General features: G+C 41.3%; 3 protein-coding genes across 3 annotated transcripts; all 3 read right to left on the reverse strand.

Annotated features, from left to right (window-relative positions):
* Window positions 1-22353: 22353 nt before the first annotated feature.
* LOC146893209 (C-C motif chemokine 8-like) lies at window positions 22354-24120 on the reverse strand. The gene is made up of 3 exons (XM_085695527.2): window positions 23834-24120; window positions 23027-23141; window positions 22354-22666 (listed from the first exon to the last, which is right to left on the reverse strand). Exons 1-3 carry the CDS (start codon window positions 23907-23909, stop codon window positions 22561-22563), a joined length of 297 nt encoding a protein of 98 aa, XP_085551653.2. The 5' UTR covers window positions 23910-24120; the 3' UTR covers window positions 22354-22560.
* A 10419-nt stretch (window positions 24121-34539) lies between these two features.
* On the reverse strand, window positions 34540-36222 carry LOC146893208 (C-C motif chemokine 12-like). The gene is made up of 3 exons (XM_085695525.2): window positions 36054-36222; window positions 35230-35344; window positions 34540-34843 (listed from the first exon to the last, which is right to left on the reverse strand). The coding sequence occupies exons 1-3, from the start codon at window positions 36127-36129 to the stop codon at window positions 34738-34740; spliced, it is 297 nt and encodes a 98-aa protein (XP_085551651.2). The 5' UTR covers window positions 36130-36222; the 3' UTR covers window positions 34540-34737.
* A 12867-nt stretch (window positions 36223-49089) lies between these two features.
* LOC146893207 (C-C motif chemokine 12-like) lies at window positions 49090-50705 on the reverse strand. The gene is made up of 3 exons (XM_085695526.2): window positions 50550-50705; window positions 49781-49895; window positions 49090-49394 (listed from the first exon to the last, which is right to left on the reverse strand). Exons 1-3 carry the CDS (start codon window positions 50623-50625, stop codon window positions 49289-49291), a joined length of 297 nt encoding a protein of 98 aa, XP_085551652.1. The 5' UTR covers window positions 50626-50705; the 3' UTR covers window positions 49090-49288.
* Window positions 50706-71652: the final 20947 nt, after the last annotated feature.

Below are 71652 nucleotides of genomic sequence, written 5' to 3' on the forward strand. Positions count from 1 at the left end.
ATTGCCATTGAGTTTCTATGTGTTGGTTGTGTGCTGCTGGCCATGCGGTTTGCTCTTAAGGGTGGTTTGTATACCCAGTGAGGCTCTGTTGGCGAAAACAAATTTTTCTTTGCAAATGCTTATCAATTAGAGGTAGCTTCTGGTTTTGGGATAGGGCCTTGTGTTCCCTGCCCCCAGCATAGGGACCCCAGCTGACTTAGACCTATGCAGGTCTTGTGTGTACTGCCAAAGTCTCTGTGAGTTTGCATATGCATCACTTCTGCTGTGTCTATAAGACCTGCTTTATTGGTGTCCTCCATCCCCATGGGCTCTCACAGTCTTTCTGCCTTCTCTTTTGATGTTTCCTGAGCCCCGTGAAGGATTTGACGGAGACATTCAGTGTTTAGGATTCAGTGTTCCAAAGTCCCCCACTCTCTGCCCACTGTCCAGTTGATGCTCTCTGTGTTTGTTCCCATCTGCTGCGGGAGGAAGCCTCTCTGATAATGGCTGAGCAAGGCAGGGATCTACGAGAATGATTTATGAGCAGAATGTCTAAGAACTCTTATTTTTTAACAGCTGGATTATAGGAAATCAAAACACAAGCCCTGAACAAAGTCGTCCAGGCGTAAACAGCTGGCCGATTGCGTCCTAGGCATTTCCTGGTCCTGTCTGTACACGCAGTGATGAGGAGCGCGTGATACGTGTCATGCTTTCCCACGCATTGTGAATATTTACCAAATAGCCCCAGGCCACACAAGTACTTTGAAAATAAGAATATACTATGGTATCTACTTGTTAGAAAAATCTGTAATCATGCCTTTCCTTGGTGACAAAAAAAAACTCACAGATAAGAAAAATGGCAGCAGGTCCCTAGATCAAAATCTTGACAGAGTCGCAATTAGGATTATATCCTCCCCAATTTAACAGGAGACATGAGACAGCAGGCTGCGCTAGACAATGTTCCTAGGAGTCAGGATCGGATCCAATCTGCTAAGACATCAGCAGGAAAGCATGTTCTCCTTGCAATAAATTGCCGTGTTGCAGCTAGAAGATGCGCATGTGTCCGTGGTGCTCATAGACCTGTCAACCTGAGCACACCCTAGCAGCTGTCACGGCGAGCTCCCTTGGCCCCTCCGCTGCCAGCTTAATGAACACATTCTGACACTCCCTGCCTAGAAATGCAGTAATCACTGGGTGCTCCGTAGGCATCTACAAGTTGGCTGATTCACTGGCTGAACATTTTATCATATGTTGTCACCTTTGAGACACATAAAACTCAGCAGTTATGAAAGAATGAGCTTTTGGACAATAAACACAAATTCCTTAGCAAAAATTCCCCTAGGTTATTTATGGTTATAATTAAAACTGTCTTCTAGACGTGGAGATGCCAGCCAAGAAACATTCCTTCACTCTTCTGACCACAGCAGTGATTTCAGCCTAATCAGGACTACACCAGTTCTGTGACGTGGATGAACAAAAGTCACCACCACTGATGGCAGTTTTCCCTGAAGACCATCAGGACATTCGTAGAACAATCATCCTGTAGCTTCCAACACGTGTGAGGATTAGGGATTATCCTTTAATACCGAGCAAAACTAACTGAGTCACAAATATAGAGCAATGGCCAGACAACACGAACAAACCTACCCGCACAGGACCTCGTCACACAATCTCCCCCTTGATGTCCAGCATCGACAGCTCAGAATGCCCAGCATTGCTTCTAAGATGTCCATTTTCTCATTCCTCAGAGGCAGTCATTCTTTTTAAATGATGAAGAAGAGAAGAAATTCTTAAAGGGTGTTATGCTAGCTCTGGATTTTTTTATTTTTACCACTTATGTAATTTTATTTGTTTTTATGTTTTTAAAACATTTTATTTTTAATTATGTGTCTATGTGTGTATGTGAATGTGAGTATATGCATCTATGTGTGTATGTGAATGTGAGCTTATGCATCTATGTGTGTATGTGAATGTGGGCTTATGTGTCTATGTGTGTATGTGAATGTGGGCTTATGTGTCTATATGTGTATCTGAATGTAGTTTATGTAGGTGAGCACAGTGACTGTGAAAGAGGGTGTTTGATTCCCTGAAGTGGGAGTTATAGGCAACTGCCAGTCACTGGATGAGGATGCTGAGAGCTAAACTCGGATTCCCTGCAAGAATAGCAAGCACGCTGGATGGTGGTGGCGCATGCCTTTAATCACAGCACTTAGGAGGCAGAGGCAGGCGGATCTCTGTGAGTTTAAGGCCAGCCTGGTCTACAAGAGCTAGTTCCAGGACAGGCTTCAAAGCCACAGAGAAACCCTGTCTCGACCCCCCCCCCCAAAAAAAAAGAATAGCAAGCACTCTGAACCTCTGAACATCTCTCCAGACTGGATTTACGGAAGTTTTAAATATCTAGAAAGACGATGAGATGTGCGTAGCCCATGGACCATGTGTAATCAATGATAGTTGTGAATGCAACCCACAAAACATTAGCTGACTTAATTAAACCTTTATTGCTTTTGCTTTTCTAAAACTTGGTTATACTGTTCTCAAGTGTGAACTTCATAAATGAAAGCATCATGTTACACCATTGAAAGTTCTGTTGCCCCAGTAGGCGCTCCTGCCAGGACTTAGTGTCCTGGTGGCAAACAGTACCACTGGAAAAACCACACAGGTCAAGTCGAACAAAGACTAGAGTCGGCAGTGTCCTCTAAATAGTCGCATTTTGCCTAGAGTCCTTCCTATTTCTGTGAACACTGGGGTCAGGTTTATGGAATCGTAAGGTTGTGAGGGCCTTTGAACCATTTCACTTCCTAAATGGTTTAAGAACAGCTTTTCCTGTGAACATTGCACATAGGATACCCAGTGTCCTAATTACTAGTTTACTTTGCCATGAGCCAATATCTCTTTTAGCACCTAGAAAGACTCAAAGCTGTGTATCTGGGCTGGCCCACATCCTATGGTATACATACATTAATAAAATACTTACAAAATGCAGATGTGAAGGACAATGGTCAGTATTGCTTTACTGCAACATTCTGGTCTAAATTCCTTTGCACTTTCCTCTGTTCTCTCTGAGGACCCTCGCAAATACAGTGTGCGCCATTCAGAGAGGCAGTTTCACCACGGTTTCTGACAGACAGTGTGGTATCTACAAAATGTGCTATTTTTACGCCCACTTTTAATGTACATTGTGACCCTCTAAACATCTATAAGATGAGATATTTCAGATTAGTTAGGACCCAAGTTTAGCTCCTGAATACACAAGACCATTGGATTTAGTACACACATAGCAATGTGCATATCAGCAAGTGTCTTTCGGCGAAAGTGCTCTGGTCTAGAACTCCGCATTTCTCTGTTTCGTCATCATCTCTACCTTACGTATTATGTGCACATGTGTCCTTAGCATACAAAGTTGCAGTTTCTTTTCCAAAAAAATCCTTTTTAAGGGCTGGAGATTTGGTTCAATGGTTAATAGTACTGGTAGTTCTTCCAGAGGCCCCAGGTTCAATTCCCAGCACCCACAAGACAAGTCACAGTATGTAACTCCAGTCCTGGAGGATCTGGCTCTCTCACATACATACAGGCAAAACAATGCACATAAACTAAAATAAATCTTTAAAAAAAACCCTTTTAATCAGAGGAATTTTCTATGAATTTTAATACAAAGTATCCAAAAGGTGTTACCTTACCAACTACTTTTGACATGTATCAGCTATTTCTTTCATATCTAGCTTCTACATATCATAAAACAAGGGCTCATTTGTCTGATATGTGTACAATATATCCAATACAGCAAAACTAAATGAAGTGTACACAAGGCAATGATTATACCTTCCTTACACATGACAGCAAAAATACTCATGGCTTCTTTGTTTCCACCTCCCTCAGCCCCACCAACAGGTACAGAGCGTGTTGTTCTCAGAGGGATTTATTGAATCCATTTCCACACACTGGACCCCCCAAGTTTAAGAATCCATTTACACAAAGCATTACTCTTCAACTCCTACTGTCAGACACACAAAGCATGTTTAAATGTCTAGAAAGACTAGCCATTTTACAGAAGAACATCTCTGCTATGCACACAGTGGTGGTGAATTAAACCACACGCATAGCAATGGTTACAGTATCAGTTGTCTGCCAAATGTGGCCATTCCCTCCCTACTTCCTGCTTACACTATCTTCAGATCAGTTGACAAGCACAGGCCTATGCAATGCTCAGAAATAATTCAACAACTTTGCATCCAACCCTCATTTATGGGAAGCAAAAATTCCCATGAATTTCCACATGAAGTATATACAAAGTGTTAGCTTTACTAACTATTCTGTGATCTACTGGTAGCCTCTTTAATGAGATGATGAACATGTTGGACATATTTGTCCATTATATTCACTTCCACAGCCAAAAAAAATGCACAAAACATCCAGGAAGCCAGTATCTGAGAGGGTCACAGGATAAATGCATTAGCACATTGCCTTTTGCCACAATGTCCTTCCACTTCCTTCCAACCACTGAGCAAGAAAGAGAGGACCACTCTGCTCCTGGAAGTGGTTTCACAACTCCATTCCCCAAAGACAATATTTCATACGGATTTAACAAAAATGTGTCTACACAGTGAAATTTTACTGCCGCCAGGACTGGACGTGAGCAGCAAGTGCATGGCCGTTTGCGGTAAACCGCACATGTGTAACAATGGCAACAAATCAAAACGTCACAAAATACGCACATCCTGGGCTGGAATCCTTCTGCTCCCTACCACCACAGTGCACTAAAATGCTCAAAACTTTGGAAATTAGTCTTTCCTGGAAATATTATTGCCACATATAAAAATGTATTGATTTACGGTTTTCCTGGTGTGCTGGTGACCTCTAAGGGCCTGGCAAAGGCTCCAAAGGGCATTCTTGTTACCACTGCCACCTCAAACACCATCCTGTCTGCTGGATCAGAGGGTCCGAGTGGTAGAGCAGTTGTGCAGCAGCCTGGACCTGCTGAAGAGCCTTCTCTTGTTCAGGGCCTAATGCAAAGTGAGCAGCTTTCCAAGTCGCTTGGTGGATGGGCCGGAGGAGCAGAGCCGAGTGGAGAATGTGCTGTCTATAGAACCCAAGCAGACTCGCTGAGTGTTGTGCTTCTTTCTTGGTGGTGGAAGGGGCCAGGTGCGATAACTTATCCTTCATCTTAGAAAGAACATTGTTGCATGCCCCACAACACTGAATGTGTAAGAATTTCACTGAGGTAGAAGACCCTCGAAGTTTGGTTAGGCTTATTTCCCATCCTCTGATACACATACGTGTCACCAACGAGTTCAAAGTGGTTGCTACATCCTCCTCATTTGGTCCAGTTGGCATAATGTCATCAATATAGTGCGTCAGTGTGATATTTTGGGGAAGAGATAGATGGCCAAGATCCCTTCTAATTAAGTTATGTCGTAGGGCAGGAGAGATAATATACCCTTGGGGTATACGGTTGGCTTTGCCAACTGAAAGTAAATTGCTTATGGTGGTCCTTATGGACAGATACTGAGAAAAAGGCATTTGCTAGATTAATAGCTGCATATCATGTACAGGAGATGCTAATTTGCTCAGGTAAGGACGCTACACCTGCTACAGTGGCTGCAACTGGAACTACTGCTTGATTAAGTTTTCAAGAGGGAGATGTGGTGGGAACCACCACCCCTGCATCTTTCAAGTCCTTAGTGGTGGCATTAATTTCTGCAGTTCCTTCAGGGTTGTGATAGTGTTTTTGATTCACTATTTTCTTTGACAAAGGCAACTCTAAAGGCCTCCATTTAGCTTTTCTAGCCATAATAGTATTGCTACTTGAAGCGGGGGTAGCCTCCAGCAGCACAGGGCTCAAAGGTAATCCATGGAGTCTGCACGTACTATAATTTTTTTTTCCGAGGGGATAAAGGAAAAGACACCCACACACCCTCTTGATGGTTTTCTTCTTTTATCTTTCTTCTGTATTCTTTTTTTTCTTATCTGTATCCAGAAATGTCCCTTCTGTCTCTCTTGATGTTTTCCTTTCCCTCTCTTGTTTTCCTCCCAACCCCTTCTAACTCTCTCTGTATTCTTTCCCTTAAGCTTCTACACACCAGCAAAAGCTTTCAGGCAATATGAAAATCGCAATGTGGTTACATTCTATCTTTCAATAAATGATTGCAATGAATACAAGGAAAGAATGGCATGCTTTCCACATCCCTCCATGATTAAACAGTCTATGTATTACAGGTAGAAAACCAATTATCCCCAAGAACCCACGTACATTCACACCCAAGCAACTTGTTAGAGATTAGCAACAGATTAGCAGAGTGTAAGCAAGCAGGATATTCTTTTACAGGCAGGCTGTGTTTTGTAGTCACAATGAAGGGATCAATCATTTCATTTCTTATCTTGAAAAGTATTCTTATAAGGAATCTTAAAGGAATCACAAACCTAAACTCTTGGTGTGGAAGTTCGTTCTGTCTATATGTTGCTTTTATTGGTTAATGAATAAAGAAATTGCAGGGCAGAATTTAGCTGGAGGGGGAATAAACTGAATGCTGGGAGAAAGAAGGCAGAGTCACTGAGAAGCCATGTAGCCCCTCTGGAGACAGAGGATGGAACTTTACCTGGTAAGCCACAGCCTCGTGGTGATACACAGATTAATAGAGATGGGTTAATTTAAGATGTGAGTTAACTAGAAATACACTTAAGCTATTGGCCAAACAGTATTGCAAATAATATGGTTTCTGTGTGATTATTTCAGGGCTGAGCAGTCAGAAACTAGCAGTCTCCTACTACAAACTCTTACACATGAAGAACAATCAGTCAGCTCTACTTTAAATCATCAGGGTGTATACCCACTCATAAATAGTTTTTTTATATCAGGAGACTGAGGGCAGAAATGGGTATAAGGAATTAATCATCACCTTTGATCATCAATCAATCTTAGTAAGAAAGGAACATCAGCCGATGATAATTGGACTACTTTGTTCTTATTCCCTCACCTTAAAGAGTTCCTCACTCAACCATGTGCCTTTCTAAAACTTTAGATTGTCTTCTTGTGTTTTTCACCTCAAAGCTATTTAACAAAAACATCTAGTTTAACCTTAAGTTATTTTCAAAGCTTTGTTTCAGCTATGATGTACTCTAAAACCTGTGAATGCATCTCCCAACAAAAAGGCTAAAAGAACTTGAGCTAACTAGGCTACTGGAACTCAGTTTTTTTCCTTAATCATTAACCTAAGCCACAGTAGAAACTCACGTGTTCTAGTTGTGTGACACTTCCTAGTTTTATTTTTATCATCAAAGCTCTATTTAAACTAACATTATTATTATCAATTTAATAGACAGTAGAGCTTAGGAAGAAATCATGTTCATAATAATCCACAGGTAAAAATATTCAGTAGGACGGGATGTTTCTGTGAGATAAACTCACTGCATCCCAGGCAGTGGAGTCTCCCTGCATCCATTCACACCATCCTGTATACCAGAGAGAGATGGCAGTGGCAAACAGTAGAAGCAAAAGACATTCTGGAGTCTGTGGCGTTGCCTATCCAAGACTGACCCATCAGAAATTCACCTTCTGGTGGGCTGACATGTTGAACTTCCATTGTCACCTGCTGCTCTCTAACATGGGCATGGGCATAATAACCCTCACTCCACAGGTCAGGGAACCAATATGAGAATTCTGTCAGCTTCTAAGTCTATCTAACGCAGTTATACATTCTGGAATTGGGGAAATAACCATAGGATGAGTTCAGGGACCTACTGGGTCCACTGTGATTTGAATATCAGTCAAAATTCCATTAATCACGTGGCTTCCATAAGTTTCTACTTGAACTGGAGGGCCACAGAGTTTCTTGGGGTCTCCAAGAATCAGTGTCAATTCAGAACTGGTATCCAACAATACCTGGAAAGTTTGACTGTTTCCTTCCCCTCAGCACACAGAAAAACTAACAGTAAAATTTTGGGGGTCTTTTCAAAGTTCCTTCTCAGGGGGAACCTGCCCACCCCTCCATTCAAGTGGTTCTGGGTCTTAAAACTGGCTCAAGTCTGGAAACTGATTCACTGGCCTAGATTGCATTTATCATGATCCAATGTAGCTTTCCCCCATTTGTTTGAGATTTTTGTGCTTATACAGGTCAAACAAAAATACAGAACTGTAGTCTGACGCTGTTTGTTGGTTCCCGCCTGCCTAGCTAGCTTACCTGAAATAATCACACAGAAACTGTATTATTTAAATTACTTCTTGGCCCAATAGCTAGCTTTAGCTTCTTATTGGTTAACACTAACACATTAATTTAATCCATTTGTATTAATCTGTGTATTGCCGTGAGGTAGTGGCTTTCAGGGAAAAGTTCTGGTGTCTATCTTCTGTGGGACTACATGGCATCTCTCTGACTCTGCTTTCTTCCTCCCAGCATTCCATTTAGTTTCCCCTGCCTACCTAAGTTCTTCCCTTTCAGGCCAAGGCAGTTTTTTATTCATTAACCAATAAAAGCAACACATAGACAAAAGGACTTCCCACATTACAATAGGCATCCTATCTATTTCATGACTGAAAAAAAACTTTGATTGATAAGCCGGTACCAAAGGTCTATATGAGTCATGCCACCATAAAATTTATCTTGTCTGTTCTGACCATTATATGTTAGGCCTATAACCTGCAAGGAAATAGAAACAGTCATCAAATGTCTTCCAACCAAAAACAGCTCAGGGCTAATGGATCAAGTACATTATTAAACCAGAACTTCAAAGAAGAGCTAATATTATACTCCTCAAAGTGTTCCACATAATAGAAACAGAAGAAACATTGCCAAACTCTTTTTATGAAGTTACCCTGAGACCAAAACCACACAAAGACTCAACCAAGAAAGAGAATTACAGACCAATCTCACTCATGAACATAGATGCAAAAATACTCAATAAAATACTGGCAAAACAAATCCAAGAACACATCAGAAAATCATCCACCATGATTAAGTTAGCTTCATCCCAGAGGTGCAGCTATGGTTCAACATACAAAAATCTGTCAATGTAATTCATCATTTAAACAAACTGAAAGGAAAAAAAAAACATGATCATCTCATTAGATGCTGAAAAAGCATTCAGCAAAATGCAATACCCCTTCATGATAAAGGTCTTGAAGAGATCAGGAATACAATAAATATATCTAAGCATAATAAAAGCAATATACAGTAAGCTGACATCCAAAATCAAATTAAATGGGGAGAAACTCAAAGCAATTCCTCTAAATTAGGAACAAGACAAGGCTGTCCACTCTCTCCATATCTATTCAACAGAGTTCTTGAAATTCTGGCTATAGCAATAATACAACAAAAGGAGATCAAGGGGATTCAAATTGGAAAGGAAGAAGTCAAACTTTCATTATTTGCAGATGATATGATAATACAATATATAAGTGACCCCAAAAATTCTGCCACAGAATTCCTACAGCTGATAAATACATTCAGTAACGTGGCAGGATACAAGATCAATTAAAAAAATCATTGGCTATCCTATATACAAATTACAAGCTGAGAAAGAGATAAGAGAAACATCACCCTTCACAATAGTCACAAAAACCTTAAAATATCTAGGGGTAACATTAACCAAAGAAGTGAAAGACTGCTTGACAAGAACTTTAAGTCTTTGAAGAAAGAAATTGAAGATGATACCAGAAAATGGAAAGATTTCCCATGCTCTTGGGTAGGTAGGATCAACATAAGAAAGATGGCAACCCTACCAAAAGTAGTCTACAGATTCAATGCCATCCCCATCAAAAAACCCAACACAATTCTTCATAGAACTTAAAAGAACAATACTCAACTTCATATGGAAAAGCAAAAAACCCAGGATAATGAAAACAATCCTCAAAATGTTTTCTAGCTCCATTCATTTGCCTACAAATTTCAAGATGTCATTATTTTTTTCTGCTGTGTAGAACTCCATTGTGTAAATGTACCACATTTTTTTATCTATTCTTCAATCGAAGGGCATTTAGATTGATTCCAGGTTCTGATTATGACAAACAATGATGCTATGGATGCTATGAACAGAGTTGAGCACATGTCCTTGTGGCACGATTGAGTATCATTTGGATATATACCCAAAACTGTTATTATTGGGTCTTGAAGAAGGTTGTTTCCTAATTTTCTGAGAAATACTGATATCTAAAAGAGCTGTACCAGCTTGCATTCACACAAGCAATTCAGGAGTGTTCCCTTTATCCCACAACTTCTCCAGCATAAGTTTTCATCCGTAATATGGAATCTCAGAGTTGTTTTGATTTGCAATTCTCTGATGACTAAGGATGTTGAACATTTCCTTAAGTGTCTTTCAGCCATTTTAGATTCCTCTGTTGAGAGTTTTCTGTTTAGGTCTATACTCCATTTTTTTTATTGGATTATTTGTTCCTTTGATGACCAATTTCTTGAGTTCTTTGTATATTTTGGAGATCAGATCTCTGCCTGCTGTGGCATCGGTGAAGATCTTTTCCCATTCTGTAGACTTCTGTTTTGTCTTGTTGACCATGTCCTTTGCTTTAACAGAAGTTTCTCAGTTTTAGGAGGTTCCATTTATTAATTGTTTCTCTCAGTATCTGTGCTACTGGGGTCATATTCAGGAAGTGGTCTCCTGTGCCAATGCATTCAAGTGTACTTCCCACTTTCTCTTCTATAAGGTTCAGTGTGGTTGGCTTTATGTTGAGGTCTTTGATCCATTTGGACTTTAGTTTTGTGCATGGTGATAGATATGGATCTATTTTCATTCTTCCACATGTTGATATCCAGTTATGCCAGCACCATTTGTTGAATATACTTTCTTTTTTTTCCATTTTATATTTTTTGCTTCTTTGTCAAAAATCAGATGTTTGAAGGTGTGTGGATTGATATTGGGGTCTTCTATTCAGTTCCATTGGTTCTCCTGTCCGTTTTTATGCCAATACCAGGCTGTTTTCAGTACTGTAGCTCTGTAGTAGAGTTTGAAGTCAGGGATTGTGATGCCTCCAGAAGTTCTTATATCGTACAGGATTGTTTTGGCTATCCTGGGTTTTTTACTTTTCCATATGAAGTTGAGTACCATTCTTTTGAGGTCTTTGCAGAATTTTGCTGGGATTTTGATGAGCATTGCATTGAATAAGTAGATTGCTTTTGGCAAGATTGCCATTTTTATTATGTTAATTCTACTTACCCATATCATGGGAGATCTTTGCACTTTTTGATGTCTTCTTCAATTTCTTTCTTCAAAGATTTAAAGTTCTTATCATACAAGTCTTCCACTTGTTTGGTTATAGTTTCTTCAATATATTTTATGCTATTTGTGGCTATTGTGAAGGTTGATGTTTCTCTGATTTCGTTCTCAGCTGATTTATCATCTGTGTACAGGAGGGCTACTGATTTTTTTTGAGTTAATCTTGTATCCTGCTACATTACTGAACATGTTTATGAGTTGTAGAAGTTTCTTGGTAGAATTTTTGGGATCACTTATGTAAACTGTCATGTCATCAACAAATAGTGTGTGTTTGACTTCTTCTTTTCCAGTTTGTATCTCCTTGATCTCCTTTTGTTGTCTTAATGCTCTAGCTAGGACCTCAAGAACTTTATTGAATAGATACATAGAGAGTGGACAAGTGAACCTTGTCTTGTTCCTGATTTTAGTGGAATCCCTGGAAGTTTCTCTCCATTTAATTTGATGTTGGTTGTTGGCTTGCTGTATATTGCCTTTATTATGTTTAGGTATTTTCCTTGTATCCCTGCTCTCTCCATGACCTTTATCATGAATGGATGTTATATTTTGTTGAAAGCTTTTTTGGCATCTAATGAGATGATCATGTGGTTTTTATTTTTCTATGGTGGATTATGTCAACAGAGTTTCTGTTCTTGGATCAATTTGCCAGTATTTTAGCATCAATGTTCATGAGTGAGATTGGTCTGTAATTCATTTTCTTAGGAATGTCTTTCTGTGATTTGAGTATCAGGGTAATTGTAGCCTCATAAAAAGTGTTTGGCAATGTTCCTTCTGTTTCTATTGTTTGGAATAATTCAAGGAGTATTGGTATTAGTTCTTCTTTGAAATTCTTGTGGAATTCTGAGCTGAAACCATCTAGTAAGGACAATACTTTTTACACCCACGTATATTAGTTTCATAATTAAGTGTGCATTCCAGAATAGTTAGAAAAAATTGCCTTATTAATGGCTAGTACTAGATCATGGGATATTTTATTAAAAAATAAAACTATGATTCTTACTTTCCACTATTTCTAAAAATCAATTACATGTAGATTGTAGCCTGAACAGAACAATAGAAGTTGCTATAAGAATATGTGAAAATATGCCAGACGGTGGTGGCACACACCTTTAATCCCAGCACTCAGGCATCAGAGGCAAGCAGATCTCTGTGAGTTTGAGGCCAGCCTGGTCTACAAGAGTTAGTTTCAGGACAGACACCAAAATTACAGAGAAACCTTGCGTCAAACGCCCACCTCCAAAAAAAGAATTTGTGAAGATATATCATATCCTTGCATAAGAAAATATTCTCTTAAACAGAAGACAAAGTTACTGTTAATAACAGAAAATAGTTTTAAAAAACTAAGCTATGTTGAAATTCTGAAACTCTTTCAGTAATTCTTAAGGAAGTGAAAAGGTGAACCTCAGACTGTGAAAACGTCCTACTCTCTTGTCTGAGAAAGGAGCCTTAGTTGGAATGTAGAAAATACTTCTTATTCAAAACATCCAGAAAATCTAATAAGAGGGAGTAAAAGATGTAGGTTTTAATTTTACAACATCAAATACTGAACATTCAGATTAACATTTGAGCAGATGTTCAACTTCATTAATCATGAGCATAACACTGATTAAAACCAAAGTGAGATGATTGTCACACAAAAACAGTGACTCAGCAAGCAAATTGAAGAGTGTGTGTTGCAATATCAGACACCCAACCCCTCAACCTCCATCTCTGTGTCCTTTCTTTCTTTCTTTCTTTCTTTCTTTCTTTCTTTCTTTCTTTCTTTCTTTCTTTCTTTCTTTCTTTCCTTTCACCATTTGAGGTTAGCTTATTTCTGGATACCTTTTTAATTAAACCTTTATATCGAAGTGAATATTTTCTGGAAACAAATACATATCTATGCAGAACAATTGTACAAAGGCAATAATCAGGACAAGATTGTGGATCCAGCATCATGAGCTGATCAAAACAGTCCATTCAAAATTTAATTACTGTCCCAGTAACATCTTTTATGGACCCAGGAGCCAACCCATGGTCTTGTGTTTCAATTAGCTGCCATGTCTCTTTAGTCTCCTTGACACTCCAGCTACTCAGTAGGATCTTCCTTGGTTTAAGTTGCCTGATGTCTTTCACGGGGAGATCTGGTTCATGGGCCTGACTGGAGTGATGCTATGCTTCTGGTGGACTCTATCAGGAGGTATGTAGGCTCACAGTCCCATTACTGGCTGTGCCAATTTCTGCTATTGGTTAAATTTTGTGTAGCTCACTTCTCTTCTTAGCAGTGCACATTAATTAGAGCTTTTATTTCTTTCGTTAGTATTAGTCATATCGTGGAGAGATACTTTTCTATGCCAATACTCCTAATCAACTCTTCATCCACTGGTTTGAGCGCTCGTTGATGATTGTTGGCTAAGTTAATTTTTACTTTCACAGACTACAAAGGGTAATTTTCACAACTCTGTCATTCCTTATCTCTCTGTGTCAGCTAGCGTTATCTAAGTTTAGGTCTCCCCTTCTCTGATTTTACTAAAGGGATTACAATGACTTATTTTGTACTTTCAAACCTATTGTATTTATTTTGGTGAACGTATTGTCCAGGTTTGGCTAGTGCGAGCCTCTTCTCTTTGGCTCTTCCTTGTTCTCACAGACCTCCTGCAGTTTTAAGGACTTTGCTTCCTTTCTTTGTAACATGACAAGATGTTGCGACTCTGGAGCGAGGCATTTATCCCCAGGAACTTCTTGCTTCTTTAATAGAGAGTAGTGTTTATATATTGGCTCTTGGTGTGCACATTGTCACACATGTTTCATTGTTTCTACATGTTTTCAGTGGACGTAACCAGTATATTCTCATGTACGCATGTATATTTATACATCTCTCTAGTTCTATTTCTGTCTGTCTTTCTCTTATCTATCTAACCATGAGTTAACCATCTTTCAAACCATGAGTTCATACCCAAATTTCCAGTACTGGACCAATGTCATGAGATTTTTTTTTAAACCTTCCAATTTCTTATACATGTCTATGTTCATTTCTAACTACAAGTGGCTTATTTACCACTGTCTTTGATAAACTTGCTTATTTATTTTTTTAATTCATTTTCCTGGTACCCCTTTCACTAGTCAAGTGGTTAATGTAGTTTCATGCTGGTTAGCCCTGATATGTGAGCTGCTCAGACTGTGAAGAGCCTTTTGTTAAGTCCCTGATCTTGGTCCCAGCTCTATCTCTGGAAAACACACCCAACAGGTGCCCAAATGAGTCTGTGGCCCTGGCCCCAGTTAATTTGCTGTCTTAGATTTAGACACTGACCAAGGGGAAAGTGAAATATTGACTGTGTTAAAAAAAATGAATCAAGAAAACAAAATGTAGTTGGGGCCTTGTGTGCAAACAGTTCACTTGGCAAGGTACCTTTGTGATCAGACTGAGGAGGTGACAAAGTGAGATGGGGACACGGAAGGTACTTGGTGACTTGCCTTCTGAACAATGGTTTTGAATCATATAAGCTTATAGAATGAATCCCAGAACCAACCACTGAAAAGAGGAGATCAGAGGCATTTAAATGTCTACCACAATGGCATCCTTTGGAAGGATGCTACCCAGAAAGAAACCCTTATGGCCACTCTTCTGAGCGCCAGGCAAGTGTATAGCCCAGGCTGCTCATGACCCAGCAAGTCACCCAGGATGGGCTGGTGGGAAAAACTACGAGAAGTGAGAAGCACTAAGAACAGATGTTGAAATAGTAGCGTGAGTCATAGCTTACACCATACGGCAGGCCCAAATCCAGGGTGAAATCAAAACATACGCAAGAGAATGCATTTCAACTTAGTGACCTCCATGGTCCTGTGTCTTCTATGCCCAGTTTGCATGGGAGTGCATTGGAACACACAGATACGAATCAGCTCATATAAAGGTGTAGAGTGAAAAACTCTTATATTCAAGCCCAGGCACACGAAATACTAGTCACCTAAATAAGACTATGAACCACATCCTATTATATTCCTTTATTAGGGCACAGGTCAGTCTTATCTGACGTAAACAACAAATCTCAGAATGCAGCTGTTGAAAATTTGAGTTGTGTCCTTTGCTGCAGCCTGGTGTCAGTTTGGGGTGAGTCTTCATACCTTGGACATTTTGGACTTGTGACCCCAATAGTTCATGAATCCTGAACTCTCATCCCTGTGTTCAGTTTGACCTCAAGACTGTGGAAGGGAGGCTAAACTCGGCTGAAGCCCCTTGGAGCACCCTTCCTTTGGTGCCCTGCTGGCATTTAGTTCCTTTATTGTTCCAGGGTGTTAATGAGAATTTTAGTGAAAACGCCTTTCCACGTAGGCGATACCTGACTTCGAGGTGGTTCTGATAAGCTGAGCCCCTGGATGGATTTAATGGCTTCACCACCAGGGACTTCAATCACCTTTTCCAACCCCAGTCAGCATATATAACCACCAAGAGACATGACTACTGCCAAGGGTAAGGGTACAGGTGGAGGTCGTTAGCCAGACACCCCTTCACTATGGGGATGCTATTGCCACTTCTGGATACGGTGAGGGGAAAGCGTATTGCCCTAAGTGAATTAACCCAGTTTATACATCAACGCATTACCCTGTGTTCTGTTTCCCTGTGGGCTGGAATCGTGGCGTCTCTCCACAGGGGCATGAAAAAGAACGCTGGGGAGCTGGCTGGACAAAGATAAAACTTTTCCTTATGTATTTTGTTTTTTCTTTTATTGGAAATATATGTGTATATATATGTGTGTGTATATACGGTTTTCCTTCCCTCTACTCCTCCCTGTTCCTCCTTCTGTCCGCTCAGATGCACTCCCTTTCTGTTTCTCATTAGAAAACAAATGTACTCCTAAGGGCCAATAATACATGAAATACAAGACAAAAGCAAACACGTTGGAATAGGACAAAATAAACAAATGGAAAGGAAAGGGCCCAAGAAAAGGCACAAGAAGCACTTACTCACACAGAGACCCACTCATGCATACACTCAGGAATCCCATAAAAACATGAAACCGGAAGGCATAGTATATATGTGAACCTGTAGAGTAAAAGAAGGGAGAAAGAGCAAAAACAATTAAGAAAGAAAGAATAAAATAGATAAATAACGAAGGAAAGAAAGAGAAAAGAAAAGTCAGTCAAGGAACCCCATAGATGTGACTGAATTTTTCTGTTGGTCGTCAGCTGCTGGGCATGCGGCCTACCGTAGCTAAGAGGACTTTGTTTCCTCAGTGAGACTTCCTTGGAGAAAACGAAACCTTCATTTGCACATTTTTATCAGCAGGAGATACCTTCTGGGTTGGGAATAGGGGCATGTGTCCACTTCTTTTATCTCTATGGCCTCGTCCGATGTAGACCTGTGCGGGCCTTATGCATGTCTGTGAGTTCATATGTACATTGGCTCTGTTGTGTTTAGAAGACCTCATTTCCTTGGTGTCCTCCATCCCCTGGAGCTCTTAAACTCTATCTGCCTCCTCTTCCACAGGATTCCCTGAGCCCAAGGGAGGGGATTTGATGAAGGTATACCATTTAGGATTGAGTGTTTCAAGGTCTCCACTCCCTGCTGGCTGTGGGTCTCCATATTTATCCTCATCTGCTGAAGGAGGAAGCGTCTCTCATGACGGTTGAGCAAGGCAGGGATCTACGAGTATAGCAGAATGTCATTAGGAGCCATTTTATTATTACATTCCTTCATACAGTAGTATTTGCTTTTCCATAGGTCCGTGGGCTATTTAGTCCCAGGTTCTTGGTCGCCCGAGCAGGGTCGGGTCTGGGTTCCTTATCCTGGAGTAAGCCCAATTCAAAGGCAAGAAAAGGCACCAGAAGCAAACACACATGCAGATATTGGTTGGTTACTCCTGTAAACCTTATGTCACCTTTGCGTTAGCACACCTTACAGGCAGGGCACCATTGTCAGAAGGGTTTGGAGGTGGGATCATATTAACGTTTCTTCTCTCGTAATGTGCAGGGCACTTTCTGGTACCAAGAACAGTAGTCCCTAGAAGTGAAAGCTCTAGGTAGGCACCAGTTTGACTTCTCCACGTTCAGTGAGATGTGTAGGTGATGTCTTTAGCAACAGAGCTTTGCCACCAGTTTGTTGAAAGCAACCTGCAACCTTAGCAACAGGCTGGGTTGCTCGGGGGCTCCCATGGGACCTCTTTGGCCAACAACCCAATTAGATGTAACCCATTTTTGGTACTGGAAGCTTCATTTGGTGGCAAGATATCCAGTTGGTGCTCTATCTCTCCTATTATTTGGCAATTTCATTTAAATAGACTTCACATATGTTTTAGGAAACTTATGTCATATTAGATTTTCATATTACCCCTCAAATAGCCCTTAATTTTAGCTGTCTCTCCCCACATTTCCCATTTATTACCCTCTTTCCCCCACCTCCCCACTTGAATTCTCTCTCTGATTCCAGTTCCCCGACCCCACCTATTAATAATTATATATTCTATTTCTCCAGCAAAGCCCCACCTCCTAATAGTGCCAATTCATTTGGTGACAATTTTATTTTAAACCACCACACTGGGGCCTTAGGACCCGCAGACATCCAGTCTGAAGCTCAAGAACCCACTAAAGCTGGGCTGCAACTTTTTCTTCCTAATTTCCAATCCCAATTCAGTTGTCTTTTCATTGTTCAGCTGGCAGGGGCTCCACACCCTGGACCCCTGACCTCCTTTCTTTCCTGGAAGCTCAGAAGAACCCAGTCTATTTAATTTCCATAACACTCACCTCCCTCCCAGAGAAGATGGGTAGGAGAGTTATCCTCAGAAAACTCTCCAAGTGAAGGTGGCACACAGGCCTCTAGTTTTCCTCAGAAGTCTGGTTTCACTCTTAAGATGCTAATCTAGGCTGGAAAAAATCATTACACGGAAAAACAAAACAAAGCAAAACCCACGTGAGAGAGAAAAGGTCGGCAGAGTGTTGCAAGAGGTCATGGGAGAGACTTCTCTTAAAGATAGGTATGATGAAGAGAGGAATGGGCTGGGTGGTACGAGGGCTGGAGCTGGCCTGGGGCCATAGACTCCCAAAATCTCAGTGGAGTCAAGCCACAAGGTATCCCCACAGAGTGGCCCTATATACCGTTAGCCACTGCTTCTGAGTTCTCTGTCCCAACTAAATCTGACTGGGTGCAAGGCATTTAAAAACATGTGCAGGCTAGTGAGGTGGCTCAGCAGGTCAAGGCTCTTGCTGCCATGTCTGAAGACCCAAGTTCCATTTCAGGAGCCCACATAGTAGAAAGATAGAACTAAAAGTTGCAGAGAGGACGTTGGAAGCAATTGAGTTGGCTATACAAGCACTGACCTGGCAGATTTTTCTGGAAGGGACTAACTTACCCAGTTCCAGGAATAGGTCATTCAGTCACAGGAGACTTTTAGTGGCAGATTCTGTAATGGTTTTTGATATCTATCTATCTATCTATCTATCTATCTATCTATCTGTCTGTCTGTCTGTCTGTCTGTCTGTCTGTCTGTCTGTCTGTCTATCTATCTGTCTGTCCTTTCATGCATCCATTCTTCCCTCCCTCCATCCATTATATATACATACATATACATACATATTTGAGACCAGGTGCAGGGCAGTTGGTTTATGGCACATTCTATGGCTACTGAGATAGGGTGCAGTCCAGCTCTGAGAAGTAGAAATTAAAATTTATGGCAAACAGAAACTTAACATGGTTACAGCCTCAAATGGCTCCTAGTACCATAATGGAAACTAGCTGGTCTCTCACTTTCGTTGTGTCTGTATTGCCAGTCTTCCAGGTTAATGCTTAAATAGATCAATGGCATCAGCTGACAAAACCAGCTAAATATGTTAGCACTGTAAGAAATTCCTGTCAGTTCTTATAAATCTAGCTTCTACCCTTTTAATGACAAACATCTACTATCTACTTCAAAAAGAAACTACTAATTATCCTATAAACATTAAGTAAAAAAGTGTCCGAAACGTGTCTATAATAGAAAAACATATAATGCTGCAGCTCACTGTTAAACCTGACAACTAAATATCAGAACTGGTTACAGTGTTTCTACAATGAACTCCCAGAACAGGGACAGCTAAAGGAATAAAAGGAAAAACAAGGTGATTTCATCAATGGGGAAAAGACGTAGCATCACGAATTCCCTTCCATCTGGAAAAGACTCTATCAGGTAGGTTGAGCCATCTTCTGTGTTATGACTTGTAAGGAGAAAACCGTTTCGCTCTGTATTTCTCTTCTTCAAACTTGTACTGACTTCTGCTGGAGACACAGCCTTCTGGACTTCAGAAAAGCTGGGCGGAGTTTACGTTCAACTACAGTGACAGCTGAGTACCCCAAGGACCCCTTCTGACAAAACTGCAAACTCTCAGATTTTCCGTTTCTTAATTATCTTGTAGTTTAGATGCTTTGAAACCTGCCCAAGGCATCTGGCGTTTTCTTTAATACTTTCCAATGAACAGTCGTACCGCCAGTCTTGGCTTCAGTAGGGTCCAGATGAAGACGCCCCGCTCTCATTTCCTCAACCTTTCTTCTGTCTGTTTGCCTACGCACACTTCAAACCTTACTTGAGCCAAGTCTTTTTGTTTGGAAAGGTTCTGTGAGTCAGAGGCGAAGCATGGAGTGAGTCTGATTAAGGACTGTGATGACTACCTTACTTTAGAGTTTCCGAAGCACCATGATCAAAAGAAACCTGGGGAGGAAAGGATTTTTCCATCTTACTCTTCCAGGTAACAGTCTGTCCCTGAGGGAAGTCAGGGCAGGAACCTGGAGGTGGGAGCTGATGCAGAGACCATGGAGGAGTGCTGCTTATGGACTTTCTCTCCTTGGTTTGCTCTGCCTGTTTTCTTACAGCACCCGGCATCACAGTTCAGGGGGCGTCCCGTCCACAGTGAACTGAGCACAGTTCAATCTCAGTTGAGGTTCCCTCTTTCCAAATAACTCTAGTTTGTGTTGAGATGAGCTAAAACTGCTGCAAGGTAGCTCACCAGGGACCACAACACTGACAATCCTTTTAAAAGCTTCTCTCTCTCTCTCTCTCTCTCTCTCTCTCTCTCTCTCTCTCTCTCTCTCTCTAATACAGGGTTTCTCTGTGTAGCCCTGGCTGTCCTGAAACTCGTTCTGTAGACCAGGCTAGACCAGGCTGGCCTCAAACTCAGAGATACATCTTGTCTCTGCTTCCCCAGTGATGGGATTAAAGACTTGTACTACTACTGAAAATCTTGTCGTTTTTGTTTTTGTTTTGGCTTGTTTGTTTATTTTTTTTTTGAGACAGGTTTCTCTGTGTAGCTTTGGAACCTGTTCTGGAACTCACTCTGTAGAAGATCAGGCTGGCCTTAAACGCAGAGACTTAAAGATCCTCTACCACTACCACTACCTGGCCACTCAGACAGCCTGTGTTTTTGTTTTCCTTCCTTCTTTCTTTCTTTCTTTCTTTCTTTCTTTCTTTCTTTCTTTCTTTCTTTCTTTCTTTCTTTCTTCCTTCCTTCCTTCCTTCCTTCCTTCCTTCCTTCCTTCCTTCCTTCCTTTCTTTCTTTCGGTTTAGTTTTTTGAGAGAATCTCAAAGACGAAAAGCAAATCTTCATCGCTGGCTGATGACTACATGGGGAACCTGCCCAAATCATGCGGCCCTAAGCCTCATGGGTCTTTTTCTTTGGTGTACAAAACCCACATTGTGGGTGAGCACATGAGCACATTTCAATTAGCAAGAAGCAGAACTACAGAAGCCAAAAACAGTGTTAGTTCATTCAAGGACTTTTACTTAGAGACTTTCTGGGAATCCATTGACTTAGGCTTTGCCCCTGCTTTGGCAGGCGGGCTAGGTCTTGTTCCTATTTTGTCAGGAGCTGTAGCCTACTTGCTGTCTTTCAAGGCCTGAAAGGGTCTCCTAACATGGTGTCAGTTGTGCCAAGGTTTGGGGGCCTGCTGCAAACCTAGTCAGACAATGGCAGATGCAGAAGAGTTGTGGTTGGTGAAGACACGGATTTCCTTCATTGATACTTTTACTTCTTTAGGCCTTGATGTGTTCTTGGTTGTTTTAACTTTGGATATTGTGATAGTTTGGGTTGTCAACTTGATATAACCTAGAATGACCTAAGGGGGCACCTCAGTGGAGGGTGTCTATATCAGACTGGCCCGTGGACATGTCTGGGAATTGTTTTCAGTGCTTTGATTGAAGATCCTCTCTAAGTACTTTCTGGCAGTGGCTGCCCTATGAAGTGATAGGGAAGAGGAACTTTTTTTTCTTACTTGGCCTTCATTCTCATTGGCAAGTTCATCTACCCTATTGCTGCTGTGGTGTTAATTTTTTTACTGTCATTAGAACTAGAGTCTTTCGGCTTCCACCATAGAGTGAAGACCAGTGGTTCTCCAGGAATCCTCCAGGCTTTGCTATCAGATTGGAACCGCCAAGGCACAGAGACAGCCATTGTTAGACTACTCTGACCCACCAGTGTAAGCCAATCTAGTGCATCCTCTTTTAATATGTATTTATTCTGCTGTCCCTGGTTCTCTAGAGAGCCATGGCTATAATGATCTTATTGTATCACATGTAAGTGTGTCAGACACAGAGGACATAGCTCTCTATAAATTAGGAAGAAAAGTTTTTCATGGGGGAAATTAAGGTAAGCAAGCAAAGGGAACATCTTAGTAATTTGGACTCTACTTGGTTTGAGTTGTGTATACCCCTCCCTCAAAGAGTATACTCTAAACCTGTAGCAACCTAGAATCCCCATGTGCAAAAGCTTTAAACGATGAAATAAATTGCTCTGCTTTGTAACCCTTGTTAAGGCTTTTTTTTCCTAATCAAACACAAACTAGAATGCAATCTCGGGCTGATTGAGCCTAGATCCATTTGTGGTGCATGACAATGAGGCAAAAATTTATTCTCAAGTGAACTTTTGGAGTGAATTCCCTATTTACCGTTCATGCTTATGCACACTGGGCAAGCATGTGATAAAAAATCGGGTGCATTATGGGAAGGGATAGGAGCAGTGACCAAAGATTTATGTACCCCGAACCTGTCAACCAAAATAGAGCACCATCCGAATTATACCTCTAGTAACCACACTTCTTCCCTTGAACCCCTTCCAATGAAGCCCCAGACAATCAACTGGAACCCCTGTAAATCGTCCCTCACTGGCCTGCTCTCTGATAGCGATCTTATCTTCCCATCACTTTGCTTTGAATAAACATTTCCAGGGTATATTTGCATCTGTATGAGCTTTTATTTCAGTTATTCAGATAGGATGAATTCTGAATAATTCTGAGGCAATCAGAATTGTTTCAGGTAAGAGACAGGGACGAGGAAACACCCAGCCCGGACACCATCTGTTTACAAGAACTCCGTGCCTGGAGAAGTTGGGGGAGAACTTCCGGCCTTGACTGTCTCTCAGCCCAGGTGTGAAGGTTTAAGCCTGCAGAGTTTGGGACTTCTGGTCCAGGAACGTCATGTAATCATCGACCCACTTCTGTGTGGAGTCGACACAGACCGCTTTACCCCGCTTGGTCTTGAAGCTGTGGAGAGAGATGGCATCTTAGAAGTCATGCTCAGGACATCACCCCTAGGTCCCCAGACCTCCACCACTCTTGCTCCATGGATGAAGGAGCTGCTGGGAGGAGAAGATGAAGAAGGGAGAAGGTAAAAGCCCTGACCTTGCTGTCCTGGTTGAAGCTATTTCATCTACTGAGTAAAGGACCTGGGGAAGATTCCTCCAGGCTCCTGGAAAGGATACGTTCCTTCTTCCTCAGTCAGTTTCCATACATCAGTAAGGAGCCACTGAGATAGGAGGCCATATTTGTCTGATTCATTTGCCTGTGTGTCCTGACCACCCTCCCCGGAACCTTTCCTGGGTGTTCTGGGCAGGAATCACTTACATCACAGCTGCCAGGGAACACTGGGTGCTAGTTTTTTGGTAACTCTGCAGCATCCTCAAGGGGATCTTCCGTTGGGTTAGAGAAAGGCAGCAGGAAGCAGGAGGGGGCACCTCATCTGAAAGAGAGGGTCAGGGGATATTACAGGGTGCTCTCACAAGGGAAGATGAAGGATGGGCGTCTACCTAGGAGTCATGGATTCTGAATTCTGTATCTAGACTGTAGGGATACAACATGATCTAGGAGTTGATGGCCTCTGTCAAACTACAGGACTCCTCACTAATGTTTGTATATAATGAAATCTGATTCACTGATCCCATATTTCTGATGTCGGAAAGTAAGCTCTGAGAACTTATTGTACATCACATTGCCGCTGTGGGCTTAGCGTCAACCTGCTTTTAGGTGAGGAAGCCTCTTCAGTATCAACATGTGACTGTTGTTCTGGAAGCCACTCAGGACCATGAGCCCAGAGTGATTCTTCCAGCTTGAATTCCTGTCATCCCTCTATTGCTTGAGATGGTCTTCTCACCCATAGAGCCATTTCTGGGCCACCTCTCCCAACAAGGCTAGGGCAATATCTGTAGTGCATGCATGCAGCATCTTGTCGTGAGACATCACAGGTCGTGGCCTCAGTGGTCTGAGCACTTGGTTCTGGTTCTGGCTACCTATGACACAATGACTCTTTCTGATTTCTCCTGTAGTTTCAGTCTCTCCAACTTAAAACTGCAGTCCACACTGCAGCTCTGGGATGCCTTGTGCTCAGGTGTTAGTGCCCACTAAACCATTACCTTAGAAAAGACGATGCCTTACCTGGCTCCGCCAGCTCTCCTGGGCTGACCGTGACAGCTATGAGCAGCAGGCCCAGAAGCACCGCGGAGATCTTCATGTTGAAGACGAGGACTTTGGAGTGAAGGCTGGAGTCGTCTGGGTTGGTCTAGCTCTTCTAATCTGGAGGTTCCATCTGCCTTTTATAGGAAACAGGGAGCCAGACAGGGAGGGTGTTGCCTAATGAAAATGAACGGAAGATCTGGGCTGCTCTGCATAGGCATCAGATTATGAGGTGATTATCTGGAAGCCAGAAGGAAACTCAGCATGTACCATCTTTTGCCAACTTAGACCGTGAAGTAGAAACTGAAATATAAACATTTAGGGCTAGCAACATGGAGGAAGTGATACCATTGGATCAGGGATTCTGTTTTCTTTGAAATTGTAAAACATCTATATGGAAGGAAGAATAGAAACTAAGATCATCATGGAGTAGAGAGAGGTCCGTCTTCCCCTTGGAGGGTGCTAGGAGGCTGGAGATAGGCTCAGGCTTTGTCTCTGGCTCCTTTTACACTAGAATGCTGCAACGCTAGGGCAGGTGGGCTCCTCAGAACACAGATGGGCTCCAAAGAGCCCTGGAAATGTGGTCAACTCAAGTCTGCAAGTCTGGTTCTTTCCTGCCTCCTCCTCCTTTCTCTTCTCGTTACAAGGAATTTTACATGCTAGCCAGAGCCTTGCTGAAGTAAGAATTCTGCCACTGAACTGCAACTATACCACAGCCCTTCTTGTTAGGTATTTTTGATGTTGTTTTGGTTTTGAGATGAGGACTCACTTAGTAGAACTGGCTGACGAGAACTTACTTTGTCCCGAGGCTGTCCTTGTTCTGTGATTCCCTGATATCAAACTAGCAAATGCTGCAAAATATAGAATTTCTTTACTGTGTCTGAATCAGCCTACAAGTCTAAGAGAACTGGGAAACACGTACTAACCCTGCAGTCGAGGGCATCCTGTGGTGGGTGCAATCCTACAGGGGCACAGCAGCTTTTTGTCTGGGAACTTCAATTCACAGTCACCTTATTGGTCAGGCATCCTATTCAATATGTGGAGGCCAAATAGTGTCATGCCCAACAATGCTAGGAAATCTCATGCCTTGGATCAACTCACGGCAAGGCTTAGTAGGCAGGAAGAAAACCTTCAAGAGAGGAACATAGTTGGCAAAGCCATTTAGGAAGATATCCATATCCAATATATCCAATATCCAATATTTTAGTCATCATGAGCTAATAGCTAACATTTTATGATTTTTCTTGGTTTTGCCCTCAGTCAGACACAGCATTGAAATGTAACACATAGTAGTATATATCTAAAGTTGGAATAATCATGAAGACTTATGAACTAAAGAAGCCGAGGAAGTCAAATCTCTTCAGCTTGCCATGAGTCATCCTGATCCTTAAGCCAACTGTGTATTTTTACTGTGTCTACAGAACATTTTCCCGTAATTAAGATTTATTTCAAGTGAGACTTGAAGTTTGAGCAGGCAAATGGACATAACAAAAGCGTGAGGAAATGAGGACACACCATCTCCATTTGAACCTTCACGAAAGCCATGATTATCACTGTCATTTAGAAGATAATTAAAAAAATTCCTAATGCCTTAAACAATTTTCAAAATATCTAAAAATGAAAAATAATATAAGAAATATAGAAAGTAAGAATCAGGAATGCTGTTGGAATTTTGAGCGGTTACTTGGGTGCTTGATTGTCATTGTAGATAAAGGAGAATATCACCAAACATTTCTGCAGGCCTCAACTCCAGCAAAAGCTGGTACAAGGCTGAGGTGAAAAATATGAACCCAAGAGTTTATACCTTTAGTATTAAATACATACAGGAGTTTACCATCTTAATAGCACAAGAACAGACATATTGATTGATATATCGATGAAGACCGAGATATAAGTCCACCTACTACGGATTTTTGACTCAGAGTCTGTAAATAAAGAAGTTGGAAATGATGCCATCTTCAGTAACTGGTGCTGGTCAAACTGGATAACTACATGTAAAATACTCAAGCTAGATCAGTATGTCTCACCATGTATATAACTCCAAGGGCTTCAGCATAAGACCTGGTACCATGAAACTAATAAAGGAGAAAGTAAGAGTTTGAACTCATAGACACAGGAAAAATCTTTCTTAACAGTTCTGGTACTATAGACATTAAGACCAACAATTGACCAAGGGGATCACCTGAAACTAAAAACTGCTACACAGCAAAGAACATGATTATTCAAGTGAGATAGCAATCTACAGCACAGGAAAAATATTTATATCTGAAAGAGGGCTAGTGTGCAGAATATAAAAAGAAGTAAAATAAAATCAAACATCAAGAAGACAGCCCAGTGAAAAATAAGGACAAGGGACTAAACAGAAATTTCTTAAAAGATGAAATGCAAAATGACTGATAAACATTTATGTGCATAGATAAAAATATCCAACAACTGTAGCCATCAAGGAAATGCAAGTCAAAACTGCACTGAGATTTCTCTTAGCCCAAGAAGAATGTCTAAGACAAAAACAAAACAAAACAAAAATAAGAAGAGCTAGAGTCCATATGAGGAAAGGGGAACGCTTAGTCACTGCTGGTGGGAGTGCAAACTGGGGCAGCCACTGTGCAAATCAGTGTGGAGAGTCTTCCAAAGACTAGAAATGGATCTATCAGGTGACCCAACTGTACCACTCTATACCAACACTGCCAACTGTACCCTAGGAAGCATCTACCCCAAGTACTCTCTAACCTACTGTAGAGATACTTGTTCATCTGAGTTCATTGCTGCTCTATTTACAATATTCAGGAATTGAAAATAATCTACTTGTTCACCAGTTGATTATGGATAATGAAAATGTGGCATGTTTGCATAATGACTATTATTCAACTGTTGAGGAAAACAAAACTATGAAATTAATAGGCAAATAGATGGTTCTGGAAACAATCATCCTGAGTAAGGTAACCCAGATATAGACATCACTCTCTCTCATATATGGACACTATTTTTGAATCTTTAGATATATTTCGTTTTGTTTGGAATATGCATAGATGCTCATAAACTATGAAACAGCCTTAAAGAGGGTTTTGAAGAGAAGAGATATAGAATGAAGTTATATAAAGGAGGTAAGGGAAAGATGGAACAGGATTGGTCAGCTGGGGTGGGAGATAGGAGGTCAGGGTAGAGAAGGGAGAATAGGGAAGGATAAATAACACTAAAGACTTTTTGAAAAAGTTATAAGAAATGTACTACTGTAGAGTATTCCTATAAATATACACTTACACATACAAAAAAGTTGAAATAGGATCACTGTATAACACAAGGACAATGCCCCTACTAGGCACCACAGGTTGATAAATAAAAAGATCCAGTGTGGGAACAGGTTTCTAGTTTTTGGGTTGTTGGCTAGTGCAATCCTATAAGCCCCCAGACGTTACAGGCTATTGTCATTGCTCTTGGTTCCTCTCTTATACCTGACAGAAAAATCTTATTGCTGGAGATACCACATACTTCAGTCGTAGGACATGGCGAAGTCACACTAGTGCTGACCGGGGATTCTCATCTCTACTAGCTGGCTTTCACAGTGTTGAGAGGTACTAAGTATGCTACTGGAGGAGGAAAGTAACCATTAATCTCCTAGAGCTACAGTAATGCTTGTTTGGCCAGACGTGTCAGGCACAATAGAGGCACGAATATTATAGGAACAACCAAATACTTTCTGCTTGGATTTAAGATACACTCCATAAGGGGGCTGGAGAGATGGCTCAGAGGTTAAGAGCGCTGATTGTCCTTCCAGAGGTCCTGAGTTCAATTCCCAGCAACCACATGGTGGCTCACAGCCATCTATGGTGAGATCTGGTGCCCTCTTCTGGTCTGCAGGCACACATGCAGACAGAACACTGTAAACAAAATAAATAAATAAATAAATAAATAAATGAATGAATCTTTTTTTTTTAAAAAGATACACTCCATAAGCTGGAATTCACACCACACATACATACATACATACATACATACATACATACTTACATACATACATACATATGTATGCATGCTCACAGACCCACATACAGCTTAGATAGGCATTCCAAAAACAGCAGTATTGAAAATTGGCTCCAGATTTTATTGTTCTGTTACTTTTCAATATTTTAGGAACAGATTGACTTTGTTCCATAAAAAAAAATATAAAAGATAAAAAAAACCCCAAGCACGTTTTTTTTTTTTTTTTTTTGTTTTATTGCACAAGATTTTCTTTTTAAAAAGATGGGGTTTTTTGCTAGGATTTAAAACAAATTATCAAAACGCTTTCAAGTTTGAGTTAATATAATTAATCATAAGACCGTCTGGAGTGCTAAGTGGCAACTTTTAAACATTGTCTCTTTTCTTGACTTAGATATTGCATCATCAGCTAAACCTTTGGTAAGGCTGGTTAACTGGTTAGGCTGTGAGTATGGAGAGGTTGGAATGCTGCAAGCTCTTTAGCATCCTAAATAACCACTGCTTCCCCATGTCTGTGTGGGCCCTAATATCCGGTGCCTGAGAGATCGAATCCTTCTGGAATGTATTAACTTACCAGAAGTCTAATTTCCTCTCGCCAAAGCTCCGAGAACTGTCAGCCACATCTGAGGCCCATAGTAGAAGTTTCCCCTATGTTGCTGGAACCATTTATTAATGTTTCTGTCCATGTATTTAAAAAGTGTCTTTATTTATGAGTCTTTTTGTTCTGCTGCTATGAAAACTTCATCGAACTGTTAACCCCTTGGGTAATGGAATGAGGTGACATAAATCTCTGTGCCTAGACCATCATTCCTCATCATTATTAGTGAGAGTTGTGGGGTTTGGGTTCTGTTTTTGTTTTTGCATTGACAGGGAAGTGGCAGTGACGAAAGTTGAATGTTGACAAAAGAACAAACTCAATGCTCAGGAAAAAAAAAGCATGAGGAGAGCGCATTGAAATATAAAAAGGACACCCAAACAAACAGCATTTTAATAACCAATTTATATTAAACTAGTGGGCCATGAGCTGTACCAAGGGATATCCAAGAGTAGACAGAATTCATCCACATCCATCCAAGAAGTCAATGTTGGGCATGAAAACATGAGCCATGGAGACATTTGAAGCTTGGCCCTGTGCGACAGGGTTGGAGTCTCCTGGAAACCCCAGGCATGAAGGGGCTATGGAGAGAAGTTGAGGCTAGTACCACGTGGAAGAGCTGTGGACCTTGACGAGGTCAGAGAGTGACAGCTGGTCCCAGTTTCAATGTGGACACCAAGAGTTCCCAGGACCATGGAATGACCACCAAGGTTAGCAGCAGTTGTGGAATGGAGCCAACCTGTGGCTACTAGACAGTCTGTGTTTGCTGCAGATGGAAGAGGTGAAAAGTGGAGTTGCCCACATCCTTACGTGCTCAGAAGATCATGAATGAGTTCCTGATGTCAGATACTGAGATATTTATACTGTTGAATTTTTGTTTATTTTGATTTGGTTTTAATTGTTCAAGGATTCTTTTCTCTGGGAACAAGAAAATAGAGAACTTAGTTTGGATTTTTAATTAACTTTGAGTTAAGAGACATTTAACTTTTAAAGATATACTGTCAGAACTTTTTTTTTAAAGATTATACTACTTTTATAGTTTTACCATGTTTTATATTATGGTTTTAACATTTAATCTTGGGGACAAACAAGAAAGGAAAGGTCATGTCAGGGTAGACAAAGAGTGGACTTGGTAGCTACCTCTGCTGTCAACTTCACACTTAGCAAGAGGGAACCTCAAATATGGCATTGTTTCCATCAGATTAACCTGTGGTCATATCTGGGAGGCATTTTCTTCATTAATGTATGATGAAGAAGGAGGATTAAGCTCACTGTGATTGGTGTCATAACTAGATGGTGGTCCTGGGCTGTATAGAAAAGGTAGCTGAGCTGGGCAGGGTGAGAAAACAAGAAAAATGTGGTCCTCCATGGTCTATGCTTCAATCCTTGCCTTGAGTTCCTGCTTTGGTTTTTCTCATTTTTTTTTCTTTAACATATAAGCCAAATTGATTTTGGTTACCATTTAATATGGGACAGGACACATATGGCATGGCTTTTTCTTAGGCTGTGTGAGCCAAACTTCTGCTATGGTCTTGCTTGGAAAGGCTGTAGAAACTTTAGGAGACTGATGAGTCTTGCAGGTGGAAGTAAGTGACTTGGGGCAAACTATGATGAGGCTTTGTAACCAGGCTCACATCCTCTTCACTCTGTGCTTAGGCTGTGAAGGCAATGTGCAGGCCAGCCTCATTATCCTCCAACCATGCCTAATTCACCATCAGGAACTATCTATGCTCTTAAATATTAGAACAAAAAAAACCCCATTTATCCCTTAAGACACTTTTGTCAATGCCTTGTGCTTGTATAGAGTGCTTTTCTCAGGGTATTTTGTCCCAAGAAAGTAACTAAGACACTCACCTGTACTTTCTCCAACATTACCTTCTCAAAGTTATGTAGTTTTGAATTTTAAGCAGTAGATAGACTCATATCTATGTTTCATTTAATATATTTGTAAAAATTAGGTCTGTATCTAAGTTCATTTTCTTCCTTACAGTTCTTACATTCACTACAGCCCTACTTGTTGAAAATTCTATCCTTTAGTCCTTGAATTGTCCCTGCTACTTTTCAATGACAATTTATGTGTTTCTAGTTCTGCCCCATTGATATAATTTCTGATATACCATCAGCCCCATGGTGCCTTTATGTCTGTGGCTGTGTGGTAAGTCTCTGTGTCAGGTAATGTGAGTCCTCTGGCTTCATTTTTAAGTCTCCTGGTAACTCATCTGAGTATTTTGCCTGTCTGTAAACTTTAGAACCAGTTTGTCACTATCCATCAGAGAACATGGTGGGATTTTGCCTGAAATTGTGTTAAATGAAGTATTGAGTCTCCCACCTGTGAACACAGAGATCTATCTCGCCATAGACTGAGTTCTTTCTCCTTTCATAGTGATTTTTAGCTATTTGTGAGGACCTGTCCTCCCTGTCCTTCCTTGAGGCCAAAACACAGGATGCAAGTAATGTTTGTGCTAACCAGCTAAGCTTCCTGCTAAGTTCCGTGTTTGCTTCTGCTACAGTCTTACACTGCCTTGCACCCTCGACCACCTGCCTGAGGAGAAGCTCTCACAGGCGTCAGTTTCCCCAGCCCCCTCTGGGTGGGAGGAGTATTTCTTTACTGGGGCCAAAAGTATTTAACCCTGGATTAAGTTGAATAAATGGGGCATTCTCTTCTTGAGGATGACTGGAACTCTGTATCTGTGTGTGTGCGTCTTGTGTTTTAACCCCTAGGACAATATGGAACTCGTGGGAGGTGGGTGGCATGGAACGGCGACCCCCACAGCTATTCTTATAAATATTGTACATTTTTCCTTAGACTGAGTCCTATATAGTTGCTTTTTGGTGCTAATATAAATGATATTGTATCATTAATTTTAGTTGGAAATGTTCATTATTGATATACAGGAAGGCTATTTTACCTTAGACATTAGCCTAGTGCTCTTTGACTTTTGTGTACAAGTGTATATGTGTGTGTATGTAATGTGTTTGTACATGAGATTTATGGGTATGTTTACGCACATTGGGAAACAATGGTTGGATATCCACATGAAGACAAGAGATGGAAGTTGTGTATCTTCTTCATTTCCTATCCTTTTATTTTAGGCATGGCTCCTCCAACCCAAGCCTGGATCTTGCTGGTTTTGGTAGACTGACTAGCCAGCAAGGCTCCATAATATACCTATTGTCTCCTATCTTTGCATTGGCATTGCATATGGATGTTACCATGCCTGAATTTTTTTTAAAGGTAGGAATTGTGGAATCCATACTTGGGGTCTCATTTTTGGGCACCAAGTGCTTTACCCACCAATCCACATTTTTTTTTGTCAATTCTGAAATCCTTCTTTAATCATGAACTATTTATAAGAGTTTGCTTTTTGTAACAGTTATTGATTCTCTGCAAAGGTCAAACATGTTTTTTTAAAAGGCAGCTTGGCTTCCTCCTTCCATCTATGTGTCTCTCTGTTTTCCTGTCCATGAGGCACCCAGACTTCCACTGATGCGCACAGCAGTGGTGAGAGCGAGTGTCCTTGCTCTGCTAGGCTCAGTGTGGAGAGAACAGCATCTGTAGTGAGTGTGGAATCCACTACAGGTCACTGTAGATGTTTATTAGGTGTAAGAAGCCGCTTCTGTTCCAAGTGTGTTGGGAAGTGTTTTTGGTTTTAGATCCCTGATGGTTATGCACTTTTGTTAAATGCTTTTCAGTGTCTATTGATGAAATCATGTGACCTCTTGTCCTTCAGCTAATTAAAGTGAAAGGTTACAGCAATGAATGTTTGAATCATTTTTAAGTTTTGAGATCTTATTCATATGTGTGCATATGTGCATGTGTGTGTTTGTGTGTGTATATGTGTATATACTTATGTGTGTGCTCATGTATGTATATGTGTGTGTCTTCCATAGGTTCTTGCTAATGCATGTGTGGTTGTTCTCACCTGTGGGTTTGTATGTGGTTAGAGTTTGACATTGTGAACTCTTCCTCAATCACTTTTGCACTTCATTCTTTGGGACAGAATACCTTCCATGAGCCTGGAAATGGCCATTTCAGCTGGACTATGTGACTAGGGAGGGTGCACCTGACTCATGCTTTTCTTTTCTGTGATATATTACGTGGCTTCTGATAGGTTGGGAAGAAGAAACAGATGACAGCATCGACTTTTCTTACTTGTAACCTCAGCACAGCATGTCTTTGCCTTTGTGGATCTTCCTGGCCTTGGAGAGTGAATTTGCAAATCTTTTAAGCTTTGGAACCAGTTGTTAAGCATGGGCATCATTTATAGCTTCAGGGCTCAATAGAATTCATTGGTATAATCTGCTAGGAGATGCTGTGCTTTCAACATCGGAAGGCTACTATTTACACAATTTATGTAATGGATAAAGACATATCTTGATTATTCCCACTTCCCTATGTGATTTTTGACAGAGTGTGTATTTCAAGAAATTGAATGGCTTTTTCTATGCTTTCGAGTTCTAGACCAGGAGTTTTTAATAATCTTTTATTCTCCCTGATTCTGTCTTGGCTAGGGCAGTAGTAGACTTAGCCCTTCTAGCATTTCTGACAATAGTAATTGGTGTCTTTGGACATTCCATATGACTGTCCTAGATGAAGGTTTGTTATCTTACTGTTCTTTTCAAAGACCCAACTTTGGACTCATTGATTTTTCTCTATTATTAATCTCTGCTCCTGTTTTACTTTTATTTTTCGGCCTGGTTTATGTTTATCTTGTACACAGACATGTGCAAACACACATGCCACACAGAACTACATGACTAGAGGGGAGAGAATGCCAGGGAGAGGGTTCTTTCCCTTTAAATGGCTGCTCATGAGTTCTTAGGTCATGGGTCTCAAGACAAAGATTACTTCTATTAGTTTCTCTTCCAGGGAGTGCTGTGCTTCTTTGCACACGTGATGACACTAGTGTTCATGCTATGTTGTTTGGGTCTTCTCTTTTGACTTGTGAAAGAGCACACACCGTCAACACAAACAGCTAGGACTCTATTCCAGTATGAATCTCGAAGCAGCACAGGCATTCATCCAGACCACAACACTACCAAATTAATTCTGAGTCTAAGATCGGCCAGCTCCTTATGCACCTGCTGTGTGAGGCTATAAGGCTATAAATATGAGTTCATATTTAGGGGCCTTTGTTTCCCTTCTACAGCATTCCACACAGCATTGCTCTCTTGGCCTTGCTATTTCTGATTTCACCCTTGCTGGCACGCATCTTAGACTGTTGAGGTCTTCCTGTGCCATTACAGTGGCTGCTCCTAGGCCCTTCCTTCCTCGTGGCATCCGGTGCTCAGACCTGGCAGCTCCTCTTTTACTGCCTCTCAGTGTGTCCTTGTCCATACACTGTGACATCACTTACTGAGTTTGTGCTGGTTTCCCACCCTGGAGTTCAAGAATCCCTGCAATATGGCTGCAACCTTTTATTTCTAATGCCCACCACCAATTCCTGCCTACAGCAGGTGTGTCAGAGAGCCATCCTCATAGAAAATTCCCAATAGATGTAGGACATAGATGTCTAGTTTTCCCTGTTGATCTGTGTCACTCTTAACATGCTGACTACTCTGGGCTTCAGAATTTATTACATGGCAAAGGTCTGAGAGAAAAGTCTCCAGTCTGTTGCATGAGGTCATGAAAGGGACTCTGCGAAAATGTGGGTGTGGTGAGAAAAGAATAGGCTTAGAGAAGCTAATGACAAAGGGCATCTCATGGGAGGGCTTGAGCTAGAGAACTAGAGGGGACTGGCATGTCCTGCCACATTCTTCTAGTACCTCAGCTGAGTCTAGCCTAGCCACAAGACATACCTTCAGGGTGGTCCTACACTCTGCTTTCAATTGCTGTGGGGTTTTCGCTATCTGTTTAACGTGACCACAAATTAGAGGAATGTATTTAAAACACATATGTATTTTTTTGAAAACCCCACAGCCTTATATTAACACTGAATACATCAATAGGAAACATACCCTCTATTCAACATAACACCAGTTCCCCAAGAATACCAAAGCTTTTTTATTGTTGCTGCATCATGGGTGTATCAAACAATTCCACAGACAGGTACGAGGGAGAACCCTGACATGTTGTTAATAATTTAACTGTGTTTATATAAAAATAGATACACAATTTGTAAATTAAATTCAGTTTATTTGGCCAAAGCATAACTGAAATATCACTAAATGTTTTTTAAGCATGTCTATGTTTTAACTTGTTTAACGATCTCTATTGTGATGTCACAGTAAATTACCATCACACTGCCCATGGGGAAAAGTTAGGGGAGAGTACAGAAGATTTCCCTGGGGATCTCAGCCAAGAAAAGAAGGTTCAAGGATGATGAGTTTGAGACTTCTGATCCAAGTTCTTTATGGCATTTTCAACCCACTTCTCCTTGGGGTCAGCACAGATCTCCTTATCCAGTGTGGTCCTGAAGCTGTTGGGAGAAGGTGTGGTGGAGTTAGGCAAAGTGCTCTCAGGGCATGATTGTCCCATTGTTCCTCAGACCTCTTCCACTCATCCGTAGATGGAGAGTCAGGAGAGAAGATTCATGATGGTGTAAGAAAGAAGACTCAGGAAGAAGCCCTATTCTTGCTCTGTTAGCTCAATTGTTCCAATCTCCTGGATAAATGAGTTGGGTATAATCTCTTCAAACTGATGCTATTAATGGATTCTCTAATCGGCTTAGCTTCCCTAGGTGAGGAAAGGACCAGGTGGGTAAGCTGTTCTACTTGTTTGACTCATGACCATGAGTCCAGACTTCTCTCTCCCTTTCTCCTCAGATAGGAAACTAGCCCATGGTGCCAGGCATGGCCTACTTACATCACAGCTTCCCAGGGACACTGGGTGCTGGTGATTCTCTTGTAACTCTTCAGTCTCCTCATGGGGATCCGTTTAGCCATAGAATAACAGCACATGACTGGGACGTACACCACATCTGAAAATAATTTTATAAAGAGAGAGTTAGGAGGCCTTGCAGGGTGCTCTCACAAGGGACAAAGAAGACTGGGTTGTCCCTAAGAGTCCCGGCTCCTGAGTTCTGTTTCTCGTGCCCAATCACAGTATATTGCAGAATATGACCTAGCAATTGACTGTGTATGGAAAAGAAATCTCATCATTTTCTGACATAAGAAAGCAAATTGTAAGAATTTGCTATCCATCACGTTGATTCTGTGAGCCTAGAGCCAACCAACTTTTAGGCTAAGAAGCCTCTCCAATATCCACATGTGGCTGCTATTCTGGAAGCCATCTAGACTAAGACTCTTAAATTCTTTAAGCCATCATTATTGTCACTCCTCTATTGCTCCAGATGGTTTTTTTGTTTGTTTGTTTGTTTTGGTTTTGGTTTTTTTTTTTTGCTTTTTTTTTTTAACCTATAATCTGGGCCACCTCCCCAAACTAGGTTAGAGCAATATCAGTTGTACATGAATGCAGCATCTTGTTGTGAGACATCACAGTGTCTGGCCTCAGTGGTCTGAGCACTTGATTCTGGTTTTAGCTATCTGTGGCACAATGGTTCTGTCTAAGTCTCCTGTAGTCCCAGTCTCTCCATCTTAAAACTGCGGTTCATACTGCAGCTCTGAGATGTCTTGTGCTCAGATGTTAGTGCCCACTAAACCATTACCTTAGAAAAGACGATGCCTTACCTGGCTCAGCCAGCTCTCCTGGGCTGACCGTGACAGCTATGAGCAGCAGGCCCAGAAGCACCGCGGAGATCTTCATGTTGAAGACAAGGACTTTGGAGTGAAGGCTGGAGTCGTCTGGGTTGGTCTAGCTCTTCTAATCTGGAGGTTCCATCTGCCTTTTATAGGAAGCAGGGGGCTGACAGGGAGGGTGTTGCCTAACGGAAATGAATGGAAGCTCTGGGCTGCTCTGCATAGGCATCAGATTATGAGGTGATTATCTGGAAGCCAGAAGGAAGCTCAGCATGTACCATCTTTTGCCAACTTAGCCCGTGAAGTAGAAACTGAAATATAAGCATTTAGGGCTAGCAACATGGAGGAAGTGATACCATTGGATCAGGGATTCTGTTTTCTTTGAAACTGTAAAACATCTATATGGAAGGAAGAATAGAAGTTAAGATCATCATGGAGTAGAGAGAGGTCCGTCTTCCCCTTGGAGGGTGCTAGAAGGCTGGAGATAGGCTCAGGCTTTGCCTCTGGCTCCTTTTACATGAAAATGCTGTGACCCTTGGACAGGTGGGCCCTTCAGAACCCAAATGGGCTCCAAAGAACTCTGGAAAAAATGTCAACTCAAGTCTGAAAGTTTCTTCTGCTTCCTCCTACTTCCTCTTCTTGTTACTAGGAATTTTGCATGTTAACCTTGGCCTTGCACAAGGATAGATACATATTCTCACTGAACTGATGCCATACCACTGCCCTTTGTGGGTCTTTTTGTCGTTGTTGTTTGGTTTTTGAGATGAGGCTTAAGTTGGTAGGACAGGCTAGACCACAATTTACTCTGTCCTCAGGTTGTCTTTTTTCTGTGGTTCTCCCGTAGCAGCCTGGCAAATTCCTTTCCTACATCTGTATCAGCCTGCAAGTCCTGGAGAACTGGGCAGCATGTGCTAATCCTGCAGGAGAGGGCATCCTGCAGTGGCATAGCTGTCTACATCACAGAGATTTCTGTTTCCTTGAAGAATCCTTGGTATGTGTGTGGCATTTTGTTTGGGAACCTCAACTCATAATCACCATATGGTAAAACACCCTGATAGATGTGTGTTGAGGCCAAATAGTGTCATGCCCAGCAATGCTAGGAAGTCTCATTCCTGGGATCTGCTTTAGGCAAGGATCAGAAGTCAAGAAGAATATCTTCAGGTGAGGACATAGTTGGTAAAGCTACTCAGGAAGAAATTTCTAGTTTATAACCAATATATTGGCCATCATGTGCTAATGGCTAACATTTTATGTTTTCTCTTGGTTTTGCCCTCAGTCAGACACAGCATTAAAATGCAACTCATAAAGTATATATCTAAAGTTGGAATAATCAAGACTTAGGAAGTAAAGAAGTCAAGGGAGTCAAATCTCTTCAGCTTGCCATGAGTCCTCATGCTCCTTAAGCCCACTGTATATTTTTACTGTGTCTACAGAACATTTTCCCATAAGGAAGATTTGTTTCAAGTAAGGCTTGAAGTTTGAGCAGGCAAATATACATAACAAAAGCATGATGAAATGAGGACACACCATCTTCACTTGAGCCTTCACTAAAGCCATGATTATCACCATCTGTCATTTAGGAAATAACAAAGAAAATTCCAAATGCCTTAGACAGTTTTCAAAATATCTAAACACGAAACATAATTTAAGAAATATAGAAACCAAGAATTAGCAACACTGTAGACATTTTGAGCGGTTACTTGGGTGCTCAATTGTCATTGTAGATGAAGGAGAATCTCACCAAACATTTCTGCAGACCTCAGCCCCAGCAGAAGCTGGTACAAGGCTGAGGTGAAAAATTTGAACCAAAAAATCTATACCTTTAGTATTAAATGCATGTAAGAGTTTATCATCTTAATAGTTATAAGAACAGACTCATTGATTGATATATAGATGATGACCTATATATAAGTCCATGCACAAACAGCCATGTACTACAGATTTTTGATGAAGAGGCCATAAATGAACAGTGAAGAAACTCTGGCATCTTCAATAACTGGTGCTGGTCAAACTAGATAGCTACATGTGGAAGAATTAAGCTAGATCATTATGTCTTACCCTGTATATAAGTCCAAGGGCTTCAACATAAGACCTGGTACCTTGAAACTAATAAAGGAGAAGGTAAGAGATATTTCTGAACTCATAGACACAGGAAAAAACTTTCTCAACAGTCCTCGTAGTATAAACATTGACACCAACAACTGACAAGGATCTCATGAAACTAAAAACTTCTATACCACAAAGAATTTAATCCTCTCAAGTGAGACAGCAATTTATAGCACAGGAAAAATATTTACATCTGAAAGAGGGTTAGTATGCAGAATAGAAAAAGAACTCAAAAAATTAAACATTAAGAAGATAGCCCAAAGAGGTAGGGCAAGTAACTAAACAAACTGATAAACATTTATGTGCATAGATACAAATATCCAACAACTGTAGCCATCAAGGAAATGCAAATCAAAACTGCACTGAGATTTCTCTTAGCCCAATAAGAATGTCTAAGACAAAAGCAACACAAAACAAAAAATAACAAGTGCTGGAGTCCATATGAGGAAAGGGGAACGCTTAGTCACTGCTGGTGGGAGTGCAAACTGGGGCAGCCACTGTGCAAATCAGTGTGGAAATTCTTCCAATCCATCTGTCATGTGACTCAACTGTACCACTCTATACCAACACTGCCAACTGTATCCTAGGAAGCACCTACCCCAAGGACCCTGTTACCTACTGTAGAAATACTTGTTCATCTGAGTTCATTGCTGCTCTATTAATAATATCCAGGAACTGAAAACAACATACTTTTCACCAGTTGATGAATGGATAAAGAAAATGTGGCATATTTAATAATGACTATTATTCAACTGTTGAGGAAAAAAAAACTATGAAATTAATTGTAGGACCCCGCCTTTTCTGTGGATACCCACACCCGATCCAGGCGCGCACTTTCCCGAACTCGGGCCCATGAGAATGGACGACTGTCCTGAGGGTTAGAACAGACACACACAAAAGAGACCTGGTTCATCTACCAAGGAGCAAGTGGCAAATGGCAGCTTTATTAAGCATAAGTCGGGTATATATACTGTGGGGCAGAAAGACACCAGCCCCCCATCCGGAACAAGGAAAGAGAAAAATCAGGGGGCCCGCACCCAAGGTCGGAGAGCAACTGAACAGAGAAAAGAGGAACCTTTCTTTCTCTGACCTGGGAATCTTGCCTGCTGCAAGGACCTTGCTTGCAGGTGGAATTACCATAACAGTAGAGGGAGAGTTCTCTCTAAGCTACACCCTTGGACCCTAGGTGAAATTATCATAACAGGAGAGGGCGAGTTCTCTCTATGCTATACCCTCAAGCTGGTATGGTGGAACCAGGAAGCAGAACAGCCCTGCATAGCGCCTCGGGAAAAATGGGGAACGACCTGTGTACCTACAATTAATAGGCAAATAGACAGAGTTGGAAGCAATCATCTTGAGTGAGGTAATGCAGATATAAACGTCACTCTCATATATGGATGCTAGTTTTGAATCTTTAGACATTTCTTGGTTGGAGCACACATAAATGTTCATAAACTAGGAAGGGGCCTTAAAGACGGTTTTGAAGAAAGGAGATATAGAATGAAGTTATGTAAATGGGGGGGAAGGGACTAATGGAGCAGGATTCATCAAGTAGCATGGGAGAAAGGAGGTCAGGGTAAAGAAGGGCGAATAGGGTAGGGTAAATAACACTACAGACTTTTTGAAAAAGTTATAAGAAATGTACTACTGTAGAGTATTCCTATAAATAACTTATACATGTAAAAAAAAGTTTAAATGGGATCTCTGTATAACACAGGGACAATGCCCCTATTAAGCATCACAGGCTGGTTAATAAAAAGATCCAGTGTGGGACCGGGTTTCCAGTTTTGGAGTTGTTGGCCAGTAAAATCCCATAATCCCCCAGACATTGCAGGCTATCATCATTGCTCTTAGTTCCTCTCCAGAACCTGACGGTGAAATCCTATTGCTGGAGACACCACATACTTCAGTCAAAGGACATGGAGTAATCACACTAGTGCTTCCCCGGGGATTTTCATCCCGACCTGTGGCTTTCACAGTGCTGAAAGGTGCTAAGTATGTTACTGGAGGAGGAAAGTAATCCTTAATCTCTGAGAGCTACAGTCATGCTGGCCTGGGCCAGTCACGCTGGGTACAAAAGAGGCACGAATGTTATAGGAACAGCAAAACACTATATCCTTGGTTTAAGATGCACTCCATTAGCTGGAACCCATACCATACATGTATACTCATGCACAGAGACACACCTACATCTTAGATAGGAACTTTCTTTCGCACAGGATTTAAAAAAAAAGACATAGTTCATTGTTAGGATTTAAAAAAAATTATCAAAACACTTTCAAGTTTGAGTTAATATAATTAATCATAAGACCGTCTGGAATGTTAAGCGGCAGCTTTTAACATTGTCTCTTTTCTTGAGTTAGATATTGCACCGTCAGCTAAACCTTCGGTAAGGCTGGTTAACTGGTTAGACTGTGAGTGTGGAGAGGTTGGAATGCTGCAAGCTCTTTAGCATCCTAAATAACCACTGATTCCCCATGTCTGTGTGGGCCCTAATATCCGGTGCCTGACAGATCGAATCCTTTTGGAATATATTAACTTATCAAAACTCTAATTCCCTTTGCCAAAGCTCCAAACTCTGTCAGACCACATCTGAGGCCCATAGAAGTTCCCCCCATGTTGCTGGAACCATTTATTAATGTTTCTGTCCATGTATTTAAAAAGTGTCTTTATTTATGAGTCTTTTTGCTCTGCTGCTATGAAAACTTCATCAAACTGTTAAGACCTTGGGTAATAGACAGTGAGGTGACATAAATCTCTATGCCTAGACCATGATTGGTGTAGGAGGTCCTTCTGTTTATGTGTTACTTTCAATTGGTTAATCAATAAAGAAACTGCTTGGCCTGATAGGGCAGAACTTAGGTAGGCGGGAAAGACAAAACAGAATTCTGGGAGGAAGAAAGCAGAGTGAGAGAGTCGCCATGGAGTAACCTGGTCAGACATGCTAAATCTTTTCCGGTAAGCAACGACCTAGTGGTGAACACAGATTAATAGAAATGGGTTAAATCAAGATGTGAGAATTAGCCCATAGGAGGCTAGAGCTAATGGCCAAGCAGTGTTTTAATTAATGTAGTTTCTGTGTGATTTTTCGGGTGTAAGCTAGCTGGGCGGTTGGAACAAAGAAAGGATCCATTCTCCTTACAACACATGATTCCTCATATTTAGCTCCAGCTTAACCTATCTCTTATTCCATTTTTGGTGAGAGCTGTATTTTTGGTCCTGTTTTTGTTTTTGCATTGAAGGAAGAGTGGCAGTGATGAAAGTTGAATGCTGACAAAGGAACAAACTCAATGCTCTGGAAAAAAAAACATGAGCAGAATGTGTTGAAATATACAAAGGACATCCAAATAAATAGCATTTTAATAACCTATTCAGATCAATCTAGTGGATCATAAGCTGTATCAAAGGATATCCAAGAGCAGACAGAATTCATCCACATCCATCCAAGAAGTTAATGTTGGGCATGAAAACATGAGCCATGGAGACATTTGAAGCTTGGCCCTGTGTGACAGGGTTGGAGTCTCCTGGAAACCCCAGGCATGAAGGGGCTGTGGAGAGAAGCTGAGGCTTAGTACCATGTGGAAGGGTTGTGGACCTTGACGAGGTCAGAGAGTGACAGCTGGTCCCAGTTTCAATGTGGACACCAAGAGTTCCCAGGACCAAGCTTAGCAGCAGATGTGGAATAGAGTCAACCTGTGGCTACCAGACAGTCTGTGTTTGCTGCAGGTGGCAGAGCTGGAAAATTGGAGTTGTCCACATCCTTAGGTGCTCAGAAGATCATGATGTCAGACACTGAGATATTTATACTGTTAAATTTTTATTTACTTTGATTAGATTTACACTGTGCAAGGATTTTTTTTCCACTGGGAACAAGGAAATAGACAACTTAATTTGGATTTTAAATTAACTTGTAGTTGAGAGATATTTAACTTTTAAAGATATACTTTCAGAACTTTCTAAAAAAGATTATACCACTTTTATAGTTATACCACGTTTTATATTATGGGTTTAACATTTAATCTTGGGGACAAACAAGAAAGGAAGGTCATGTCGAGGTAGACAAAGAGTGGACTAGGTAGTTAGCTCTGTTGTCAACTTGACACATTTAGCAAGAGAGAACCTCAAGCAAGGCATTGCCTCCATCAGATTAGCCTGTGGACATGGGAAGCATTTTCTTCATTGATAACTGATATAGAAGGAGGATCCAGCTCCACTGTGGTTGGTGTTATAACTAGAGAGATGGGCCTGGGCTGTATGAGAAAGGTAGTTGAGCTAGTCAGGGCGAGAAAACAAGTAAAATGTGTCCCTCAATGGTGCATACCTTCAGTCATTGCCTTAAGTTATTGCTTTGGCTTCTCTCAGTGATGGACTTTAATCTACATGCCAAATTGATTTTGTTTAGTGTTTATTATGTGAATAGAACATATATAGCATGCCTTTTCTTAGGCTGTGTGAGCCAAACTTCTGCTATGGCCTTGCTTGGAAAGGCTGTAGAAACTTTAGGAGACTGATGAGTCTTGCAGGTGGAAGTAAGTGACTGGGGCAGACTATGATGAGGCTTTGTAACCAGGCTCACATCCTCTTCACTCTGTGCTTGGGCTGTCAAGGCAATGTGCGGGCCAGCCTCATTATCCTCCAAGCATGCCTAATTCACCATCAGGAACTCTCAATGCTCTCAAATGCTAAAACAAAATAAACCATTCATTGCTTAAGACCCATTTGTCAATGCCTTGTGCTTTTATCGAGCATTTATCTCAGGCTATTTTGTCCCAACAAAGTAAATAAGACAATCACCTATATTTTCTCCAATTTTACAGTCTTTAGATATGTAGTTTTGTCTTTTGAGCAGTAGGTAGACATATCTTTTGATTCATTTAATTTTTGTAAATACTTGTATCTAAGTCACCATCTTTTTTACAGTTTTTACATTCATTACAGTTCTATTCGTTGAAAATACTATCCTTTATTCTTTGAATTGTCTCTGCTACTTTTCTTGCTTTTTTTGTGATTAAAAGCTTTTCTTCATAAAATTTATCTGTCATTTTCTCTTTTCTCCGTTCCCCTGCTTTTCTCTCCCCTCCCCTCCTACCTCCTCCCATGGTCCCCATGCTGCCAACTTACTCAGGTTATCTTGTCTTTTTCTACTTCCTATGTACATTAAATCCATGTATGTCTCTCTTAGGGTCCTCTTTGTTGTTTAGGTTCTCTGGGATTGTGACTTGTAGGCTTTTCTTTTTTTGTTTTATGACTAAAAGCCCCTTATGAGTGAGTATATATGATATTTGTCTTTCTGGGTCTGGGTTACCTCACTAAATATGATGTTTTCTAGCTCCATTCATTTGCCTGCAAATTTCAAGATCTCACTAATATTTTCTGCTGTGTAGTATTCCATTGTGTAAATGTGCCACATTTTTCTTATCCATTCTTTGGTCGAGGGACATTTAGATTGTTTCCAAGTTCTGGCTATGACAAACAATGCTGCCATGAACATAGTTGAGCACATGTCCTTGTGGTACGATTGAGCATCCTTTGGATATATACCCCAAAGTGGTATTACTGAGTCTTGAGGAAGGTTTTTCCCTTATTTTCTGAGAAATCACCATACTGAAATCCAAAGCGGCTGCACCAATTTGCACTCCCACCAGCAATGCAGAAGTGTTTCCTTTGCCCCACATCTTCTCCAAAATAAGCTGTCAACAGTGGTTTTTATCTTGGCTGTTCTCACAGGAGTTAGATGGAATCTCAGAGTTGTTTTGATTTGCATTTCTCTGATGACTAAGGATGTTGAACATTTCCTTAAGTGTCTTTCAGTCATTTTCGATTCCTCTGTTGAGAGTTCTCTGTGTGGATCTTTACCCCATTTTTTTTATTGGATTATTTCTTTATTCGATTACCAGTTTCTTGAGTTCTTTTTATATTTTAGAGATCAGACCTCTGTCTGACGTGGGGTTGGTGAAGATCTTTTCCCATTCTGCAGGCTGCCATTTTGTTTTGCTGATCATGTCTTTTGCTTTACAGAAGCTTCTCAGTTTCAGGAGATTCCATTTATTGTTTCTCTCGGTGTCTGTGCTGCTGGGGTTATATTTAGGAAGTAATTTCCTGTGCCAATGCATTCAAGTGTACTTTCCACTTTCTCTTCTATCAGGTTCAGTGTGTTTGGCTTTATGTTGAGTTCTTTGATCTATTTGGACATGAATATTGTGCATGGCGATAGATATGGATCTATTTTCATTCTTCTACTTGTTGACATCCAGTTATGCCAGCGCCATTTATTAAACATGCTTTCTTTTTTCCATTTTATAGTTTTTGCTTCTTTGTCAAAAATCAGGTGTTTGTAGGTGTGTGGATTGATATCTGGGTCTTCAATTCAGTTCCTATGGTCCTCCTATGTTTTAATGACAATACCAGGCTGTTTTCAGTACTGTAGCTCTGTGGTAGAGTTTGAAGTCAGGGTTTATGATGCTTCCCTAAGTTTCTTTATTGTACAGGATTGTTTTGGCTATCCTGGGTTTTTGGTTTTTCCATGTGAAGTTGAGTATTGTTCTTTCAAGCTCTGTGAAGAACTTTTCAGGGATTTTGATGGGCATTGCATTGAACCAGTAGATTGCTTTTGGTAAGATTGATATTTTTACTATGTTAATTGTACCTACCCAAGAGAATGGAAGATTTTTCCATTTTCTGGCGTCTTCTTCATTTTCTTTCTTGTCATACATGTCTTCCACTTCTTGAGTTAGAGTTCCTCCAAGATATTTCATGCTATTTATGTTATTTGTGGCTATTGTGAAGAATGATGTTTCTCTGATTTCTTTCTCAACCCATTTATCATCTGTGTAAAGGAAGGGGCTACTGATTTTTTTTCAAGTTCATCTTATATCCTGAAACATTACTGAAGGTGTTTAGGAGTTGTAAAACTTCCCCAATAGAATTTCTAGGGTCACTTATGTAAACTATCATAACATCAGCAAATAGTGAGAGTCTGACTTCTTTTCTGATTTGGATCCCCTTGTCTTATTGCTCTAACTAGAACCTCAAGTACTATATTGAATAGATATAGAGAGAATAAGACTACCTTGTCTTATTTTTGATTTCAGTGGGATCACTTTGAATTTCTCTCCATTTAGTTTGATGTTGGCTCTTGGCTTGCTCTATATTCCTGCTACTTTTTAATGACAATTTGTGTGGATCTTTTTCTGTATCATTGATTTAATTTCTATTGTGCCGTCAGTCCTACAGCATCTTTATGTCTGTGTCTATGTGATAAGCCTCGAATTCGGGTAATGGGAGTTCTCTGACGTTATTTTTCATCGTTGTGTTACCCGGTCTGGGTATTTTGCCTCTCTGTGTAAACTTTAGAACCGATTTGTCAATATCCATCAGAGAACTAGGTGGGATTTTGATTGAAATTGTGTTGAATGAAAAGGTCATCTGAGGAAGAGCTTAGAGGCTGATAGTATTGAGTCTCCCCTGTGAACACAGAGATCTCACCATTGACTGATTTCTTTCTTCCTTCACAGAGATTTTTAGCTATTCTTATGAATATTGTACATTTTTTCCCTTAGACTGAGTCCTATGTAGTTGCTTTTTGGTACTAATGTAAATTGTATAATATTACTAATTTCAGTTTTAACTGTTCATTACTGGTACACAGAAAAGCTATTGAATCGTAGACATTAACATTGTGGTCTGTGACCTTTGTGTGCAAGTGTGTATGTACAGTGTGTGTGTATGTGAGATGTTTATGCATGTTGGGAAACAGTGATTAGACACTAATATGAAGACAAGAGGTTGAAGTTGTGTATTTTCTTAATTTTCTATCCTATTGTTTTAGACATGGTTTGTCCCCCCAACATGAATCTTGCTGACTTCATAATATGCCCATTTAGTGGCATTGCATATGCATGTTACCATGTTTGATTTTTTTTAAATGTTGGAACTGTGAGAACCAAACTTAGGGTCTCATCTTTGAGCACCAAGTATTTTACCCACCAATCCGCATTCTTTGTCAATTCTGAAATCCTTCTTTAATCATGAACTATTTATAAGAGTTTGCTTTTTGTAACAGTTATTGATTCTCTGCAAAGGTCAATCATGTTTTTTTAAAAGGCAGCTTGGCTTCCTCCTTCCATCTATGTGTCTCTCTGTTTTCCTGTCCATGAGTCACCCAGACTTCCACTGATGCGCACAGTAGTGGTGAGTGCGAGTGTCCTTGCTCTGCTAGGCTCAGTGTGGAGAGAACAGCATCTGTAGTGAGTGTGGAATCCACTACAGGTCACTGTAGATGTTTATTAGGTGTAAGAAGCTGCTTCTGTTCTTGTTGGGAAGTGTTTTTGGTTTTAGAACTCTGGTGGTTTTTGTTAAATGCTTTTAAGAGTATATTGATAATATCATGTGATCTCTTGTCCTATAGCTGATTAATGTAAAATGTTACACTATTGAAATTTTTAATACCTTTTTTCTTTGAGATCTTATTTATATGCATGGTATGTGATATGTGTATGCATGTGTGAATGTGTGTGTGTGTGTGTGTATGTGTGTGGATATTCCATTGGTATCTGCTAATGCGTGTGTGATTGTTCTCACCTATGTGTTTGATGCTCATGAGTTCTCAGGCCTTTGGGCTCAGGACAAAGTTTACCTCTATTAGTTTGTCTTCCTGTGAATGGAGCTGCAGATGGTTGCTACCATAGCTGGTTCTTTATGTAAGAGCTGGAGGATCTGAACTCAGGTTCTCACGGTGGACCAAGCATCTTACCCACTGATTTTTCTTTCTCCTGCCCATTCTGAAACCTCCCTATGATACCTGGCAGAAACACTCAAGGAGGGTGGGTTTATTTTGGCTCACAGTTCCAGAAATCACAGTCCATCATGGAATTTGGACCAGATATAGACCAGATATAGAATTTGGATATAGACCAGAACAGCATGGTCTATAGTCTTAGGAATGTGGGACTGAATACGCTCCAGCAGCAGACAGGAAACAAGGTTTGCCATAACCTCCCATGACCTACTCCCTGGCACTTACCTCTAGTTTTTATTCCTTCCCTAAAGGTCGCACCATCACCCTCAAATATGCCACTGGCTAGGGAACAAGTGTTCAAGCACATGAGCCTAGGAAGGACATTTCTCTGCATGCCATAACAGATATATCAGTCTAGTTCTACTATTAAAACATAATTATCTTAGACATAATGACTTATAAGACGAGATTGATTGCTCAGTTTTTGGATGTGTTAATATTGAAGATCAAGGTACCAGCAGGGTTGGTGTCTGGTGCTCTGTATTGAGTCTGCACACCTTCTGTGTGTTCTCCCACAGTGAGAAAGCAAAACAAGCCCCCAAACCTCTCTTATTAACATTGATGTCACTTAAGAAGAAGGTAGATACTTCCTGACTCCATCATCTGCTGAAGGCTTCCCCTTTGAACCCCACCACAATGAATGCTGTGGTTTGTATATGGCTCTCTTCAGGGGATACATGTTGGAATCTTGGCCTCTGGGATGGTGGGGTGAGATGGTGAGGGAGCCTATAAGTATTGGGGGGCTGAGTTCAAGTAAACTTTGGTGTTGGGATCTTCACCCTTGTGAATGGATTGGTGCTAGGAGTCATTTGTGGTTGTTCTATGTGCTTTGTCCCATTGACACACAACGTATTTCCATTCTGACTCTGATGTGCTTGGATGTATCCAGGTGATGATACTAGTGGCCATGCTATGCTGTTTGGGCCTTCTCTTTTGACTTGTAAAGGGAGTAGCCTTACTCTCTTCAAACAACACACACACTCAACACAAATAGTTAAGACTAGATTCCAATATGAATCTCAAAGCAGCACAGACATCCAGACCACAACATTACCAAATTAATTCTGAGTCTAAGATCGGCCAGACCCTTATGCACCTGCTGTGTGAGGCTATAAGGGATGAGTTTATATTTAGGGATCTTTGTTTTCCTTCTACAGCATTCCACACAGCATTGCTCTCTTGGCCTTGCTATTTCTGATTTCACCCTTGCTGGCACGCATCTTAGACTGTTGAGGTCTTCCTGTGCCATTACAGTGGCTGCTCCTAGGCCCTTCCTTCCTCATAGTATCCGGTGCTCAGACCTGGCAGCTCCTCTTTTACTGCCTCTCAGTGTGTCCTTGTCCGTACACTGTGACATCACTTACTGAGTTTGTACTGGTTTCCCACCCTGGAGTTCAAGAGTCCCTGCAATATGTCTGCAACCTTTTATTTCTAATGCCCACCACCAATTCCTGCCTACAGCAGGTGTGTCAGAGAGCCATCCTCATAGAAAATTCCCAATAGATGTAGGACATAGATGTCTAGTTTTCCCTGTTGGTCTGTGTCACTCTTAACATGCTGACTACTCTGGGCTTCTGAATTTATTACATGGCAAAGGTCTGAGAGAAAAGTCTCCAGTCTGTTGCATGAGGTCATAAAGAAACTCTGCGAAAATGTGGGTGTAGTGAGAAAAGAATAGGCTTAGAGAAGCTAATGACAAAGGGCATCTCATGGGAGGGCTTGAGCCAGAGGACTAGAGGGGACTGGCATGTCCTGCCACATTCTTCTAGAACCTCAGCTGAGTCTAGCCTAGCCACAAGACATTCTTGCAGGGTGATCCTACACTCTGTCACCTTTTGCTGTGGGGTTTCACTTTCAGATTAACATGACCCCAAATTGTAGTAATGTATTTAAAAGCACATATCTACTTTTTCTTTTAAAATGCCACAGCCGTATAATAACACTAAACACAGCAGTAGAAAGAACACCCTCCATTCAAAGGAACACCAGTTCCCTAAGAATACAAAAGCTTGTATAATGTTGATGTACCATGTGTGGATTAAACAATCCTACAGGCAGGTGCAAGGGAGAACACTGACATGCTGTCAATAATTTAACGGCATTCATATAAAAGTAAATACACAATTTGTAAATTAAATTCAGTTTATTTTGCCAAAATGTAACTTAAATATCATTAAATATTATTCAAACAAGCCTATGTTTTAAATATTTAAAAGCATATCTCTTTAAACGTCATAATAAATTACCATCAAACTGTCCATGGGGAAAGGTTAGAGGAGAGTACAGAAGATTTCCCTGGGGATCTCAGCCAAGAAAAGAAGGTTCAAGGATGCCGAGTTTGAGACTTCTGATTCAAATTCTTTATGGCATTTTCAACCCACTTCTCCTTGGGGTCAGCACAGATCTCCTTATCCAGTATGGTCCTGAAGCTGTTGGGAGAAGGTGTGGTGGAGTTAGGCAAAGTGCTCTCAGGGCATGATTGCCCCATTGGTCCTCAGACCTCTTCCACTGATCCGTAGATGGAGAGTCAGGAGAGAAGATTCATGATGGTATAAGAAAGAAGACTCAGGAAGAAGCCCTGTTCTTACTCTGCTAGCTCAATTGTTCCAATCTCCTGGATAAATGAATTGGGTATAATCTCTTCAAACTGATGCTATTAATGGATACTCTAATTGGCTTAGTTTCCATACGTGAGGAAACGACCAGGTGGGTAAGCTGTTCTACTTGTTTGACTCATGGCCATGAGTCCAGACTTCTCTCTCCCTTTCCCCTCAGATAGGAAACTAGCCCATGGTGCCGGACATGGCCTACTTACATCACAGCTTCCCAGGGACACTGGGTGCTGGTGATTCTCTTGTAGCTCTTCAGCCTTTTCTCGGGGATCTTATCAGCCTTCCTATAACAGCATGTGACTGGGACGTACACCGCATCTGAAAATAATTTTATAAAGAGAGAGTTAGGAAACACTGCATGGCGCTCTCACAAGGGACGGAGAAGACTGTGCTGTACCTAAGAGTAACTGCTCCTGAGGTCTGTATCTAGAGCCCAATCATAGAATATTACTGAATAAGCCCTAGCCGTTGACTGTGTGTGGAAAAAAAAAAAGCCTCATCATTTTCTGACACAGGAAAGTCAGTTGTAAGAACTTACTGTCCATCCCCTTGCTGCTGATGGCTTCGAGTCAACCTACTTTTAAGCTAAGATGCTTCTCCAATATATATACATGCCTGCTGTTCTGGAACCCAGTCTGGACTAAGACTCCAAAATTCTTCTTTAAGCCATCATTCCTATCACTCCTCTATTGCTTGAAGTGTCCTTCTCACCTACAAGGCCACTTTGGGCCACCTCTCCAAACAAGGCTAGGGCAGCATCCTTAGTGACTGCCTACAGCATCTTGTCCCATAGCTGGATTCAGGGACATCACAGGGCCTGGCCTCCGTAGTCTGAATACTTGGTTCTGGCTCTCTGGCTTAGCTGTGTCACAATGGCTCTTTCTAATTTCTCCTGCACTCCCCGTCTCTCCAATAGCAGACCTGCCAGCAATCCTGAGATGTGCTGAGAGACCGGGAAAGGAAAAACCTCACCTGGCCCAGCCCACACCTGTGGGCTGATGATGGCAGCTATGAGCAACAGGCACAGAAGCGCTGTGGAGAGCTTCATGTTGAGGTCAAAGGCTTTGGAATGAAATCTGGAGGCTTCAGGAGGTAGCACCACCGTCTCTGCTCCCCTGGAGGCCCCATCTGTCTTTTATATGGAGCAGGGAACTTGGTAGGATCCTACTGAAGGAAGTAGTAAGATCCTCCAGGCTGTGCTGAGTAGGCACCAGATCCTGGGGTGGTTTCCTCGCAGCCGGAAGGAAGTTGTGCAGTTTCTGTCTCCTGCTTGCTTAGACTGTGAAACCGAGGTGGAAAGGTATACAGCTGAGCCCAGCAACACGGAGGAAATGATGTCACGGGACAAGGGCTTCTCGTTTCTTTGAAATGGAAAAACATCTGTATGAAAGAAAAAAAAACCAGGAACTAGAAGACACAGGGGAGTAAAGAGAGGCCGGGTTCTGCAGGTGGCTGGAGATAGACTAAGTCTTTGGCATTGGCTTTTATTGCACCAGGCACTGCAACCCTAAAGCTGGTGGGCTCCTCAGAGCCCAGCTGGGCTCCAAACAATCCTGGAGGAATGACAGGATTCAGAGTTTGCCTATGTCTTCCTTTTCCTAATTTTTTCTTCCTTCCTTTTGTTACCATGTGTTATACATGTTAGACCTAGCCTTGCATATGCTAGGCATGTACTCTACCACTATGCTACACCTACATGATCTGACCAGCGCTCATTTCTTTTCTTTGTTACTTTGTTTCTCCTTCCTCCCTCCCCTTTCCTTTGCTCCTTTCCTTTCCTTTGCTCCTTTCCTCCTTTCCTTTCCTTTCCTTTCTTTCCTTTTCTTTTTCTTTTGAGATAGGGTGAACTTAGTTGCCCAACAAGTCTTGAACTAATTTTGTAGAATAGACTGGCCTTGGACTTGGGATCAACTGTCTTCATCTTCCAAACATCTGGGTTAATAGAATTGCATCAGTATGCTTGGCTCAATGTCTGAAAGTCTCAAAGTCTGAGAGATACTGAGTCTGAGTCTGTAGTTGGTATGATTTTGAGTGGATGGGATACTGCAATGGGGGCAATCCTACAGTTGGTGTGACCCTCCAATGAGTGAATCCCACAGTGGGAAGATCTTCTAGTGTGTGGGATCTTTCAGTGAGGGATTCTGCAATGAAGGGAGACTGTGTAGTAGATGGGACCCTGCAGTGGCTTGCTTGCAGTTGCTTCTGCAGCCTGTGGACCCTTACAGTGGAAAGGATCTTGTAGTGAGTACGAAATCCTGCAGTGGGTGGGATCCTGCAGTGTGAGAATCCTGCAATGGGTGATATAATTCAGTGGGTGAGATTGTGTGGCAGGAAGGGGTGATCTTATAGGGAAGAGATCCTTTAGTGGGGGTATCCCTCCATGGGGGTGATCCTACAAGGGAGGGAAATCTGCAGTGGAGTTGATCCTGAAGTCAGTGAAATCATTTGGAGAAGCCCATGAGTTCATGAAGATTCTGGAAGTTTGGGTCTGTTTGCTAACGACTTGCCAAAGCCCATCACAACACACAGTGGGTGGGAGGTCATAGAAAGATGTGAAGGAAAACCAGGTTGCAAATTGCTGACCTCACCTGTCTCTTACCACTCAGGCATCACCACCATTGAATCTTAAATTACAGCACTTCCAGGCTGGCTGCTTTCACTAAGCAATATTGCATGTAAGGTCCCTCTATGCACTTTCTAGTTTAATAGCTCACCCTCTACATTTTTAAAAATTAATTACTATTTTTCATGAACATATATATATATTCATATTTATTATTCTTAACTATAGAGTGTGCAGTTCACATGAACTTGAAATCAGTCTCCATGACTCTTTCTATTTTGTGATGAACATTCTATGTTTAATAAACCAGCCCCATCCCCACCTGCTCCCTGTCCCTGCAGAGCCACCTCATCTCACCCATTGCATCAGCCCCAACAGTAACCACTGCCACTGTTCCCTTCTGTGATTTCCACTTCTCCACCTCATGGAAACAAATGTGTAATGCATTTAAACCTTCTTCAACTGCCTTATTTAACATAGCATTATGCCCTCCAGAGACTTCTATGTTGTTGCGCATACCACAGTTTCTCTCTTTCTTCCAGTCCTTGTGAGATTCCACACTAGATTCGGCACTGTGCTTATCCACCCATGAACATCGAGCTAGTTTTCATGCTTTAGGTGCAAATAGCCCTTTGATTTGCGTGGATTGGCAAGTGTCTCACCAATACCCCTTTTAGATTTCTTTGAGTAAATATCCAGAAGTGGAATTGCTGAACGCTACGGTGATCATATCTTTGTTTATTTTAGGAACTCTTCCCACAGAGCTGACCTGTTTGACACGCTCAGCAGCCACACACAAAGCTCCATTCCCTCCACATCCTCGAGACCCTTGTTACAGTCTTCTCTAGTAGACATTTAGTAGATGGGAAGTAGTCACTCATCACAACGTTGGTTTCTAGTACTCTGTTGTTTACTGGCGATGGACATATTTTCATGGACTATCAGCTGTGTGCATGCTCTCTTTAGAGGAATGTTTTGCCCGTGTTTGAGTCAAATCATTAATTTTTGTTGTTGAGAGGCAGATGCTCTCTATTCTGGATACGAACTCATTATGATTGCAAGTACTTCTCCCCTTTCTCTGGACTGCCCTTTCATTTTGCAGATGCTATCCTTTAAAACGTTTTCGTTACCACAAAGTCTAAGTTGTGCAGCTTAGTTTCCTTGTGTGTCTTGCCGCCTGTGACTTGGGATCCACACACAGAAAGTCACTCTTAATACAGCACCATCACTATGCTGTCTTCTAAGAGTTTTATTGTTTTAGATCTCAAACTAGGTCTTTGATACATGGTGAGTTAAACTTTCATATGGTGCTGGGCAAGGGCCCAAGTTCATTCTTCTGCATGAGAATATCCAGTTTTCCCGGCACCATTTCTTGGGAAAGCAATCCAATACTCTTGACAGTGTTCTTAAAAATTATTGGACCATATGTGGTAGGATTTATTTCAGGGATCTCTGTTCTGTTTCACTAGTCCATGTCTACTGTTACGTCAACGCCACACTGTTTTGGTTACTGTGAATTAGTAGCAGATTTTGGAATTCAAGATTATAGGGACTTTTTAGGGTTCGTTGATATTCTAAGTGAATTTTAGGATGTACAGCTCTGTTTCTACTAAACGTGTCACTAGGATTTGGACAGGGATTTGAGTCTGTAGATTGCTTTAGTAAGTAGTTACGTCTTACATGAGTCTATGAGTAAGCTTTCCTTCCCTTACATCCTCTTTAGTTTATTTTAGCAGTGTTTCCTAACTTCATTGTACAGTCATTATGCCTTCTTGCTTCATTCTTAGTTTTCTCTCCTTATTCTGAGGCTATTGTGAATGTAATTGTTTTCAAAATTCCCCTTCAAACCACTCACTAGTACTGTAAAGAAGCATAGGTGATATATGTGTGCTGCCTTTGGGTCTTGTTTTTATTGTCCAATTTGAACCTTTCTGCAGAGATTTTTAAGAAGAATTCTCACCATATTTTTGCATACAAGGCTTTTTTTCAGATATACATTCTGCAAATATTTTCCTCTAATCTGTGCCCTATCACTTGCTCAACAGCATCTTCTATAGAGTGGACATTTTGGTTTTCATAAAATCTAATCTATCAGATATTTTACTTGTGTGTGCTTTTGATGCTGTATCTATAAAGTGCACATCAAATCCACGTCTCTTATTTTCTCCCATCCCATCTTCTAGAAGTTATCTCTCTGCTGATTAAGAACTTCATACACGCATATAATTTGTTTTGGTCAAATCCACCTGCCATTCTTCTTCTTTCAATCACACTGCCCCATCCCCACCACCACTGTTTTCTCCCAGTTTCGGGGGTTCTCTGTCTTCTAAAACCCACGGAGTCCACATAGGGCTGTACGGTTTGAATTATAAATTGTAGAAGGGCTGACTTCTCTGAGTCATTTCACATTAATTTCCGTGAGAAGCTTGAGACCTACGTCTACACTCATTTTCTTTTTGTGTGTCCGCCCAGTTGATAGAGATACATCTGCTGAAAGTTTTCCTTTAAATTTCCTCTGCTGGTTTTCAAAGGTAGTTTGGGTGAATCTATTTCTGTCCCATTGATTTATTTTCTTTTATGTCATCAGTCTCACGACATCCTGATGACTGTGGCTGTGTGGCAAGTCTCCAAGTCCAGTAATGTGAGTCTTCTGACTTTCTTCTCCATCATTGTGCTAACGGGTCTGGGTGTTTTGCCTCTCTGTGCAAACTTTAGAACCGGTTTGTCAATATCCATCAGAGAACTAGGTGGTGTTTTGATTGAAATTGTGTTGTATGAAAAGGTCATCTGGGGAAGAGTTTAGAGGCTGATAGTATTGAGTCTCCCTTGTGAACACAGAGATCTCACTATTATTTGAGTTTTTTCTCCTTTCACAGAGGTGTGTAGCTTTTCTCAGGCATATCACGTCTTTCCTATGATTAAGTACTATGTACATAATTTTAGTGGTACTATATATGATATGGTGTCATTAATTGCCGCCTGTCCATTACTGATATAATGGAAGGCTATTGAATCTTACACCATAGCCTCATGGTCTGTAACCTTTCTATGATCACAAATTAATTGTAAGAGTGTTGTTTTATACCTATTGTTGATTCTTCGCAATTTCCGTAAAAGGCAATCATGTTTTTCTTGAACGCAGCTGAATTTTTTTCTTCCTGTGTGTGCCCTTTTTGTCTTCTTGCCTGTATTAGTGAGTCAGCCAGGACTTCCAGGGTTGCGGCACTGAGACAAAGAGGGAGCGTCCCTGCTCTGCAAGTCTCCAACCTAAGAGAAACTTACCAGCAGTGAGGGTGGAGTCAGCTGCAGGTCTTTCTGGATGTTTACTAGGTTGAGAAGCTCCCCATTGTCCCCAGTGTGTTGAGAAGTGACTTTGGTTGTACTTTGGAAGTGACTTTGGATATGTGCTTTTGTGTGTACTTTTGTTCAAAGCTTTTCAGTGTCTATTGATAACATTGTGTGACGTTTTGTCCTTCAGCTGATTGATATGATAGATTGCCGTAGTAATTTTTACTTTCTAAAAAAGATTTAGCTTGTGTGCCTATGTGTGATTCATGTGTGAGGCACAGGCATGTCTGAGTGTACTCACTTGAGCAAGTAAGTACGAAGGTTGAAAAGTGACTTCATGACTTTATATCCTCAATCACTTCTTCACCTTGTGTTCTGAGATAAGGTCTCTTTCCTGAACCTGGAGCCGTCCATTTCCGCTGGCCAGCAAGGAGCCAGGATCCGCCTGTCTCTGTTCTCCTCCTGAAGAGCTAGAGCTGAGGACCCATAGCATCATACCCACCTTCTTATGTGGGTACTGGGACCCCGTATGTGTTCCTCATGCTTGGGCAGCAGGCACATGTCCACTCACCTGTGTCCCTAGCCTTTCCTACATGGAATAAATTAGACTTCGTTGTGGCATTTAACTTTTAAATATGTTACTGGGTTCCGCCTTCGGACACTTCGCTGAGGCAGTCTGCATTTATGTTCGTGGGTCTCATGTGTGCTCACCTGCCGGCCCTTGCTTTTCTTCTGCAGTGATTTGTCGCTCAGCTTATGTTAGGGTGGAAAGAATAGAGAAGCGGCAGCGTGGACTCTTCCTGCCTGCAAGCCCTGACCAACTGTCTATTCAGATCTCCCTGGCCTCAGGCGGTGAGTTTGCAAATATTCTCTCTAGTTTTGTGTCTTGGAACAAGGTGTTAAGCAATTATATGTTGATTAAATATCCTGTTGAGCTCACTAGGCACCACCCATTTGAGAGATCTTGGTTCTTTCTGAGTTGGAGAACTGCTATTTACCCAGTCTGTGACTGATATGGGAATGTTTGGTTATCTCTTTTTTATTTTGTGAGCATTGGTAGTGTGTATTTCAAGAAACTGACTTTTTCACTAAGCTTCAAAATTCTGGCAAAGAGTTTGTCATACCATGTCTTTACTGTCTGTAGTGTACAGAAGAACGGCGGTGATGGCCCTTCTTGTGTTTTGGAGAGTAGTAACTTGTACCTTTGATTTCTTGTGGTTGTCCTAGCTGTAGATTTGTTGATTTTTGTTGTTGTTGTTCCTTTTAAGGATCAGGCTTTGGTTTCATTGATTTTTCTGTTCTCTGCTCTTGTTTTCCTTTGCTTCCTTGGGATCTATATTTACTTTTCTATTTCTGTTTTCATTAGGTGGAAACTTAAATTGTTCATTTTAGATGCTTCTTATTTTCTACTTTCTTTCAATATTCTACATTCCCTTCTAATGATTTTGCTCCATCTAACAAATTTTGCTACTTTGTGTTTTAGCTCTACTTTGTACAAAATATGTTCAACTTTCTCTTGAGATCTTTTACTGAGTTGATGCATTATTTAGAGCTATGAAGCTTAATCTTCAAGTTTTTGGAGAGTTTCCCTCTTTCTTTTATTGCCCTTTAGTTTAATTCTATCACGGCCGGGAAACATGTGTTATACAGTTTCAATTCTTTTATACTTATCAAACACAGGTCATTTTGTAGATGTTTGCACTCGTGTCGAAAAGAATGTGTATTTTGTTTTCAGTTCTTATTTAATAGAACTTTCCATAAATGTCATTTGGAATCACATTAAACCCAGATGATTAGTGACGCTGTGCAGGTCACCTAGCCCCGCTGATTGTCCTCCCAGATCTGTGAGGTATTGAGGAGGGTGTGTAGAAGTCTTCATCTGTCATGTGGCTGGCATCTGTCATTAGTTCTGGAAAATTCTCAGCTGCTAATGCTTCACATGCTTTCCTTCTCCTTTTTCCTTCCTTCCCTTTGATAGCCTCACTTTGCATATGCGCTTTCAGCATTTGTTTCAGAGTTCTGGGATATCCCATTTTATTTCCTCTCTGCATCTCAGTTCTGGAAACTTCTATGGGCCCATCCCTATGCTTACTGATTGCTTCCTTGGCTCTGCCTGCTCTGCTGGAGAGCCCCTGGATGATGTCATTATTTTCTGTAAGGGTGTTTTGATCCTTAGACCATTTTTCTAGTTCTTTATTAGTGTCTCCCCATTTATGCTGACATTTTCTTGTTTTTTTGCAACTTTAGCCTTTACAGTGTTTCTCGTAATTATTGTTAGTTCTCAGTGCAATGAATACAGATTTACTGCTATGCCTTTATCGAGGTCCCTGGTTTGCTTCCTCCCTTCCAAATCTGCGTATTTCTTGTCTTTTGATATATTTGTGACACTTTGTCAAAATCAGGGACAGTATACTGGGATAAGAACACTGGAACTGAGGTAAGTCAGTTTTTAAGGTTTGGGTTTATGAACTGAGGTAAGTTGGTCTTTAAGGTTTTGGTTTATGTAAAAATGAGACAGGGTTTCTCTGGAAAGTCTTTTATGCATGACTACCTGGATATTGCTGCTCTTTCAGCAGTAATCTCTCTGGCGTTCTGGAGAGAATCCCTGTAGATGTGGTGGCAAGGTATGATTAGGTCTCAGTCACCAACTGCTCTCAAACCAGGCCCTCAACACTTGCCCTTTCTACTTCAGGGAGGCCTGATGATTCTCTGCCTGGGTGTTTCCCATTCCCTGTATAGATTAGGTTCTGGAAAAGCAATTTTCCTTTGGGACTAGTAGAAAATACTAAACTCTGAGCATGTTTTAAAATATTTTCTGTTGATTGAGAATTTCATGCATATATGTGATGTGTTTTAATGAACTCTATCCCCATGGCCTTCCTTCCAGTCTCCTGTCTCCACCACATGATCCCCTCCCAATTTCATCTTTCTCCTCCTCCTCCTCCTCCTCCTCCTTCTCTTCTTCTTCTTCTTCTTCTTCTTCTTCTTCTTCTTCTTCTTCTTCTTCTTCTTCTTCTTCTTCTTCTTCTTCTCTCCTTCTCCTCCTCCTCTTCTTCCTCCTCCTCCTCCTCCTCCTCCTCCTCCTCTTCCTCCTTCTCCTCCTCCTTTTTTTTGAACATATGGAGACCATTTAATGCCATCAGTAAAGGAATGGGTATAGGGTCTGCTACAGGAACATGAGTAGTCTCTCAAGGGCTGCATCCCTAAAGAAATCTGACTCTCCCACTCCTGGCAGCTCTCAGTTGCCAATTGCCCCTCAGTTGGAGGTAGAACTTTCAGACCTACCTAGTCTTGTGTGTGCTGTCACTGCCAATGCTAACTGATATGTACCAATTCCCTCTTATATCTCTGTTGTCATCCACTGCCTTTGGCTGTTACCATTTTTCTAGCTACTCTTCTGCAAGGATCCCTGAATCTTCGGAATTTGGGGCGTGATGTAGATGTCACATTTAGGGCTGAGCACCCCACAGTCCTCTTCTGTGCCATGGACCATTTCTGAGTTTTTGTGTCAGCCCTCATTTGCCACAAAGAGAAGCTTCTAGAGGTTCAGAAGTGTGTTTATCCATGGCTACAGTGATGGATCTTGGGGTTGGTTTAATTCTATGTCCACTTAGAAGTGAGTTCTCCCTAATTAGAAAGAGGTTGGTTGCTCCCATGATGTCCATGCCACTACTGCACCTGTGGGGACATCTTGTTAGGCCTGTCATTATTATGACTTCCGTGTTCATAGCTGAGCAAGCCTGATGGTGGCTTTATTCCCCAGCAGTGTGTCAATGTGTGTAGAATCTTCTAGCACTGTTTTTTTTTTGTAGGATGACAGTATTTCTTTTGGATATATTTCAAAATATACTCCACTGTCCTTACTAGAGGCATGAGAGAATCTTCATGCGAATTCCTTCCTATAAACCTGGTAGAGCTTCTAGAAATAAAATTTATTCAAGGGTTGGGAATCCCCTCCTCACCCTGTGGGGTGTACTGTTCCATTTTCAAGACCCAACCATTTGCAAGCTGAAGCTTAATCTCCTTAACAGGCGTTTGTGTCCCCAGGACTCCTGCTCCTGGCAAACTGTGGTTCCCTGTCCTCTTTCTGCTCTGTTTGCCTTGAAGAATTCTGGCAGATCTAAGCATTGCCTGACTTCAGTTGATTCAGCCATATTCTTCCTGTGTGGCAGGAGCGATCCCTCTGACTTCTTTCCATGTCCAAGTGGGAAAACAAGAAGTCACAGGAAATCATTTCCTGTGTCGTTTTCCTTCCCTGTATGGTCCTTGGTGGTGTGTCTGTTCAAATCTTCAGTCATCTTTAATATGTGATTTTTTTTCCTGCTGGGCTTAAGAATTCTTTCTAGTCTTTGGATAAAATTTCTGTTAGAAAGGAGACTGGTCATCACAGATACCTTCTTCCAGTCTGTGAAGTTTCCTTTTAACAATGCCTTTCACCAAACAGGATTTTTCAACACCAGTGAAGTTCATTTTACAAAATTTCCCTGCCACAGTTCTTGACTTTTGAATAATTTCTGACCCGGGATCTCATAGTGCCTTCTCAGTTGACAGGCCGAGACTTCTGACAAGTCATTAAGTATGCTCCAATAATCTTGGACTTAAATACTCCATAAAGCTTATATACATGGGTACGCTACAACTAATTTATTCGCTTTTCCACAGTCATGAATTATTCGATTTCCATTTTTTACAGTTATAAATAGTACATGTGACAAAGCTGATACAACATTATCATTCACGTCTCCATTTAATTCCACAGCTAAGGGATTAATAAATCAAATGTGTGGGTATTGTAAAGCCTCCTATTCGGATGATTACATTGTTGTAAAGCTTGCCCCGTCACTAAAATATGAGTCAATTAGTCTTACAAACGTTGGGCAGCTGCGAAGAAGAAGACTTTTATCTTGTTAAAAGGTGAAGTTAACCTATGATAATAGAGGTCAGAATGGTGATTTCTGTGGTGGGGACTGATAGAAGAGAGCCTGGAACATTCTGCCTTTTGATGTATTAATCTCCTAGCTCTCCAATTAAATAGAGGCAGTAATAATGAGGCTGCAGTAGCTTTATCAAAAGGATTGTTTATAATTATGTTTTGACCTGAGTGATGGTGAACTGGTTGCTTATGCAAGTGAAATGCATAAAATCGTGCCTTTAAAATACATGTACCTCTCCATTTATCAATTACACTTCGATAGAGGCAGGAATAGCACAGATCATTTTGCATAGGTTTTATTTATCGCCTTTAAAATGCTGATTTATTTGTTATTTATTTATTTATTTTAATTATGTTTATGAGTGTGTATGCATAAATGTGTGCAGGCGCCAGGGGAGACCAGAAGAGGGTGTTGGAGCCCCTAGAGCTAAAATGAGTACTGGGCACTGAATTCAGATCTTATATTACACCATATATATCCTATATTACTGTCTTCGCTCTCAACTACTAATGCATCTCTACAACCATTAGGGCAGACATGTAATCAGTAATTCCTCTACAGGAGGGGAATTTGGTGTGTCATAGGAGCCTGCCTTCTGGTCTGTGAGGATGCCAGGGATGTCCTGTGTGACTGTCTCTGGGGAGGTGTGTTGCCTTACAGGTCAGATTTGTGTATGTTCTTCACTTAGAAATGAACTCTCTGTCCCTGCTCCGAGCTGCCATAAGCAGGCAACACTAATGGGTATGGAAACTGTAGCTGCAGGAAAACAAAAAGAGCTGGTGAGGATGAAAAGGGATTCATGGTTAAGCAACTTGAGATTAGTCATGATTCAGCCAATAACTTTCCCATTGTGACCACGAGGAGGTAAGTTATCCCAACTCTGCTATAAAGGATAGAATTTTGGCAAGTTTGGTGATTGACAAGGTGTCCTCAATTACGTGTCAGCTTTAGAGTTTGAGAGCGGATGACCAGAAAGTGCTGCAGGAAAATGAACAGACAAACAACAATGAAGTCTTAACTTGAGTTAATGAATAGATGCTGTGATCGACAGACATATTCAGATCTGTTGGGAGCATAGCATCAAACAATGGTACTGCCACCAACAATGGTGTGGTTGCCACCCTTGGATTGAATAGTTTTTAAGCTCTTCCTAACTTGCTTCATCTATGACTGAAGGCCCGGGTTAGTGGAAGACCCTGGGTGTTTACAGAGCAGGGCTGTTTTTGGTCAGAGAAACAGGATAGCACAAGGCTCAAAGTCTGATTTGGTTACTAGGAAAATAGATTAAAATTGTTACTGAAATTAGGGTCAGAGCCTGGGCCTTTGCAGTCCCCTAATAAGCCAAGTACAGGTATATATCCTCAGTAGTCCACTTAACAGCACAATTAATAATGACAAGCAGAAAAAGGAGATTTACTCGCTGAACAATTCAGTCATTGAAAAGGGCTCTAGCCAAACCCATCTTTTGGTTTTTAATATGGGGCTTAGGTGTAAATAGAAGACCGGAGGCATGCATAGAGAGACGGTCCAATGTGTGGACATACCTGTGTCAGCTTTAGCCTTCTCTGCAGACAATCTGACATGTCATAAACTTTTTTTTTCTTTTTAGAAGGCAAGCACCCCTTCTGGCTGAATCATGGACCTCAGCCTTTCCATTCCCTGGCATGAGATACCTGGAAAATTTTCTATTTCTAGAGATCTAATGTTTGAATCGTCTGATAGACAAAGGGTAGGGCGCTCTAGTGTGCTTTTTTAGAATGTCTTCATTTATAACAGGATATGACAGATAATATAACTATTATCTATGTCAGAAGGCACATAGCTTCTTTATATTTAATATTTTAATCTTGCATAGAAATGGAACCCACTGTGACTGTTAGATTATCTGATGTCAAAACTTGCTTTGAAGAATGGATAATGTATGGTGAGTTCACTAGCTGTAAGCCCTAATCTGGTAAGGTAACTATACATAGATGTGCTGGAAGAGTGAGCCCAAGCCCACACTGCAGTTGAGTAATGACAAAATATATTCTAGATGCAAACAAATGAGGTCTTGGGTTGCTACCATGACCCAGAGGCAGGACAGCTTGGGGACTTATAAGGAATGGGAGTTGTATCCCAATGTCTATGGACACCAAAGGGCACCAGGATTCTAGTTCTGTGAGGATTTTGTCTATGTTGATCTTTGAGTTCCCTTGATTATGCAACTTCCCTCTCTGGTTTTATTTTTAAACAGAATTCAAGGAATTCCATGCAAGAAGTTGAAATGAAACTTAAGCCATGCAAGATGAGGTGCTGTTCTGTCCAGGGGACTATTTATGTTGCCCCTCTTTCCTTTCTTTTGAGTGGCTTCCCAATGAGCAATTTTCTAAGGAAAATTGCTAATCTTGCCTGTGGTCCTGTGGCTAATGAAAGAGATCTCGAACTGCAATCAGAAACAGCTATCTGGAAAAAGAGGGCAGGGTAAGGGCACACACTGGAACCGAGACAGATTCTAACTTGGTTCTCCTGGAAATCAGGTTCTCTGCTTTGTTTTGGGGGCTCTTTCCCATCCTCAATGGTCACAGTGTTGCAGAATGAGTTGAAAGAGGCATTGCCCTGACTTAACTCTTTACCTTTAGAAATGAGAGAAAGAATTAGGCAGCTGAAACAATTTATGATAGGCTGTACGACTGACCCACGACAAGTGTGTGACCATGTCAAAACAACAGCCATCATGCAACACCAATTAGAGAGGAAGAAAGGACCAGGAAGCAATAATAAGGTGCCCAGGAAGCTCATAGTGCACTGGCATTCAGACCTGCCTGTAACATGAGGATGCCCTGGCCAAGTATTATCTGGAGAGATTAGTTAGCCATACTAAATACAGCGACAGCTTGAAGAGATGCTGTCTGGAATTTTCTGATTTTGAAGTTCTCTGTGTGACTGGGTGACTTTTACTCAAGACCATTGGGAGCTAGTTCAAAGTTTCATTGGCTAAAAGATTGAAGCAACGAATGGGAAAACAATTTCCTCAAAATTATTAAAATAATTCAGTAAAAACTCAAACCCAGAGTCAGGGACGAATCACTAAGCTCAGTTGGGCATTGGGCTTTCTAATTTGTTCCCTTGTTGCTGGTAAAGTCTTTGTTCTCCTGGAACAATTCATGGAATAAGGACAAGCAATCCTGGGCTCCACCAGAAAATAAACCATTTCAAGCAAGCTTGCTTGACATGTCTTGATAAAAGAGACAGTAGCAGATTCTACTGGGCCTAGGGAACCCCCAGTCCTTATATCCCCGGCTCTAATCAATACTGATCTTGCCCAGTAGAAGGAAGTCTCTGGTGACTTACCATGGCTTGCTAGCCGCACCATGATAACCAAGTAGGCATACTGAAAATAGAGCTACTACGTGTCTACAGTTAAAGGGTAAGAACAAGGAGAAGACTACAGTGGGGTACCCAGGAGACTCTGAGATCACATATTGAACACATATGGTAAGGTCTCATTATTGATTATTCTGTAGAGTCAGCTGGGTGTACCCCCTGAATGATGTTTGGGATAAGGCTTGAGTATAAGAGGTGTACAGAGTTGTTTTATTATAAGTAGCTGTTGTCTGGGTGGCAATGACTACCTAGCTATTTCTGGGTCTTTACATGTGTTGTGGGATGTGCATGATATCCTCTGACTGGCTCATTAAGGTGATTGGAAGCTGGGTATTTGTCATGCATCTGGATTCCTGAGTGGTTTGACAGTGTGGAATCCAGGTATCACATCCCATCCATCTTTGATGACAACAGAGGCTATATAGTCTGAGACATGGATCCAACTAGGGGTGAAAAGGAGTTTTTCTGTTCAAGTGCCTCGCTTCCTAAATGCACGTTATTATCTAAATTCTACTGATGGAGGATATATTAATCAGGGTTCTCTAGCAGAACAGAATGTATATAATGAATATCTATCTATCTATCTATCTATCTATCTATCTATCTATCTATCTATCTATAAATAAATAAATAAAGGGAAATTATTAGAATGACTTACAGGCTGTGGTCCAGCTAATCCAGCAATGGCCATCTATCAGTGGAAGGTCCAAGAATCCAGTAATTTTTCAGGCCACAAGATTGATGTCTCACCTAGTCTTCAGTATATTTTGGAAGCCTGAAGTAGTAGGCTCTAATGACATTGAGGGCATGGACTTGCTAGAGAAAGAGAGAGAGAGAGAGCAGGTAAAGAGACAGCTGGCGTCCCTCTTCCATGCCCTTTTTATAGTCTGCCAGCAGACGGTGTGGGTCAGATTAAGGGTGACTCTTCCCATTCAAAGATCAGATTAGAAGTGGTCCTTCCCACTTCAAATTAAGGGAAAAATCCTCCACAGATATGCCCAGCCATTTGTGTTTTACATAATTCTAGATGTAGTCAAGTTGACAACCAAGAAGAGCCTTCATGGGGTGGATCAGGAAGAGAACAAAGATTTAATGTAAAAAAGCACTCAGATCTCTGGTTGTCCTATCCAGGCTCTGCCTGTAGTGGAAGAAAGGTGTGGTGTGATTGACGTGGTACAGCGTTCCATGGCTGATTCTGATTGAGGTTCCTCATAAGTGAATATCCCTAGAGTCCATGGCATGTGAAAGACATAGAAATATTTATCTCAGCTCTTAGTGGCGCCTACTCAGAGTGGCATACATCAGTTTGACTTGCCTTTTACTCCCTGAAGTAAACCATGAGTTCTTGTCTATTTTCATGATTACATGGAAACCCAGTCCTGTCAAATGCGCAGAATGAGAGCAGGAACTGCTAGGAACTACGCCTCATGGTGCCCAGTTATTCCTCGTCAGCATGTCAGCTCAGGGGCTGCTGAGCATTGTTTGGGAGAGTTCAGACATACACTGTGTGACATTCTCAGGCTGAACAACAGCTGAGACTTCATGTTCAAAGGCCTACTCACTTAAATTTTGTTAAATTCTAGTGTGAGGCAGAGTGGTGCATCTAAATAGCTTTATAACATTTAGTGCCCTCTGTAGCATTCTAAATAAAACATATTTTTGTTGTTTTTGTAGAGACAAAAAAATGAACCTGTAGCAATCCCATAATCTTGCAATTGGCTTTTATCTAAATGTCAGGCTATTATGCTAATGATTATGATATCAAGTTATCCACATTAGCTTCATGAAATGGAAATGACGATGAAGTTCTCAGTGGGCACAGGGTGTTAATTAGTACTGAGGGTGATATTTTATTTAATTATTTATGAAAATCACAAGCTTAAGAGGGTTGGAAATATAACATGGTGATTGCCTAGAATGAATAGGGCTCTGGTTTCTATGCCCATTCCTACATAAACCAGGCATGTGGTCTGAGTGTAATCCCAGCACTTGGAAAGTAGATTCAGGAAGATCATAAGTTCAAGGTTATCCTCAGCTACATAGCAAGCTCCAGGACAGCATGAGACCCTGTCTAAGGAAAAACAAAACAAATAAACTTATCCTCTAGGTAGTGTCTATCAGACATTGTGGAATATTAATTTGCTACTCAAGCTTCTTATTATATATAATGTCATTTTTATTATATATTTGTCATTGTTTTGGAAAAATTGAGATTAAATACAGTAGACTATTTGATTTAATACTGTGCTTTTGTTATGATTTGAATGTGAAGCTTTCCTCATAGGCTTATGTGTTTGAATACCAGCAGGTGGCATTGTTTAGAAGGTTTGTGGAACCTTTGCAACAAGGGCTCTTTGGGGTAGCAGTGGGTCACTGGGGGGTCAGATTACACCTGTGTCTGGTTCTGGTAAGTGTTTCGGGCTTCCTGGTTCAGTTGATAATGGGTGGAACTTGCCACACACTCTCATTGCCGGGTTGCAGCTCTCTCTTGCCTTCCTTGCCGTGATAGACGAATACCCACTGGAACCATGAGCCAAAATAAATCCCTTGCTTGAAGTTGCATTCCTCAAGTATTTTGTTACAGTGGCAAGGAAAGTAACACAATATTCTGAACCAAGAGTTTTATTCTTCTGATGCCAAAGTTCATTTTTTTAGTTTAACTTTACTTCATGAGCATTGGTGTTTTGTCTGTGAGGAGTCTGGAACTGGAGTTACAGACGGTTGTGAGCTGACATGCAGGTGCTGGGAATTGAACCTGTGACCTCTGGAAGAGCATCCAGTGCTCTGACCCTCTGAGCCATCTCTCCAGTAACCACAAAATTCATTTTTATTCTTTATTTTTAAAGATAAAAATATCCCATTAGGTCAACCATAGCATCTTTAGATCAGTGTAATAAATGGGACTGTGTTGTATGCCATATAAAATGGCAAATGTATGGTACAATCTATCTCTCTCACGGCTCCTGCGAATGCTGGTGTGTAGCGAGGGCAAGTGCAGCTGGATAGCGTCTCCATTCATGCGCAACTTCAGGATCCAAGGCAAAGGTGTGCTGTACAAATGACCGTGACTGAGGGAGTGTTCCTGGAGTCAGCTGATCCCGAGTAATTCCACTTGAGCCTTGAGGATTTTAAATGATTTCTTGTCTCTGAAGTTTCCACAATCACATACAGCTGAAGGCCGGAGCTGTTCCCTTGCTGAGTTTTGGAGGCTATGGTCCATAGAAGCCCTGTGTTCCTTCTAGCCTCCACGGTCAGTAGATTTCTGTTTATTTCCATAGTGACGGGAACTATACTCTACATCACTCGTCTGGAGCCCTCTAAAGATTTGTCAAATTTCTAAGACCAGCTTCTGAAATAATACTGAGACCCGACTCAAAAGACACTGCGGAGACTTAATTTCTAAATGATTGTATACTCGTTTGGAAACACAAGGTATGCACAGGAACAACCAAAGTATCAAATGTCTCTGCGTTTAGCGTGACGTACTCATCTTGGTTTATTTGGGACTCTTCGTTTTTGTACCACAAGTGTAGTGTCTTTGGAAACACCTCCAGTCTGGGAAAATAGGAACACTGTGTTTAAACATGAAGAAGGAACCTGGAGATAGTGGAGTCCTCAGCCCCAACAAGGACAGCCTTAATACCTGTTCTGGGATCATCACAGAAGAGGGGGGAAATGCAAGAGCCAAGGATGGGGAGATGTGCAACCAAAGGATAGCTTCTGGATGCAGCGTGACTGTCGCACTCACCAACTTACTACGTTGTGCTTACCTGCAGTAGATCTGCACAACACTGGGCTTCTCAATGCTGCATCCTAGATGAGGGAGGGGCACATGAGGCCCCACCCCTCCTAGAGGGACTATTGGCAATTAAATGTTGCCTTGTTGGGGGAAAGGATGGGACGTTTTTCAGTGGTATAGCCACAGATGTATCTTCAGGGGCAGTTAACTCCAAGTAAGCTCATGGGGCCACACACAAAAGGAAGACAGTGAAGCAGGAGAGGGACACATTGAGAAGTGCCAGTGGGAGAGGGATGGGCATGGGTGGAGGAATTGGGGGTGAAAATAACCACAACTCATTGTATAGACGTATGAAACTGGCAAACAATAAAAGTATGGGAGGAGACTGACTCTGGATGATGTCTATGTGTGTGCATTCTTTTCTTCTCTACAGATCACTTGGAATGTGTGTCATATGTGTATTATGTTCACATAACATGCATGTATGTAAATTCTCATGATATGGTTATCCACGCCCCCCCACCCTTTTACTTACCATTGCTTTTGCCCTCTTCCAAATTATTAAACTTTCTGTTATTTTCCATGCTGGGGATTGAACTTTGGGCCTGGAACATGCTGGACAGGTTTTCTACCACTGAGTTGAATTCTATTTTCTTGATAGCATTTATATTTTGGGTTAGCATGCAAATCAATGAGGGTCATTATGGCATTCATGTGTGTCTGCTTGCTCTTTTTATGCCTATGACCATCCTCCATCTCCTTTCCCCTCTAGCTGGTTACTTACCGTCCCATGATTCATCCTCCCTCTGCCTTATTACATGTGTTTCCCTACCTCCTCTACTGTCCATTTCACTTAAGACCTCTTACTCCCCTCTTAAAGATCCTTTCTACTTTATAGTTTCATGACCTGAGTGCTAAGATTATGGGACTGAACCACAAGACCTTACTCAAGTCAATAAAAGTTTCTTAAATTTTAAAGGTTCTATACTGATGATACACAGACACAGACACACACACACACACACACACAAATCACCCCTGCTAATATATATGCATATATGTATATATACATGCCAGAAAATATATTAGAACATTTTACTTTAATTTAGCATATATTGTTAATTTTCTAATTTGAAAAATAACTTTATTCTCTCTCTCTCTCCCCCGCCCCGTGTGTGTGTGTGTGTGTGTGTGTGTGTGTGTGTGTGTGTGCAGTTGTTGGGAATGGAACTCGAGTCCTCACTAAAGAGCAGCAAGGGCTCTTCGCTGCTGTCCCATCTTTTTTTGGCACCTCAATTTTGGTGCTATTCATTAAATGCATATTTTTGTTTTATGAATTGTCTCTTTATCTTAGGAGTTTTGTCCTTTATAAAATTATTTATAAAGAGTTTAGAGCCTTTGTCTCTTATGTTGTTTTGTGAACATCATGCCACTTTTCAGCAATGAAGAAGTGAGAAAGCTTGAAACATATCCTCAACGTCCGGATTTCCTCTGACAAGAAGGAACTTAGACCCTTCAAAAATAAATCATCTGGGACCTGCACCTTCACAGAACCCTGAGTCATCTTGTGAAGTTCAGTTTAGGAATCAAGGGTACATACACGCCTAGCTAGTTCAGGATGCTTTCACTCATCTGGAGGAGGGACATGGAAATAGCAAGGGTTAGTTAGTCGGTTATACAGGAGCCAAGGTAAGAATCTTGATATGTAGGGACCTCCTCTATCCAGCATCCAGGCATCATCTTGGCTCACCTGCTAGTAGCTCTCTGGTCTAAGTAAAACCTGATAGACCCACCTGCTTCATGTATAGCACAAGAAAGCATATGCTTAGTTGTGACAAAGATATCTCAAAGCACTGTCAACCCAAGAGGATTGTGGGAAAAGAGGCAGTTATTTTATACATGTTAGATTTCCTATTGCTGTGGTAAAACACTAACAATGACTGCTTAGTTAGTAAAAGATTTATTGGCTTACAGGCTTAGTCCATGATCAGTGAAAGCTAAAGTAGAAACTCAGGGTGAGAACCTGGAGACAGGAACTAAAGAAGAAGCCATAGCGTAGTGGTTCTCAACCTGTGGTTCGCAGACCCTTTGGAGGCTGAACATGAGTCGCCCAAGACCACCAGAAAACATTGATTCATAACAGAAAATTATGTTGTGAAATAGCAACAAAAATAATTCCATGGTTGGGGGAGTCACTGCAACACCAGGAATGATATTAAAGGGTTACAACATTAGGAAGGTTGAGAACCACTGCCCTAGAGGAACACAGTTACTGCCTTATTCTCCCTGCTTGCTCAGTGACCTGTCTTCTATAGCCTAGGCATAGGCATGCCTACCAAGGGGGCGGCACCATTCGCATCCTCCTATATCAATCAGAAAATGCTCTACAGACATGCTCCCAGACCAATCAAAGGAAGACAGTTCCTCAGTTGATATTCCCTCTTTCCAGCTCTGCCAAGCTGACAACCACAATTAGCCACTAGATGCTTTATGTGGTGTTGTGGGATACTATTCCTAGGGACATGAACAAATGTCTACACATCACAGATAGGGAACCAATGACAGACCAAAGTAAAGCTACTGCTAAAGTTTGACTTGGTGAACCAGTGAATTTTACTGGGGTTATTTACAAGAATATGGATGAGGGTTTACTTACAGGAGCAAAAATGACTCAAGGCTACTGCATCACCAAGGTCTACCCAGCACGTGTGCCAGCTCACAAAACCTAGAAACATTGAGAGTACTGCGCAGCCAGCAGTTAGTCCGCTTAAGCCTCAGCCTTCCAGGCTGATATTGGTGATTTTAGTGCCACTTGACTGGTCTGGGCCTCTTCCAGGAAACTAAGCTGACAGTGTCTCTCATCAGACCTTACAGCTTACATACACTAGGAAAGAGAGTAACCTAGTGGATCTGATCAGTTTCAGGGACTTCCTGAACACTTTGAGCTGTTTACTTTTTGAGCTTAATATGAGATGGAATAGTTCACCTCCTTTTCGAATATGTGGTTGTTTTACCTCCCTTTTAATGACTATTTCTTGATGAACCTCCCTTCAAGATGGGAGGTTTTAGTATCAGAGGACATTGCTATTCAACACACAAGACATGATAAATTGGGGTGGGATTATTTATTGATACCCTGTCAGGTTCCAGATTACGGATGAGTGGAACTCCTGACATGCTGACCAAAGCTTTGTCCTTTTTTTCTATTCTTCCATTTCTTTTAGGCAATGGGTTCTCTCTTAGACTGAGACATCTGAGCCAAGAAAAGCAAGAGAGAAGGGTAGGGAAGAGCTTTTGAAAGCTTAGCGTTGGGATGGGCAGGACAGGGTTAAGATCATGGATTCTGGAGTCAGACCACTAGAGATTAGATGCGCCAATTCATATGATTACTTCAGTCCTCTGGGCCTTGGTTTCCCCCATGTGCTTGTAAAATACATGCGTTGACAAGAAACAACAGGCACTTGCTATCACATAGTTGAATAACTCATTAGCACTTCTGGATATGGGAATTGAGAGGAATGTGGAGCTGAGAGGGAGCCAAGAAGAGGATTAGCGTGTGGAGCATTAGACAGAAATGAGCCTTCAATAACGTTTGTGTTATAAACAAGGGAGTAAAGTGCAAAGTCTTTATAAATAAATAAGAAAAATGTCTCCTGGAAACACAGGACTGTGAAATCCCTATATGCACATGTGAACCAGAGATGCAGAGGGTTCAAGTCTCTAGAAGACTGGGAAAAAATATACCAGATAGGTATACCAGTAAAAGACACCATGTCTAGTTTCTTTCGGGAATTCAAGGACCACAATAAACAAGTCTCTTTGACCATGTGATTTCCCTCCTTTTTTGGCTCTTGTTTTATTCATGGTTTGAGTAAGCTTCATAAGCAAAAGCAGAATGAGACTTTAGACTGGTCAAGTTCTGGAGTTCTGGCCAGCTGCTGGCCGTGTTCTCCATGGTGAGGCTCTTCTGACTCTTGCCCTTCTTGGTGGTTTCTTACTTCATAGTTTTCCAAAGCAGATCAGAGAGCTTCTGGTAATTTAGGAACTAATGACTGGGGTGATTGAATGACTCTGGCCAGCTCGAACATGGTGAGCCTGGGTCTGGAAGGCCTTTATCTTCTCTCCCATTCTCTCTGCCTTGCAAAAAAAAAAAAAATCGCTGGATTGCATTCCTAAAGCTAGACA

This window comes from Myodes glareolus, chromosome 9, assembly GCF_982192425.1.
Source record: "Myodes glareolus chromosome 9, mMyoGla1.1, whole genome shotgun sequence".
NCBI lineage: Eukaryota > Metazoa > Chordata > Mammalia > Rodentia > Cricetidae > Myodes > Myodes glareolus.

Excerpts from the sequence above, each read along its gene's own strand:
- LOC146893209 (XM_085695527.2), bottom strand. The coding sequence starts at position 23,909 with ATGAAGATCTCCGCGGTGCTTCTGGGCCTGCTGCTCATAGCTGTCACG. Across the intron at positions 23,142-23,833 it reads AGGAGAGCTGGCGGAGCCAG|ATGAGGTGCCCCCTCCTGCT; the intron begins GTAAGGCATCGT and ends CCTCTCTTTCAG. Across the intron at positions 22,667-23,026 it reads TGTTCCCTGGCAGCTGTGAT|CTTCAAGACCAAGCGGGGTA; the intron begins GTAAGTGATTCC and ends CTCTCTCCACAG.
- LOC146893208 (XM_085695525.2), bottom strand. The coding sequence starts at position 36,129 with ATGAAGATCTCCGCGGTGCTTCTGGGCCTGCTGCTCATAGCTGTCACG. Across the intron at positions 35,345-36,053 it reads AGGAGAGCTGGCTGAGCCAG|ATGTGGTGTACGTCCCAGTC; the intron begins GTAAGGCATCGT and ends AATTATTTTCAG. Across the intron at positions 34,844-35,229 it reads TGTCCCTGGGAAGCTGTGAT|CTTCAGGACCACACTGGATA; the intron begins GTAAGTAGGCCA and ends TTCTCCCAACAG.
- LOC146893207 (XM_085695526.2), bottom strand. The coding sequence starts at position 50,625 with ATGAAGCTCTCCACAGCGCTTCTGTGCCTGTTGCTCATAGCTGCCATC. Across the intron at positions 49,896-50,549 it reads ACAGGTGTGGGCTGGGCCAG|ATGCGGTGTACGTCCCAGTC; the intron begins GTGAGGTTTTTC and ends AATTATTTTCAG. Across the intron at positions 49,395-49,780 it reads TGTCCCTGGGAAGCTGTGAT|CTTCAGGACCATACTGGATA; the intron begins GTAAGTAGGCCA and ends TTCTCCCAACAG.